This window comes from Hyposmocoma kahamanoa, unplaced genomic scaffold, assembly GCF_003589595.1.
Source record: "Hyposmocoma kahamanoa isolate Upper Pololo Valley unplaced genomic scaffold, ASM358959v1 114, whole genome shotgun sequence".
Taxonomy (NCBI): Eukaryota; Metazoa; Arthropoda; class Insecta; order Lepidoptera; family Cosmopterigidae; genus Hyposmocoma; species Hyposmocoma kahamanoa.
The window spans coordinates 2,800,823-2,862,687 of NW_020653383.1; the positions used below are offsets into that span (position 1 = coordinate 2,800,823).

Genomic DNA, 61,865 nt, shown 5'->3' on the forward strand with positions numbered 1-61,865 from the left:
TTAATGTTAAATGTAATATGTATTTGTACTAGATGACGAGTGGCAGTGCAAAAACCTAAAGTGGTTTTTGTGACACTGCAATTATATTATATGTAAATTCTATTATGTTTATAATAAATGAAAAAAATTATAATAAATACTGAAATTCATTTCCCAAATTCCCTACATGGGAATTATATGTATTAATATATAACGATTTCTATTTTATTTATATTATTATATTATATTCATAACCTGAACTATTATACCCTTTAAGTGTTAAACATATGCAGACAGCATCTTCTAAAGACAAGTAGATGTTTTCACACTCCATAGATATGACAACCTGCATTGTATGGTTCTCTGAACGTCTAAGATTGGAGTATTATTAAGTAGAGTAGGATATAGAGTTGACGCAAACCACAGTTTCCGTAATAAGTTGATGTATTAAGTAAAAAGTGTACAGTATAATTTTGAATGCTTATCTGTGGCCGATCGCTAGTGAAGCGAGTTGTCAACTGTCTTTTATGAGCATTTACACGTGCAATATGTAGGTTGTTAAGTTACCAAAGTATTGTACGGTGCAAAAACCGTACATGCTCCCGAGGGAATAAATGAGAAGTGATTTAGTCAGATAAGCATCCAGTACATAGCAAAAAAACAAACTCAATCATCAAACTCAATAATCAGCAACTACACATAGAATTCAGCAAAGTGAAATGTGTTCTGAAGATATATGCAGCGTTTGCTGCATTTCGATGTCATTCCGATGTTGTCTCTCAATGTGTATTGAGAGGGGTGTTCGTCTCAAACACCTCCTTTTCAGATATCTAAACAACAGCATCATGGTGTTATATTCTGTTAGATGATGAAATTCGTGATGTAGATGGTTCACGATTGTTTCACATGGTGTGTACGATATTTTGTGACAATTTCTTCAACGTAATCGTGTAGTTTTGTTGTGGCTTGCCAGTATGATGTTAGGTTGAAGTACACCAGTAACGTCCATTCGTTGTGTATTAGTTGTAATTTTCCAGCTTCGTCAAAATAAATTGGATGATCCTTTTTTATGGAAGTTACCCTGTATGTAGTTAATTGTTGTGGTCGTGCTGCACTTATGAACGTAAACAGCATCAATAGTACTGTAAGTAGAGAATATTGTGTTCTCCCTTTGCAGGATCGAGTGTTACGTGGTATGGATGTCGGTGCACTAGGAGTTGTTGTCGATTCTTGTACTGATTCGGTAGTTTTAAGTTTTCGTTCAGGGGCAGCGGAACAAGTTTAGTAATCGGTCGTGTCAAGTGACCCCTTTTAGTTTTTAATGTGACTACTCGCACTTTATCGTCGCTACCAGGATGGGCTTCCGTCACTCTACCGAGAGCCCATTTGCCAGGCGGTAAGTATTCGTCCTTATTGTTAAGGACTAAGTTTCCTTCTTCTGGATCCTTCTGTGGTTGCTGCCATTTGCTGCGCACCTGTAGTTGATGTAAGTATTCACGCGACCAGCGTTTCCAGATATGTAAGTTTATTTGCTTCACTAGTCGCCATCTATTTCTTAAATCTTGCTGGTTGAAATCTTCTTCTTCTCGCGGTAGTGAAAACAGTGGCCCGCCAATAAGAAAGTGTCACAGCGGGCGTGAGTTCAAACAAGCTTCAATTTGGATAAGTAGTGTAGTAAACTGCTCAAAAGTAAGTTTCTGATCACCTAGAACCCTTTTAAGAAGATATTCATAGATTTAACGGCCGCCTCCCATAGTCCGCCAGCTGTCGGCCAGAGAGGTGCGTTAAAATGCCACTGCACTTGTAAGTGGGTCAATTCATCGGAAAATAACGACGTTTGAAATGTCTTGTTTCGTTCGAAATTTTCATGTAAAATTTTCACTGCACCGACGAAGTTCGTGCCATTGTTCGAAAACATGTGTTTTGGAGTTCCTCTTCGTGCACACATCCTCTTGAAGGCCGCGAGAAAAGTCTGTGTGGTCAAATCAGAAACTAATTCCAAATGGACGGCCTTTGTGAACGTACAGATGAAGATAGCGATGTAAGCTTTACAAGTTTTAACTCCTCGACCTTTGTTAATCTTTATGTCTACATGACCTGTAAAGTCTACTCCAGTATTTGTAAACGGTCTAGTAGGAGTGACTCGTTCTTTCGGCAAGTCTGCCATTAATTGTTCATTGCGGTGCGGTTTAAAACGATGACATTTTATACATTGTCGCAGCTGTTTCTTCACCGTTCGATTCCCACCAATTATCCAGTATTTCTGGCGTAAGTGTGCCAACGTGAATCGTGCACCACCATGTAGAGTGTCGTGGTGAGCCTCTTGTATTATAAGCTCCGTTAACCTTCCCGACGCAGGAAGGATAACTGGATGTTTTGATGCCGGCGGCAAAGTTGAGTGAATCAGTCGTCCCTTTACTCGCAGTAGTCCTTTTTCGTCGAGAAAAGGTGTAAGTTTCAACAGGCTGCTTTTCCTGGATACAGTCATATTCTTCTTCAAACACTCCATTTCTGCATTGAAATGTTGTCGTTGGACGTTGTGATAACCATCTCGCCAGCTTCTAATATTTCTTGAAAAGTTAAATTGAGAACCTCCCTTTTCTCATGTTGTTCTTCGCAGTTGGTTAAGTTATAATTAATTGTTTTCATTATTTTGCTTTCCTTATGGAAGTCTCGCGTGAATTGCAGTACCCAAGCGAGTACTCGGGTTACGCGCTTGAAGTTGCTGTATTTATTTATTAGTATTGTTGTTGTTCCGCAGGTATCATCAGCTTTCGTTGCGCAACACATTGTTTCCGTTCCATTTTTTGTGAAGTATGATAATGTTTTTTGTTTCAACTCTGTTTGGTAAGTTATCAACCATTGTGGACCCTGCCACCACAGGTCCAGAGATAAGAGTTGAGATGCTGAGAGTCCTCGTGTTGCGCAATCCGCTGGATTCTATTGAGATTTCACGTAATGCCATTGACTTGAAGGAATTATGTTATTTATTTTTGTTACTCTGTGCGCAATGTAACGCTCCCATTTATTTACATTGCCTTGTAGCCATGCTAAGACTACTTGCGAGTCACTCCAGCAATGTATGTGTAAGTTTAAGTTGTTCAAAGTTTTCGTGAGCTTTTCGACCAGTTGTGCCAGTAGAAGGGTACCGCAAAGCTCCATTCGTGGTAAAGTGATCTTTTTACTAAGGGGTGCGACTTTAGATTTGGCAGCGATTAGAGTAGTTACATAATCGTCATCATCAATTTTCATCCTGCTGTATACGACACAAGCAAACGCCTTTTCACTCGCGTCGCAAAAGGTATATTCACGCCTTTACATACATATAGAAATTCTTCCATATGTTTCTCTTCACATTGTAGCCACCGCGGAATTTTGAGTATGTTGACATTTGGCAGATCTTTTCTCATTGTTTCCCATTCTTTAACAATTTCCTCGGGTAGGTTTTCATCCCAGGCCATTTTACTGACTCACACCTTTTGAAATAATAGTTTTGCCTTTATCGTCACGGATGAGAGTCAGCCAAGCGGGTCGTACAGTTTACTAATTTCTCCCAAAAAAAACCGTTTAGTAAGTTTTTTTTAGGTAAATTCCAGTTAAATGTAAAATTGTCAGTTGCAGGATTCCATCTCATTCCAAGAGTTTTTGTATTTGTTGTTTGTTCTGGGTTAAAGTTGATGTTAGTTTGTTTGCATTTTTGATCATCGTCCAAATCTTCTAAAATTTTCTGATTGTTACTCATCCATTTCCTTAAGTTGAAACCCCCCTTTTTCAGTAAATAAATCAAGTCGTTGACCATTTTCTTTGCTGCATCAATGTCATTCTGTCCGTAGACCAAATCATCCATGTAAAAGTAGTTTTCAAGTACGGTCGCAGCATCCGGGTGGTTATTTCGTTCATCTCGCGCCAGTTGGTGGAGGGTGCGCATTGCAAGGTACGGCGCGGCCTTTGTGCCATAGGTAACAGTGCACAACTGCCATTCTTGTAAAGGTTCACAGGGAGATGATCTCCAGATGATAGTTTGAAGGTTTTGTTGATCTTCATGAAGCCAGATATGTCTGTACATCTTTTCTATGTCGGCAGTGAATACATATTTGTACGTTCTCCAGTTTATCAGTAATGTAAGCATGTCCTTTTGTAAGTTTGGGCCGCTGTACATGAGATCATTCAAGCTGTTCTCTGTTTTTGTTTTATAGGAGGCGTTGAATACTGCTCGTAGCTTCGTGGTGGTGAATTGCGTCTTTAAAACTTCGTGGTGAGGTAAATATACGTGTTTTTTCTCACTTTCTGTTACAAGTTTCATATGACACATGGAGATGTACTCATTCATAAAACGTTTATATTCAACTTCAAATTCCTTATTTCTCTGCATCTTCTTCTCCAATTGCAGAAATTGAGCTAGCGCTTGCGATCTCGTAGCTCCCAATTTGGCTTCGTAATCGGGTTTCATGGGCATTTGCACGACGTATTTTCCATCAGCTTGTCGCTCAATAGTAGGTAGTGTTTCTCACAATAATCTAGTTCGCTTGTTGTTGTTGAGTTTTCTTCAATTTGAAGATTCCACGCCAATGCCGCTGGCCCCATGTGAAACCACCAACAGTCGAGCGAAGACCTGCCATCTTACCTTACGTGAGAGGTGTTAAGATCGTGATCGTGATCGTGTGACAAGAGCGGAAGAGTCCTCAGGCGGGCATCTATCAAGACCTATTTCAAGCCCCTGAGGAAGATTTCTCAGTTCCTGAGACCCGTGAAATGTAACATCCCCTTACAGGATGCAGGAGTTTACAAGCTTGACTGTGAGTGCGGTCTCTCTTATATTGAACAAACAAAGCGAAGTATTTGTACCCGCGTCAAAGAACATATAGCTGATGTCAAACACCGTCGCCTAAACAAGTCTGCAGTCTGCGAGCATGTCATGGATAGACCTACACATTCAATAAAGTTTGATAAACCCCAGGTCTTTGAAAAAGAAGTCCGTTATCTACCCAGGATGCTGCGAGAGAAATTTAAAAAACATCCTAATTTCAACAGAGAAGATGGTTTCTCCGTACCACCAGTTTGAGATCCAGTATTTCCTCTAATGAAAAATCCCAAACAGACATAAGACTGCAGTACTAATTAATATGTTTTAGTTTATTCTAATTTATATTAATAATTAATAATAAATTGTACTTAATAAAAATACATTCAATAAAATAATTTGTAAAACTGAATGTAGCGTGAATTAGAATGTTTTCATTGTAAAATTAAAAATAAGATATTTAATTAATAACTATTGTAACTATAGTGAAAAAATAAGGTGGTTTGCATCAATATTAGACATAACTGGTTGAAGACTGTACCACCTCAGTCAACCGTGACAATGGGATCTGTAAAGGGCCCGAAACGTCGGTTTGTTTGAAAAAACAAATATACGCGATTTAAATCCGGAAAAATAGTTTCATTTCCTACTATTATTGTATATCTTTTATTTATTATGGTTATATATTTATATGCATCCACTGCTGGTTCCATTCTCAAGACAGGTTTAATAATAAAATAAATACGGAATAAATTCCGAGCCGCATTTAGCCCATTTTAATGGCATCAGTTTTTTAACATCCTTCAATAAAGTCAGTCCCGAACGGTCCGACTTTCCACTTAAGGATTGGATAAAGAAATTTATTTTCCAAATTCCTGTGAATACTACAGTAACTATTTATATTAATCACAACCTGAATTATTATACCCTGAATTATTATAAGTGTTAAACATGCACAGGCAGCGTCTTCCAAAGCCAAGTAGAACTCTTCACAATCCGTGGATATGACGACTAACATTAGAACGGTCCTGAGAAGGCAAACTACAAACATCGCTTAAGCGAGCTCATATCCTGCAAACAATATAAATGTCAAGGTTTTCGATGAAATCACTCCAAACGACAAGGCCGTCAGTTATATATTATATGCGTCCCGTTGGTCACCCCGTTGCTACTGATAATACAGATGCGAATTAACACCCACTAAAATATATATTATGTGTCACTTGTGAAAATTGCAAATATGCACATTGAGTGAACGATGAGAAATTCAATTTTCAATTAGAAATTTTGATTGTTTGTGAGTGCTTACCTTTCCGTAAACTGTATTTGTGAAGCTCAATTCTATTAAACATTGTAAATCAATAAGGCCGCGAAAAAACATGTCTATTATATTGAACAATACCTGAAATCCATTGGAACAACTTAAGTGCTTACTTGAAAAGAAACATTGAACTGACTAGCAATACCTACCGTGAGATGCTTTTTATTTGATATGGAATAAAAACACATACTTTGAATAGAAACTACTAATTGTATAAACATAACAATGTGCATCGTCTTGCATTTGACTTTGCATTGAATATTGTCAGTAAATTTCAAGTTTCGTAAGTATAATAATGTTCTTCTGTACCTACGGGCAAAACTCAGTTAACTTTTAACTGCCAAAAAAGTGTGTAATTTAAGTTTAACGATAAAATTATTAGTATGATTCATTGTACTGTCTGACGGCAGTGACTCTAAGGTGAATACAATCAGCATAACTAGATTAATTATTTATGTGGTCATAGCACACACACAGAACTTCTTAGACCAATGGTGTACACCATGTGCACACCAGTCGCATATGGAACCAAATAATCGTAACCCAAAAACGTTCAAATTGGGAAAACACGATTTAAAAAATATAAACTAATGAATCAATCTTATTGCGAATAATGGGATTATTTTTGTTTAATACATAATAATTAGTTATCCACTTATAAACGAGAATATAAATTTATTGGTTCCATTCAGTATTCGTTTCTTAAAATTTCATCATTAGTTTTTTGAATTTTCAGATTGTTTTCTCAATTCTATGATTTTTGAGTTACGACAGTGTTTGGTTTCATGAGCGATATGTATTATAATATGTAAATAAATGTATATATGTATATATAGGGGTATAACAAAAATGTTGTCTCACTAATAACTGAAACGTCTTCTTCACAATACAGAATGCTTCCAAAATGTCTTTGAAGTAATTGAAAAATTGTACACAACATTCGCTTTATAATAATAATAATAACGCACACACTCAACATAGCCCCGCACTAGGGAAACCCTGTGTCGCGGGTGCCATGGACACACACATAGACAACCACAAATTACACTCAAATTCACGAGAGAAAGAAATGTAGGCCATACGAATGTTTCTCCCGGCTCGGGAATCGAACCTGGGACCTCTGCGTCGCAGTCCGGCATGGTAACCGTTCGGCCACAGAGGCAGTTTTGATGTATGATATCATTTTCTTTTTCTGATTTAGTGCGAATAGTTTCTTCCAATTGTTTTATGTTATCCGTCCATAGAACCAGGTTTCTTTTTAACAAACTGACGAATCGAGAAGTATAATATACGTATGAATTAATTAATGTCATAATTAATATTGACCAATTAAAAACTCTGACTTTAATATAGAAAATTATTATCAAACCTAGGTGATAAACAAGTAATCTAGTAACTTTCACCCAACTAGGAATAGAAAAAAAATTATATTTACAATATTTGTTGGTGAATTTAGCAAGTCGCTGTAGTTTTATTAGTAATGTAAGTTGAATGTTACTGTGACGTACGGTACAAACAAAATTAATTAATATAACAAATGGTTCGAACACATACATAACAGGCAAATTGTTGTTTGCAATAACTTTGAAAATATTATGTCGGGTTCTGTTATCAATACATATAAAGATTGTTATCAATACGAATAAATCCCTATAAAGCAAATTAATATACAAAAGGCTACTAAATTGGTGATATTGTTGTTTGATGTAGTAAATTTATCGTGAGTTCTGTATTTTTGAACGAACGTAATTTGTTGCAATATATTTAAAGGGAGCAACATTCTGTAGTATTCATCGTCTATCCTGTTGCTGAGCAAAACTTCGTTGCGATTCCGACGATGCAATTCAGTATGCATTTTTGAGTTTTGTCTTCGACTTGTATAAACATTAAACACTTCATACATCTCTGTTTTGAAGACACTCAATTATGAAATGGAAAATATCTAGACAGGCTCATTATTCCAATTGCATTGATGGATTTCGATAATCAAATATTGATGGTAGCTATTATTATTGTTATAGCCTCGCCGTAATTTGAGAAATTTATCAAATATATTAGAAATTAAACTATTTTGTCGATCGAAACTAATTAAACTATCTTTATATTAAAAAAAACCAATGTTACGGGATAGTCACGGATGACACTCATACTTATAAAAATGCGAGAAAATAGTTTCATTTCCAATAAATGAGCGTCCAACTCCTAACTAGGTACTATAATCGCGAATATATACATAAATCAAATTAATATGTATGGATGATTTCCATACATATTAATTTGATTTAAGTACAGGTACCTACTGCCCGGAAAATATCATAAGCACTGCGACCTAGGCTTATCCTCGTCCACCAAGGTGCACTCAACAAGTGAACCACAGGGAAGAAGGTATGTAAATTAACTTTGAATTTATTTTTACATACACAGGTTTAGTAGCAGTAGAGCTTCTTGTGAAAGAGTTCGTCCACGGAAGTACTGCCACCATACCTATTTATGCCGCCAAGCAGTAATGCTCAAATTATTGCGTTCCGGTTTAGAAGGGTAAGTGCTGGTGAAATTACACGCACATGGGACTTGTCAATTTATGTCTCTGGGTGACGGGCGCACTGTCAGTGCACCTTAGATCTTTACGATTTAAAGCTTTGAGTGGTACTGCAATTGTTAAGGACAGGCGTGTAGTTTACCACCAGGCGCACGACTTGCTCATCCCGTCTCTTGATCATATAATAAAACATTCAAACAAATAAAAAAAACAGCATTAACGATGTAATTTATTTTTATTAATTTAAATACATTTGAATACATCGATAACAATTTCTACAATACTAACACAGATGCTATACTGCGTTGTTTTCAATACTAATCAACGTTTATTAGGCAGTACGATTAGTGCATAATCACAAATACCAACTACTCTTTAAAGGGTGTATAACCGTCTACGTACACATAGATAATAAATATCTTAGCGGAAGGAATAATATCGACTTAATTTATTATTCTTTCTAGAAAATACATTACCTAGAAGAATTTTTTGTGTTCGTACCGCAATTAATAATGGTCACTTAGGGTCGTATTCTAGAACTCTACTCAATGCTCAAGTCAGGACTGCAATTGAAACACAAGCACTGGAAATACGACCCTAATGGCAGGGACTTGAGTATGATTTCGAGTGCTTTAAACCATACTTAAATCCTGACTTGACCTGACCTTGACCTGAGTTCTAGAATACGACTCTCGGATCCTTTGCACACGGCGTATCTTATACGCGCCGTAAACGCGCGTAATCTCCGCGTATAGGCGCGTCATCTGCTCGTATACGCGCGTCATCTGTAGTGAATCGATTCAAACGCGCTCAAACATTTGCGTTGTAAGTAAGAAGCTTAAAAGAATTTCATTTCGCGTATATGCGCGTCATCGGCGCCTATAAAACACGCCGTGTGGATATGGTCTTAGATTACTTAATCAAGAAAATATAAAAAACAAAGTAATAGTTTTTTGTTAATAAAGGGTAAGGACTGCTTTCGTCTGTTTACTGGCTTTTCGTAATTTTATATACTTGCCTTGTAACATATTTTATTAGTACTTACTGTAAATAATATTTGAAGCAGTGAAAATTATCCCTTTTTCACTGCAAGCTACGAAAAATAGATTTAGCCATGTCAAATGACGGTCTTTTAATTGCAGGAAGACTTGTGTTAAGTATAGAAATATCATATAAGTCCATTACATCAGTCGACGCTGATGAAGTTACATGATGAATGAACAAACTACTACCATACAAAAAGTATATAATAATGTAGTATAGTAAATATTTGTGTAAATCATTGTAATTAAAACATACATCGATCACACATTTTGTAAGTCGTCACAATTTAAGAGGCCCAATTTGGCAACGACAATAGGAAGACTATGTAACTTTGAATGCATCAAAGAACAGTCAACAAACAATTATTAAGTCATTGGGTTTTAAAAACAATACTTTAATTTTAGTGAAGCATTGTATGTATAACATGATAGAACAAATTCCATTGCAATTTTGAGTTATTTCGAAACGTTTTAGTCCTATTTTTTTAATAAGTGTAGTAACCAATGAATCGTCGAATTTCACCGAATCAATTGAATTTCACTTAAAAAATTATTGGCTTTTTTATTTTGATTTTGACAGAGATGTCAACATTGGCAATATGATTGAAAATCAAATATAAAACATGCAGTTGATACTAGCTCAACTGATGATTTTGGCATCTTCCAAGGCAAGTGAATAAAAATTTAAACTATGAAATCTTTTTTACTTTTCTTTATTATTTAACCACAGATTGACCTTGTGAACTCTGTTAACGTAACTACACTACAACAACAACTACTGGTTGTCACTGTGATCATTTAAAACACTTACTTATTTTTTATATTAAATAATAAGTAAGTAATAATAATTGCTTAAATAAACGTTAATTGTTCTATCTAGAACTGAAAACCAATGACTCGAAAAATTATCTAAATGTTCACAGACTCATAAAATTTTTACGTTTAGTCTACATCCCTATATACGTCGCGATGCCAAGTGTCAAAAGGTGCCTCTTATTTTGTGACGACTATAATTGTAAATATGATTAAATCTATAAAAATAATGTACAAACATTAATTATAAGTACGATATATTGTATAATCTTGTAATAATAAATGGGTTTTTGTAAATATATTGAACTATTAACAATTTTTGGGCTTCTTTGAGTATACTACGTTCTGTATAATAACTTTCTACGAACGATTTTCATCAATGTGCGTTTCATACTTTTTTGTAAAAAGGTGTAATGGCGCTTGTTTCAATCCGCGATGTAGCCACCATCTACCGTTTCTAATCATTAGACATTCAATTCTTTTGAACTTCGTCGAAGGTATATAACAGTGGCGAGCATATTGAGCCACACTACTCACAATTCAGTATTATCATCTTTAGATGATAGATTGGAATTTATTCCAAGCTTCGAAGGCATTCGCTTTTTATCGAAACTGAAGAACATTGTTAGGTACCGTGGACGATTGACGATTCAACTTGGTGAAATGTCTCTTCAAATAAACATTTAATGAATTAAATACATTATACTCTATTACCGACACGTACATATCGCGCTGTTAATTGAATAGTGTATTAACTCAAAAAGTGTTTGTATTTTTCATAAAAAGACGAAAAATGAATTACTCACATCCTTTGAAAGATTATTACAATTTATGTATATAGGAACTTAAACTATTTTTCCGGATTTAAATCGCATGTATTTGATTTAAATCCGGAAAAACAGTTTCATTTCCTGTGTAACAATCGCGAAACCTTAAGAACACTAATTTATTGTACTTTAAAGTTTATTACAGACATCTAAACAATTTCCTACTTATCATTTATTTGGTTGGTATAGCGTCTGGCATCGTGCCAGCTAGAAGCTAGAAGACGTCGGTTCGAATCCGGCCGGATCGTAGAAATTTTTTCTGAGTGTTCAATCTATGTATTAATAATCATAACAAACTAGTGGAGTAATTTCACAAAAGATAATTGAATATCAATTCAATAAAAATTAAAAATACAGTGAATAGCGACATCTCTCGCCAGGACTGGTAGCTGTAAAGGTACTAACTGGGTGATAAATGTTTCATAGATTTCTCATAGATGGCGCTACGACTAAAAAGTCGTTGAAAAACCAAATACAAAGACACGACGCAAGCACAGAAAAATTCGTGAAGTCCGTTGGTTCGTTCCGTGGCTTAGTTGGTATAGCGTCTGGCACGGTAAGCTAGAAGACGTCGGTTCGAATCCGGCCGGATCGAAGGAGTTTTTTCTGAATGTTGGTTGGTGATCTTTGTATTAATAATTATAACAAACTAGTGGAGCAATTTCACAAAAATATTTGAATATCAATTCAATAAAAATTTTTAACACAAAATTCGAACACCAAAACAAAATTCCTTCAATCAGGCTGGATTCGAACTATCGTCTTCCAGCAAATCATGTTAGATGCTATGGCAAATAATCCACGGAAATTAACAACGGGCCTTACGTTTTTTTATGCACTTGTTGAAGGTCTTTCTTTTTGGTTTTTGCTGTAGCTTCATTTGTGACAAATCTATTTCGACACCTTTTATATTTTTATTTTTATATATCAGATATCTTATAATTGTTTCTCATAATATTTTAACGACCGATGTATCGACTTGTAGAGATTCAAGCTCAGTTTCAAATAGATTGCAAGTGTGGTTTAGTTTTTTACTATGTAGAAATTTTGTATGTGGGGTTAGAGATGAGTTCCAAAGTATTGAGTCATACCAGTCACGGCTTTATAGATAGTGTGCTTATTTGATGATGTATATTGAAATGTGTGTTAAATAAATTAAAAAAAAACGTATTACAGCAATAGTACAATCTTGAATTACACATATTTTGAGTTACAACACTATTGTAATAACTGTGCGATATGTTGAAAGAAAAACTTTTCATAATCAATTCGACTTTGACTTTTATTTCCAAACTCTCAAGGTATACTTTTAATTGCGAACTGATAAGCAATAAAATGAAAATAATCTCAGTGCAGAGTAAAAGAAACCGACCTCAAAAATTCGTGGAATTTCATCTTTTTGGCAAGTTTTATTAAAATCGGTTAAAAGAGCGCGAAACCATATCATCCCCTAGTTTGCCATCCTTACAGGTGGAATATTTTCTTTATATTCAAAAAATACCACTACTGTATACTCTCTTTCTAACATAAAAAGAAGCATCAAAATTGGTTCACAAATGCTGCGAGTTATCGCGTAACATACATACAAAAATTAAACAGAAGAATTGAGAACCCCCCTTTTTTAAATCGGTTAAAAATAATAATGAAAACTCTTAGCGCAGAAGCTTGGACTTTAGTAAATAGAACAAGTAAATCCTGTTATTGCATACATACGTAACCTTGTTCTAAGTTAACGTATACCTCACTTGCAAAGATATAACAGCAGCTGTGCAACGTATTTGGCAGCCAGTTCGTTGAAATATTATCGATTTCATTTTTACATTTCCAAAACCATGACATGTAACGCATCATGGGGAGGCGGCACGTCAAAGATGGGTGCGCCGGAGTCGTCACAGTACTCGGTGTAAGGGACACGACGTATCGTGCGCAGTCCTAGACTACTGCAAATCCTTTGCGAATACGCGCCCGTTGCATCTACTTTGAATAGCTGGAAAAAAAAATATTTTTTTTAGATGAAATATACATGTTTAAAGAACGTATACACATAAATATTTAGGAATTTAGGAAGGGTATAATTTGACCTCTTGATAAAGCCGCGTGTCCGCCGATCATACTTATTATGTTTTTTTTTTATGTAATATCAAGTGACGGGACGAACAAGTCGTGCGCCTGATGATAAGCTACACGCCTGTCCATAACAGATGCAGTGCCACTCAGAGCTTTAAATCGCAAAGTACTGAGGGGCACTGCCACTACGCCCGTCGCACTGAGACATAATTTGACAAGACCCATGTGCCTGTAATTTCACCAGCATCCTTAACTTTCAAAACCAGAACACAGTAATGCTGACATTACTGCTTGGCGGCAGAAATAGGTAAGGTGGCAATACTTCCCTGGACGAATTCTTTTACAAGGAGCTCTACCACATGAGTAATTTATTCATGTGGCTCTACCTCTACTAAAACGTATGTATGTCTAAGAGCTTTTATCATGATGATTATTTTTGACGACCTCGATGGCCCAACGGTTTGGATTGTGGACGAGGATGCCCCAGGTTCGATTTTCTAAATTATTTCTGGTCTGGGTATTCTGGGTAGTGCCTTGGGGCGAAATCCGTTGCTCTGGCACTCATACGTAGTGCAGAGAATTCCCTAGTCTCAGATCAGATTATTTGCGTGGTGGTGTTTTCTTCCACACAGTTGTCTGTGAAAAAAACAATGGAAGTGCTTTGGCTCGATTACTAACAGAACACGGAAAAAACTGCCATCGAATCGTAGCCATATTTTTGTTTTTTGTTTAGTTAATATTATCGATTTTCACAATTTTATATTAGTACTTGCTTCCTACTGAGAATATGAAAAATCAAAACGGACGAAACGGTAAAATTGGAACTCAAGAAGATGAAGGAACGTGCTAAAAAAGCAGAGATAAAAAGCGAACCCATTATATATGAAAAGTTTGAAGAAAAAGATAGACAAAAGGTAAGATGCGAAGAAAAACGCGAAGGAAAGATTTTGAGTTGCATGAACTACCTTGTCATGTTTATACATGAAACTAATAAAAGATATGAATCGCGTAAGTTCAAAAACTTGCTTTTGCTATTGCGTTCTTTTTTTTTAAAGATATGCGTAAAAAATACTTTTATGATTGAAAAAAAGAACAGTCAAACTGAAAACTGATTTTGATTAATAGCCATAAGGTGAAATTTGTTTGCGTTGTTCTGGTCGACTTATAAATAAATGTTAATTTTTAAAGCTTGATTTATTAGTTAGTGATATTAGTAAATGTTAATGTAGATTGTTAAATGTTTTTATTGCCTTTTTCATAATATTTTATACAAAAAATATGCCTTTTGTTAAATTATCCGGATTTAGGTGGTAGCTGATTTCAGTGGATCAAATATATCATTAACTATTAAGAATCTGGTTGCCCAATTAACGGAAAGTTATGTTAGTTTGAGTTCTTTTTCCTTTCCGTTCAATGTTTTTCCTGAAATAAAAAAAAAAATCGGCCACCGAAGTCAAAGAAATTAGCCCTTCTAGGATAAATGCCCATAAACAGAAGATAGAAATAAAATAAGCCTTAACGATGATATGTAGAATACCTACCACCATATATGTGCCTACCACCACAAGTGCGACTATCATTCTTGCACTCCAAAGTAACAAAATAAGGCAAATTTTTCTACGATTTTCGAGGTTTTGTGCGAGATAATTGACACGATTATAATGTACAAACGGAAAATGGCGCACTCAGCTTAAGTATGGTTAACTTCGTGTACCGTTGGCACACGTGCCACGCAAACTAAACATGTCTACTGTATTTGTAGTTCGGTGGTTGTCTGGCACATTCTTATTATTATTATGTATACATGATACAAATTATGTATAACATGTGAAATTTTATAACTCTCCTATTTGAGCATAAAAGTACTTATAGACTCATTTCGTTACTTAGAATCTTTAAACCTCTCTCGTTGTGTTGTCATTTTGCAGATGTACCCTTATTATACCAAGGGTGTGAAGTACACATTTAAAAAAATAGTTATATTATTTACGAGTGTAGTTTACCTTGAATTGATGTTCCTTGGCAATATCAATACTTCTCTTCATTAGCTCTTTAGCAAGTCCTCGCCCTCTAGCCTGCTCAGATACAGAGATGATTCTGCACTCAAGAATGCTGTCTACAGCAAAAGTATCAAACAGATGTAGCTCAGAGCTAATGGTGTACAGCATGGTAAAGATCTTATTGCATTTGTCGTCGGAGGACTGCTCGATTTTTGCGATCGACTGTTCAATGTCGCCGGGTCATAAAATACCGTTCAGCGCTACTCCCAGGACCTGGAATGAATAATTAAAAGATCAATAATCATTATAATTACCTAACCTAAGCTGAAACACTTTTAGTTAGCAGTAGAGCTTCTTGTGAAAGAGTTCGTCTAAGGCAGTACGCAGTACTACCACCTTACCTACTTCTGCCGCCAAGCACTAATGTCAGCATAAGCAGCAGCAACTGTGTTCCGGTTTTGAAAGGTAAGGGTGCTGGTGAAATTACATGCACATGGAACTTGTTAACTTATGTCTCAGGGCGACGGGCGCAGTTGCAGAGCCCTTCAGATCTTTGCGATTTAAAGCTCTGAGTGGCATTGCAACTGTTATGGACGGCGTGTAGCTTGTCATCTGATGGACGATTTGTTCGCCTCGTCCCATGATATTATAAAAAAATACATTTCAATCAACCAATGCGGAAAGAAGTGACTCGAACGCATCAGATTTTGAATTCTTCGTAGCTCTCACGGGGAAAAATATGTGATTGGTACTTTTAAAGATCTGGTACTCGTGATTCCCCAGATGAATGGGGATATAAAAACTTAAATCATAATAAAATAATACTCTAATAACCGTGTCATTCTCCATCGCAGCAACTGACAACCCATCTGCTATAGTGGCTATACACAGTTTTTCAAGGCCAGCATGAGGCTGACCCCGTTCACACAAATTTACAGCCTTGTTGAGGGGCTCATCGGCGAAAAAGCTGTTTCGAAGATGCCGCAGCACCATTTCTTGCATGTCCGGCGTTATTATAACAAAGCGAGCCATTTTCTGGAATCATATAATATCAAATATGTCAATCAATACCTACTGAAATAATATACAGATTGTGAAATCATTAATTTTTAAATTATAATCTTTGCTAATTTTTTCAACACACGTGCGCATAGTTTGAAAGACTTACTAAATGAAAGTGGCAATGGGGCTATTCATTGTCCGTAGGTCTTAGAACGCTAAGCCCTTAGGCAGCAATGGGCACCTTTCAAATACATACAGCATATTACCACACCTGCCTGATGATGAATATCAGTCTCGTAAACTTTGATGTTTTGAACTTCAGTTCGTTGAAAATGTTAAAGAAATAAAACTATGTAAAAATATAATAATAATAATAACGCACACACTCAACTTAGTCCCGCACTAGAGAAACCCTGTGTCGTTAGATATTTTTACATCTACCAGACCCGGCTGGATGATGCTATTATTTCGTCACCCAATTAGATACATGTATAGCTACCAGCCCCGTCTATTGTATTGAAATAAAATTGTATTGAAATTTTTCTATAGCCGGGGCTGGTAGCCGTAAAGGTATCTAACTAGGTGACGAAATACTTTCATAGATTTTTCATAAATGGCGCTACGGTTAAAAGTCGTTTAAAAACAAAAAATACAAAGACACGACAACAAGGACATTGGTGAAATTCATAGATTTTCTATATCTATGGTGAAATTACAGGTACATGAGACTAGTCAACTTATGTCTCAGGGTGACGGGCGCAATGGCAGTGCCCTTCAGATCTTTGAGATTCAAAACTCTGAGTGGCGTTGCAACTGTTATATACGGAAAAATTACTTAGTTATGTTTATGTTATACTGGAATGTTTTGTTTTCAGTGCGTTTGAAACGTGCGTAACTTAATAATAATAACGCACACATTCATAGCCCCGCACTAGCGAAACCCTGTATCGCGGGTGCCATGGACACACGCATAGATAACCACAAATTACTCACGAGAGAAATAAATATAGGCCATACAAATATTTCTCCCGGCCTGGGAAGCTAACCCGGGATCGCTGCATGGCAGTCCAGTATGGTAACCATTATGTATACCCCAAAATTTGTTTAAATGTGTCTGTGTGGGAATGTATAATAAAATACCATTCGAGATTAAATGATTAGATTAGACTTATGTTTATTTAAAACCGTGAAATAAAAATAACTTCTACGCGATTTAAATCCGGAAAAATAGTTTCATTTCCTATTTGTAACAATCGCAAAAATCTAAGAACTCGATAACTTATAACACATAAACAAAATATTAATAAGCAAAAACTATATATGTAAAATTTTGTCTTGATTTTTATCATCTCGACTTGTTTAATTTGTAACTTGTGATGTTCTTATTGTTATGGTAGTCAATTGACATTGTGTAACTAGACATTTGCATGCTATTTAACATACGCGTAACACGATTGTAGGGGCATTGTTCCTTGTTACATCTTCTGTTATACCAAATTTTAAGCAAATAAACGAATTATTATAACAAACTCAAGTTATATGTAAGGCTGCCACAGGGATTCAAACATTTTAGGTCTATATCTCGCATTGAGAAGCAATCGCTCTCCCACTGGGTTAAACAGGGTTATTTTTAAAATACTAATAACCTTGCAGGACTAGATTACTAACATCATAAACAATAACTTTTGTTCCATTACTTTTAACAAGACATGATAAATAAATATATCAAAAATAAACTTTAAAGTTTATATATATTGTACTGTCTAGAATAAGAAAACTTTATTGTGTTCGCCGAGTTCATGTGTATGAATGAGCTTAAAAACTTAAACAGCATAATACAACAAATAGACAAAGAAAAGTAGTTTGTATACAAATGCAACAGTAGAGCAGCAGTAGAGCTTCTTGTGAAAGAGTTCGTCCAGGGAAGTACTGCCACCTTACTTATTTCTGCCGTCAAGCAGTAACGGGTGCTGGTGGAATTACAGGCACATGGGACTTGTCAACTTATGTCTCAGGGTGACGGGCGCAGTAACAGCGCCCCTCAGACCTTTGCGATTTGAAGCTCTGAGTGGCATTGCAACTGTTATGGACAGGCGTGTAGCTTACCATCAGGCGCACGACTTGTTCGTCCCGTCACTCAATATTGTAGAAAAAAAATGCATTTTACTTTTGATAATCTCACAAACATCACAATAAAGACAATAATGTTATTAGTAATAATAAAAGTAAACGAGCGTTGCGGTGCACGTGAACGGGACTTTTCAGCGATCAGCTACGGGCAGAATATTTTACCCGTAGTGCTAGTTTTCAGCAAACTAGACACAATCATTGTGGACAGAGTTATCACCGTTTAGAGCGAACTGTTTAAATATTTTTATTTTTGTATGAAAGTAAAATCTAACTAGTTATTAAAAGTCACGGAACAAAAGTTTTTGGTTATGAATGGTTATTTTACAAATAACCCCGTATATCTAAAATTTGAAGTAGTAATAGAGCTACTTATGAAAGATTTCGTCCGTTAAGGTTCCTTAAGTATCTATTTCTGCCGCCAAGCATTAATTTAAGGGTGAAATTACAAGCACTTGCCGAACTAAAAAATGAATGTTGTGACGAAACGTTCAGCTGCAGACTGAAGAACCTTTTATCTTTATATATAAATTTATATATATAAAGTCCTTTACAAAAGATTTTTCCAGTCTTTTGGAAAGGACTTTTCTAATAAAAGGTACACTCATACACAGAGTACACTATAAATACTTAATACATAAATAAAATATTTGTATTTATAATGAATTTGACATTCACCGTATTATTATAATATATTTATTAGTTATTGAGAATCCATATTGACATTTCCTATATACACTTGACATTGTTAGTTTAATTCAATTATTTATTAGTTTCATTAATTATGTTGTTCATTAGTTATTTGTATATGTACACCGTTGTGTATTTATGACTTACTACATAATCCTAGGGTTGGCGGACTAAAGCACATAAGTCAAAATCCAACATAATTCTACCGGCATATAAGTCAAATTCATTTGTTACTTCATAAATTTGTAACTTTATTCTAGAGGCGTCTTTTTCAAATTTATCATTCTCTTCCATTGACTTACAAATAAATGGACGACGGGTCTAATACAAAAACCACGAAAAAAATGTCCCAAGTCAACCTATTTAAACGTAGTGACATGTAAAGGAATATGAAAAAGCTAAAACGTTGAATTTAAATTGTAATGTCATCTCAGTACTGTCTAATTTTGCTTGCTTCGCTGTCAGTCGAACAAACGAAGACTAGAGCGTGAATGACGCTCTGTATACGATTTTAACGCCCTATAAGTTCGGACACTTTTTAGCGCGGACCCGACGTCCATATAATTGTAAGGCAATGTTCTCTTCACATCTTCCAACACTATAAACAACATAAAAAATATATAATTATATATTAACAAATGAAGCACTTTTGTAACTTTTGTGCTTTAGACCTTAGAATTATTTCTTCATTATTTTGTAAACTGACGCTTACTTTTCAAAGAGTAGTAGAAAACGACATGTAGTTATATTTGTAAGAAATTTGCAATGTTGAGAGAAATGAGCTAAACTAAACGAAACATGGGATTTGTCGACTTAGTATGTCTTAGCGTGACAGGCACAGTGGCAGTGTCCCTCAGATCTTTCCGATTTAAAGCTCTGAGTGGCACTGCAACCGTTATGAGCAGGAATGTCGCTTAACACCAGGCACAAGACTTGTTCGTCCGTTCATTTGATATTATATTAAAAAAAATATTACCGCTTACGAATTTTAAAATCAGTCTTGTAATCTTTTTCGAGATTGAGTAGAAAATCCTTGCATGCATTATGTAAAAGTCTTACTTTTTGTAAAGTTGAACTACAAATATTTCAGGTTAATTTGAAAAGAATTTCAATTTCCAAATACCCTTTGTGAGCTATCAGCCTCTTGTGGGTGTGGCGGAGCTAGGGTTGTGTGGGGTCTTATTAATAAAAATAAGAAATTGGTAAAGTCGAACACAGATGAGGTAAGCCTTGTTAATGTTAATTTGGGTAAACGATGAAGTGTACTCGATGTTAATTAAAATATTGCACAAATTTAAAATGTTCTCTACCGATGCGGTTAACTAGGCCCTTAATATTATTCAATCAAACTACATGGGTTACCGCAATAGGCTAGCGCGACAGAAGGCTAGCGCGAGGTGTCCATTTTTTTTACAATACCAAGTGACGGGGCAGGAAGAACAAAGCGTGCGCCTAGTGGTAAGTGACACGCCTATCTATAACAGTTGCTGTGCCTCTAAGAGCTTTAAGTCACAATATATCTTAGAGGCACTGCTACTGTGCCCGTCGCCCTGAGACATAAGTTGACAAGTCCCATGTACCAGTAATTTCATCAGCACCCATATACCCTTCTAAACTGGAATGCAGCAATGCTCACGTTACGGCGGCAGAAATTAGCAAGATGGCAGTACTTCTCTGGACGAACTGTTTCACAAGGAGCTCTACTCTCGCGCTTTATGTCACTCTCGCGCATGTCGCGCCCTGTTGTGCCAGCCCTACTGAGCTCTCCGCTAAAACTACAAGAAAGTTATTTGATATAGCCTAAATGAAGACTTCGATGATGCAGGGTTTAGCTATGTGGGTTCTAGGTCTCGGGTTCTATTTTCGATAAGAAAAATGTAGGAAACGAACATGTCTTTAAATATCTGGAGAAGCGTCCCTAGAGATAATTTCGTTTTTCATAATATGTATCAGTTTGAGACAAGATACTCGATTAATATTGACACAAAAATCGATCACAATGAAAAATTCCTTCGATATGACTGGACTCCAACCGTGTCTGTTGTCATGCCAATGAGTCAGCTCACTCAGTTAAGAGCGTAGCTCCGACTCGAAGGAAATATTATGTGTTCGATCTTTGTACCAATAATAATAACAAACTAGTGGAGTCATTTTACAAATAATATTTACTTAACAAATAGACTTTATGTTTAAAAAAGCTTGCAACGTGTTGAATTAATTTGTTTAGGAAACATAGATGGCGCTACTTGAAACACGTTGTAAAAAATTAAATTGTTGAGTACCTATAGAACTGTCCTGTGACCAACGCTTACGCTTAAAATGAAAAGCGTGCTTATGCGCTTATTTTAAGACGCAGATTTTTTAAAGTGCTGTTCATTTGAACGCCCACCTCTAGTTACCATACTGGATTGCCACGCAGAGGTCCCAGGTGCGATTCCGAGGCCGGAAGAAATATTTGTGTGGCCTACATTTGTTTTTCTCGTGAGTTTGGTTGTAATTTGCGGTTGTTTATGTGTGTGTCTATGGCACCCGCGACACAGAGTTTCCCTAGTGCTAGTAACCATAATTTGTTGTTTTACTGTCGCATTAGGTTAAACCTGTCATGATAGTTTAAGTGTTTTTAAAAATAAAAAATAAAAAATATATATGAAAAATCAAGGTAACAAAACATCATGATATTCAATAAATAAATAATGCAAGGTAATTCATGTCATATAAATATAAATTTTATTATTCTAGAGATGTTGGCAACCCTAGAATCGGGTGGAAGGTACAAAAGTCGTCTCGGGGGATGATCGGAGGGTCAAGGTCGATCGAACGGCGGGTGTCATTCGCCTGCTAGGGAAAATGTGCGACTAGTAATATTAATATTTCTGTAAAGAAAAAAAGTACTGCATGGTAAAGTTGGACTTCAGGACTAGGTGAAAAGGGCTTGGAAATTCTTGAAAACTGTACATTAATATTTCTGAATTAGACTACGTTTGTAACAGTACAACTGAAAAAATATTTCATCTCTCCAGTAAGGTGTTTACATCTCTTGACCATCAGGTGATCGTTACTTTATTAAGCATTATAAACAATTTTTAGTCTGACAAAACGCTATGTTCCGCAATTTGCAGAAAATAATACCAAACGAACCTGCATCATTTCTTTATTAATTTTTAATAAAAATTTTATATTAATTTTAAGTTTAACAGAGTAGGTATACTATATTAACTAAACGTTATCAAAATCTGTCAAGAGTAATGAGCTCTCATTTAGGCGGTGACCCTGACGCGGGTGGAATTTCCTCCCTGTACCGCCACTCCCTCTCGGTCCTCCCAAAGGCCGTCAAAGCCTTTTCAATAAGGACCTCGTACTGCGAAGAATTTTATTGACTTGTTGCTGTCATATAAAAAAAGCATTTATTGCACCACCTAATGCTTACTTATTGAAAATCCAAAATTTGCTTTAATAAGACTACATTCATGTATAGGTTTGAGTATTTTGACATTTTAAGATTGTATTAAGTATACAAGAGATATGAAAGAGGTTACATAATAGAGGTTTATTTATTTAAACACTTTATTGTACCACAAAGTAACTTACAAATTTTCAGAAACAATTTAAATATTTGTGTACAAAGGCGAGCTTATCCCATAAAGAGATTTCTTCCAACTAACCTTTGAAAATCTGAGAGGAAAGTTGGTTTTTGGGGTAGCACTAAAAATAGATAAGTAAAGAAATGAAATATACTATACTCAATAAATACACAGATAAATTTAATAAATCAAATGTACATACGAATATATATATATTAAGTAATGTTGATACATTAATACATACAAAGTCTATAATAAATTGAATGTACAAAATAAAACTATATATATATCAAATGTAAATAAATATTTCAAAAGCTCTAACATGTGGAGTCTGAACAATCCCAAAACTTCAAAAGAGAACCCTTGAAAACCCGAACCGAAGGCGACTGTCTGAACCTCGACCGGGAGAAGGTTCCACATACGGGAGCATTTACTGTGAACGAGTTCGAATATTTTTGGGAACTGTGTTGTGGAAGGACGAGGGACAAATTGGTGCCAGAACGCAGGCGGTCACCCATAGCCTGACGGTATTGAAAACGCTCACGTAGATAGCTAGGGGAAGTGGGATGGAACAGGATTTTATAGAGGAAGCATAAAATGTGAGCATTTCTACGTAAACGAATAGGCAACAACTGCAACTCATCTCTAAACTTGGAAATGTGGTCGTACTTTTTCAATCCAAACACAAATCTGATACATTGGTTTTGCAGCCGCTCCAATTTATTAAGAAGGTCCTCCGAAAGATCAAGATAGGAGACGTCACCATAGTCCAGAATAGGAAAAAGAAGAGTGCGTATTAGCATAAATTTGGTAGACAGAGGAAGAAAGTACTGCATCCGCTTAAGGGAATGAAGTGATGCAAAGATTTTACGACTTACATCGGCGACATGCTCCGACCAAGAAAGTGTCTGATCCATTATGATGCCCAAATTTTTAACTGAAGTGGAAAAAGGAATAATGGTGTCATTCAAAACTAAATTGGGTTTTTATGAGGGAGGTTTACATGATTGGAAACGAAACTATATTTTCGGATCAGAATATGACAGTCAGCTGTGACCATGGGATCTGTAAAGGTCCTAACTACCTCTGTGACCAAACTGTTATCATACTGGACTGTCACGGTCCCAGGTTCGATTCTCGGGCCAGAACAAATATTTGTATGGCCTACATTTATTTATCTGGTGAGTTTGGGTGTAATTTGTGGTTGTCTATGTGTGTGTCCATGGCACCCGTGATACATGAATTCCCCCTAGTTCGGGGCTATGAGTGTGTGCACGTTGTGTTAATAAAGAGCACGAAACTGTGGCTTGTTTGAAAAAACAAATATTTAGATCCGAAAAAATTGTTTCATTGCTGGTGAAATTACAGGTACATGGGACTTGTCAGCTTATGTCTCAGTGTGGCGCTATATTGAGTATATTATATAAAAAGGAAAAGTTTCTTGACACGTAAAGTACAACTAACTAAATCTATTAATTTATCCATTGTTCTTAGCAGTCGAGCTCCTCGAGCCGAGCGAGAGTTCGTCTTGAGTAGTACTGCCACCATAGACCAAGTGACTTCCATCTTGCCTACTTCTGCCGCCAAGTAGTAATGTGAGCGTTTCTGTTTCGATTTTTAAAGGATTTTGGTGGAAATGATTGGGCTTGTCTTACGTCTAGGCGTGGTGACAGTGCCCCTCATATCCTTGCTATTTAAAGCTCTGAGCAGGACTGCAACTGTTAAGGACAGGCGTCTCGCTTACGCGCATGATTTGCTTGTCCCGTCAATTGGCATTATAAAAAAAATCTAATGACTAGCAACCTAATAAACCTAACATATAAACCGACGTAGTTTTTTAAATCAAAAAGACATAATGAAAACTGAAATTATTTGGTAAAAATTTAATTTAGTGCTACTCATGGCCTGAATATTTCGACACATCAATGAATACTACTATACTATTCTGTTTTTATTTTGTTTTTTGTTTCTCTTTTTACAAAATTATACATTATTTTGTTTTTCTCCAGTTTTGTTTTTGTTCCTTTTTTTTAACAAAATTTGGGGAGCATTATATTAGTAAATAAATATGGCTGTTTACAAAAATAACAGAAAATGGGCAAAAAATAAAGTTGGCATAGTGTTTGCTCATTGGAGGTATCGATTTGTGATTGATATAAAAATAATAGATCAGGTTTATAAATGTTTATTATAGAATAAGACAATGTCGAACATCTGTTTCGATGTCAAACTAAATGCAATATAATATAACATACTATAATTTTAACGAATGCTGTAAGATGATTTCTCCTGAAAATTCTTGACACAGATATAATTGCTTAAATCTCTAGACCAAGGTCAAATCGGAAGTACCTTTAGACATTGATTTCATTATCATAATAAAAGCCATATTGTCGTAACAAAAGATATTGACTACTGATAATTCTTTTTATGTATATTATTTTTTATATGACCGAAATATACCTGGAAAGTTAAGGGAAACCCCTGTAATATATTTATTCATATCCACTTGATCCTACGAGTAGGGACAGCTGGATTTTTGTCTATTTGTCCCTGTCATGTTGATATGTAGAAGACGGTTCTTCATCCATTATTGGAAGAAAATCAGTGTCTACATTAACGACGATTATTTAATTCTAAGTTGGTATTACGTGTAAATGGGTTGATATATTAGCAAAGTTATAATCATACCTACATCATATCGTCACATGTGATCATGCGTCAAAAGTGATTTTATCATACTATGAAAGTCATAATAATAATACGCATGAAACAAGAATAGAATCTGTAAGCCTCTCACCCGCAAAGTTGTCAGTTTTGCAGATCTGGCCAAGGGTGCGAAATAATTTTCTAAAATCCCAAGGCTCGTTTTATTGAACAACACTTACACACAGGCATACATTCAATTAAACTTAACTTTTAACTGCCTCTGTGGCCGAACGGTTGTCATGCTGGACTGCCACACAAGAGGTCACGGGTTCGATTCCCGAGCCGAGAGAAATGTTTGTATGGCATAAATTTATTTCTCTCGTGAGTTTGGGGGTAATTTGTGATTGTCTATGTGTTACTCCATGGCACCCGCGACACAGGGTCTCCCTAGCGTGGGGCTATGAGTGTGTACGTCATTATTACGTTATTATAAATGTTACGTTTTTCATGATTTATTTACATTATTCATCATATTTTTTATTTATTTCTCATTTTCATTTTTATTCAAAATTACTTGGTCAATTCTGGCTTGTTCATTTTGTACTTGTCAGGATCTCGCGATGCAACTGATTATCTATTAAATCTACTTCCCCCACTTTGTCATAGATACTGTACGCTTAGATGAGAGCTTGTTAATGTTACTGCATCATTGTTTCGCTCGCGAACATTGAAATTGTTTTAACTACAGCAAGAGGCGCGCCATTTGTGTTTAAATTGAACCACTCAGTCTAGACTAAATAAATGCTCAGTGGTTAGAAGTACTTTAAGTATTATCTTTCTCGAGTCCTGGGTTGGAGAAGTTGTTGAGCGAGAATGAAGATCGTCGCTCACTTTAGAACAAGCAAATGACTTTGGATCTAACTAACTCCTCAGTGACCGTACGGTTACAATGCTGATTTGCCACGAAGAGGTCCGATTTGAGGTTCGATTTTCGGTATTAAATATTTGTATGGCATTAAACATTTATTTCTCTCGTAAATTTGGGTATAATTTGTGGTTGTCTATGTGTGTTTTCATGGCACCCGCAACACATGGTTTCCCTAGTGCGGGGCTAAGAGTTAGAGAGTTATTTATTTATCTGTGTTTTCGTTTGAGTATATCGTTTGAAAGTTTTAGAGAAAGGAATTCGAAGCGACTTCTTGTTTGATAGCAAACAAGAATTCAAGTGTTAATTATATTATCTATTCAACGGTTCTTCATCTGGAGTTGAGTTTCAGAATAGAGACGGAAAGCCAATAAAAAAATGTTGATATAGCACTGTTATGTAATTCAAAACAAATAGTAAGATAGTAATCTTAATTTTGTTTAACATATAGGGTTTACACCCTGTAACTATTACTCGTTAAGTAGGCCCAAGCGATTATTCCGTAAATAAGAGACATCGGATACCTTTACACCGATATCGAAAATACGAGACCTAATGAGTAAAAGGACATCATTAACTTTTTTTTAAATGAAACTAGATATATCCAAACTCTTAACGTTAAACGCTTCAACATTTAACATGACATGCGTGAGGAGGCTTAGTTGACCTCAATGATATTTGTATTATTTATGCTCACTGGTTGACCTACTTTAAGAGGTAACAATAAGTTTATACACATAATAAAAGAGAGAAAGAAAAAAAACTAAATTTTAATTGAATAATAACAAAGTGATATTTATTTTTAAGTAAATACAAAGTTTTGTATTCACTCTAGTTGTTCGTATCTCTGAGATACGCCCTTTTAGTTTTTTTTTATACCATTCAATAACTATAATAATTTCGTATTTAATAATATAATAGAAATAGCGCTATCTTACTTAAAACATTTAAAAAACCACTAAGAAGTATTTTTATATCTCTTCTATATTTTTGTAACCTTTCGTTATAATCAAAATAGCGGTATCTCACAAAATAGGTATAATGGTACAATTTATGGATAATTTAGGTATGTCAATAAATCTATTAGTCAAAAATGCGTACAAATAAGTTTTAACATCTTCAAAAAGATTTAGTTTTGAAGGTGCGAAACTACAATTAAAAAAAGTCGGTTTTCTCAAAACTTACTCCGATTGAGAAAGCGCATTTCGGCTTATCAGGGCAGAATTGTTTCTGCAAATGTCATATTAAATGTACGGAAGCGTTTAAACTTAATAAATTACTTAAATAATTCTAGTCATTGAATTTCGTATTTACGTTGCGATGTACAAATTTTAAGTAGCATCCATTATTGTAGGACAATAGGATCTTATTACTTTTAAGCTATAATATTTTTTAAAAAACACTTTAAGAGAGGTAGTAGTAGTGAGTGAAAATGACTAAGTTAAATCAGATATATGCCGCAAACGATGGGGAAAAATCAACTCACTGAATCCATAAATCAATCGTATCAGATTGACCAATAAACGAACTAACATTGGAAATTCAGACATTTTAAGAAATTGTACAAACTTAAACTCTAAACATTGCTATTATATTAATAGAGAATATTTGTAAGCTTCAGAGTAAGCACCGTTAAGTGAATAGTATAGTAACAAAAAGGAATAGAAGTAACGTAAGGGGACTCACGTATGCCGCCCAGGGAATCCGGCTGCGCACTGTGATAACGGACCGCCCGCCCTTGCCGCCCGCTCACCGCCCAGCCGCCCTCCAAAGAAGAAAGGAAGGAACGTGAGAGACAGCGAAGAGGCTAGAAAAAGCGCTTGATGCCTGGCGTTTGAGACGCGTCACTTTTCAGTAATAATTAGTTTCTTGTGAATGGAATTTTAATGATTTTTTTTTTACTTAATGCAATTGGAGAACTGTTACTTATTTTGGATGCGTTTAAGATATTTTATGTCTATTCGATGAAATATATCATATTATGTTACCAGGTAATTTGTAGGATGAATCACAGTACTCAGTGAATTTCTACTTGTCGTCAGAAAAAAAAAACTGCGGACCGGGTAAACGGTAGGCCATCGGTGAAGAGAATTAATTAAATAATAAACACAAAGAAATACTATATGTTTTTTTGTTCTGTTATTTTTTTTACTCCTTTTAAATCGCTACTTTAGAATGAAGGTGACCCGACAATATTTTGGGAATACGTAAAATAGATTTGAAGTTGTGAGAGTTTTACATTATTTAATTTAATACTCTTGAAGTGCTAAAGGCAATGAATGGCCTTGTTAGTCCTAGAAAATAATGATGAGACATTCACCCATTCAAAAACTATTTCTGGTTATGTATATTATTTTTGATTATACTTAACAATTTAAAAATATAATTTTCAAAAATATGTCGCTTGGACTTCGAATTCGAATAATCTCGCACTGCACTCGCATTGCAACTGGTCGTTCCAACGCGCCTTTCATTATTATGCCAATGTGTGCGTCCGGACAAATTATTTTAAAAGTCGTTTTACGGTATAAGCTCATTTTGTTGACCTTTGAATTTGAGCCACTTCTGCATCGTTACACTAATCTTTGATGGATGGGAATATTTGTTATCGGATCAGGTTCTCAAACAAAAGGGACTTTTCCTGAGCAAGGAAACATATAGGCATAGTATGACTTATGTGGATAACAAATTGTCTTTTGGTTACTTTCTTTTATGATATTCCCAAAAACAGTATGAAATTAATCACAGCTCACCTGGGGCCAATGTGGTTGGCAACCCCTCTTCTTAATGAACCTATGTCTGTATACATGGATTGATACAGAAGTACAAATCTAAGAATTACTTCCTTAAAAGTTTTGTCTAAATGTTTGACTGTAATTATCAAATCAATGAAGGAGAGTGAACAGCACTAGAATACAATTAAAATAAGACATCGAATGGAAAGTTTAATTTAGCTTCATCCAGCTCTTCTAAATTTGTTATTATAGGATTGCATTTGTTTACAAAGATGTATCGATTTTATTCATTTTATTAAAAATTAATTCTAAAATAAAACTTCTAGAATATTAACCACCTTCGTGAAATATCGAAGACATTAACATCAATCTCGACAAAAATAATTTAATACAAATGCGAGAATTGCACAACAATGATGAGATATGTGACGCATATATTTATCACGATGACGAGGAAGTTGTAGTCCAGAGGGATTATCTTGTAGATGTGGTACTTGAAAGGACGGGCTTCTATGTAGCGAATGAAACCTTTTATATTACGCGAATGCAATTCATCTGAAACAATTATAAAGTAAATTTAGAAAAATAAAAATAAACGAACAAATATAAACGCCGAATTTTATTTTAAAGGGGGCATACATTATCCTGCAATGCAGTCCGCCTAGTCATCCGCCGAATAATGCAGGATTATGAATCTATCCGCAGCGTGCTAGCGCAAAATTGCAATCTTGCAATACATCCTGCGAGACTCCAAACGTGGGCCATATGCAGGATAGTGTGTGAGCAGTCTCCTGCCTGCGCGGCGAACTGCCATGCAGGTAGTGAATGGGTCGTTTTAGTTGTACGGAGCGCGACGACGACGCTACTGAGTGCATGACAAGTTTGAGACCACTGTTTCGGTCACAGACATATATGTATCTAGATCCTTATTTCCCAAAGTGGTCCAGATGGACACCCGGGGGTCCAAGGGAGACTCGACGGGGGTCTACGTTGGCGTGACAAAAATAATTTGGATATGGAATATGGTAGAAATGTAGCTGCAGGAGATCCACCGGAACCAGCTAAATTTTGAAAGTGGTCTATGAGAAAAAAGTCTGGGTACCTCTGATCTAGATAGATAGACGCCGCAAGTGTACGTACTTCGCGTGCCCAATGTAAGTGAAAGTGTTCTGTGGCTACTACACTTCAGAACGCGCTCAACCGTTATCATAGATAAACAACAGTCGAAAACGCGAAAAATGCATAATTGTGCCATTATAAACTGCAAAAGCACCATAACTGTGGGTAAACGAGCACACAGGACGTTTCCTTTCACCGGCAAGTGATTTTGTAATCAGAAGATGCATAATTTATTTTAAAAACAATTACTTTGATTTTGTATGAATTTCGAAAAAACAAATATGCAACCGAGTGTATGCCTCATGATTTGTAATACATTGCGGCTTTTATTTGTTGCGATATATTTGTGGTCCTTTGTTATTACGCCATGAATGTCGAACGAACGCGCTTTTGTATAATGTATTCAGTTTCGTGGTAAGGCCGCTTGTACATTTTTTTGGCCAAATTTAACATTTAGTTATGTATACGTTAGACAACACTATTCTCGATTCTGATCGATTTTGAAAGCAAAGGGACGAAAATTATTATAACCTTAGCAATATTATAAAAACATTCGACAACTTTTTTGTTATAAATGTTTCGTTTTTTTTTCAGTTTTGTAGTATCTATATCTGTCTATTATCAGTACTATCTGTAATTTCGATAATTTTCGCAGCATGTTGGCTCGAATATCCGGTATAGTGAGCAAATAAGTACATACAACACCGGATATGTAGTACGAGTAATACAAAAGAATATAAAATGCGAAGAATGTAACAGTGCCCCGTCTTTACAAAAACCTGGAGTTGGTCATACGTATGAGTTCGTTGCTTTCATGGACGAAGGTGGTCTAGTTTATCCCACCTAAGATGATATCCAAATATGCAGAGTGGCAGAGTTAGAAATCCGAGAATTATTACACAAATTACAAAAATTTCACACGAGGCCGTCAAGTAAACGCCTTCTGCTTAATGAGATTTTACCATAATTTGTCAGCAGTAATATTTTGAGTTGTCTTGTCATTTTCATTCATCCTTTTGATCAATTACCACCAGAAAACCATCTAGTAAAATTAATTTAGGCAGTCGCAAGTTTATATATTGAAGTGTGTTTTCATTATTTGAGTTAATCTATAAAACATTCTATTAAAAAAGATGTTATATAATAAGCTCATTTTATTGGAATGACAATAATTTTTATATATGAAGTCGATTAAAAAATTAGTCTTAATTTTTTTAAGTAATCAACTTTTTTAAAAACAAGTAAAATAAAGGATTTAACTTTCTTATTCTAGTATTTTTCTTTTATATTACTATTACGACTACTTGAAATCAACAAATAACTACTTGAACAAAAATTATTCTTTTTAGAATCCATTCATTTTGAACGGAATACGCGCATTTAAGCGTATTCCGTTCATTCAATCGCTTTAATGCGGAAGGAGGTTTCCCATAACTAGAACTATTTAGTTATGGGAAACCTCCTTCCGCATTAACTGTGATTAAATATGACTTCATAGTGGGTACAAAAAATGCTTGGTTTTTATACAAATTGCAGTACTTGCGGCGTCTATCCAGATATATGTCTGTGGTTTTGACGCTAAGTGATGGTTTATTATAAACCAACACAAACACAAACACCAAATATAGTCTATACTAATATACCATGTACAAATATAAAATACAAACGAAAAACTTGTTGAACTTTGGCATTGTTCACGATATCGTTATTTATACCAGCGCAAGAAAAACTTGGCCCCGAATTTAATATTTCGTACCCTTGACAAAATAAAGCCACATGTGATCATTTTACATGAAAAAAATTATGTGTATGTGAAATTTTATAACTTTCCAAAAGCATAAAAAAATTATCAACAATTTCGTTCATAGAGTCTTTCAAGTATTGTCCTGAAAACTTGTAATTTTGCAGATGTGGCCTTATTTGCGCAAGTGGTGGGCCTCATCAATGCGCCGTCTGTGTGGCAGCCATAACCGTATCCTGTAGGGTTAGGACGACAGGACGTTACTTGCGCGAGAGCGACATACAGTGCGAGGCTATTTTCGAATAGAGAAATGTCCTGATTCATGTCGCTCTCGCCTAAGGCTACAAACCGAACGACAGCGATGCGGATGGCGGCTTGCGCGACTTAATCAAAAAGCCAGTTTGCGTATGCTGTTCTCGGTGGCAGCAGCGCGGGCGGCGCGGGAGGTGAATAGTCATAGTGCCGTCATAATGCTTACCCACACCTATTTTTCGATCAATCAAATTTTGAGATGTCATCGGAGGAAATAATTTCAACAGTTTTATAAAGACGCAAACATATCGACCATAACAATTTATTGGTAGGTCAATGATAACAATATAAGAATTGTTAATCATGATGAAGAGAAGAATAGAGACATTATGATTAATTAGAATGTGATTCCAATTCTGCTTGATATTTGCAAGAATATAGTCAAACATTTCCACGGTCGTTCTGGCGGTATCATAGGACTTATCCGGGTTTTGGTCTAAGTAATTCCGGCGAAATTTTTTTCTTTGTTAGTAGTATGCTCCGTAGCTCGCTGTCGTCCAATTTGTGGCCTTACAGAACGTGGTCGCGGAGCACGAGAATTCACCTATGCTGGTCCACCGGTTGCGATTGCACGCAGTCATGTAATAACAAAAAAATTACCTAAACTAACCTAATAACATTTGGACAAAAGTCTGAGATAATTTTTTGTTATTATACCTAGGGTGCGATTTATGTTTAGGATGGGAAACAGTTTTCATGACTCTGTCATCACAAGATACCAATAAACTTTCACAAAACATATTTACCGTTTTCGTCAATCAGCCAGTCGTGCAACATTAGCTTTAATTTATTTGCTTCAGAGGAAAGCCAATCAGCTGCGATGGCAGGAGCAAATATACAAAAAATCGCTTGTAAAAAGGAAACATTCTCCATTATTATGGAAATATAGTTTATTTGCATGTATTGTGGGTTTTGTACTTCAACTAATACCGAGTATATGACCACCATTAAGCCCGGGAATTTGGATAGAGACGCTGTGAGTAGCTAAAAGAAAAAGAAATATATACATGAATATAAAATTTATTCGCTCTTATTGCAAAAGCAATTTAAAGCCTTTTCTGATCGGCTATAGCCGATTCGGTGTTGATAAATTTGAGGATTCCTGTCATCGCAATACTTGTGTGCAGTGGGACATGATGGCGACGTAGGGATTCATACAAAAACAATCCCAGCGGTATTCCAGTATTAAGTCACAAGATTTGTCTAAAATTCAGGCATCGAAAAGTGCGTTCAGTTAAAAAGAGCAAGCACATTGTACGCCATACAATATTATTGTATTCTATGGCGCATCCACACATGCCCGGCGGCATGGCCGGCGGCCGTGCCGCCGGCATTTGCCGCATCTCAGCCGCGACACGCGCGGCTTTTGGTTGCCGGCGGCAGTTTGCTTGCGGCTTCGATACGGAGTGGTAGTGTAGTCGTATTCATATATAACATAATTTAACAACACTACTGCGAAAATTGCAACCGCATCTGCAGGCCGCCGGTAAAGCCGGCGGCCTGCATTCAGCGGCAAGGCGGTCTGAAACCCGGCGGCATGTGTGGATGCGCCAGCCTGTAGCAGGGTTATTGCGAATATCAGCATCCGCATCTAATTTATGCAGGCATAAAATGGATGCGGATGCATGTTGATATTCATTGCGGATATTCGTGATGTTATAATTTTTATCAAAAGGCCGTGAGTTACCGCATGCTGAAATAATTTACAAACCATACAGAAACGGTCGTTCTTACGTTTGATAATATTCCAATATGATTAAGCTAGGCAGATTGATTCATTTTAAGCAAGTTAATTTTTTACTAATAAATGACACAAAATCTTTCAAAATATAAATAATTATAAAGCGTTTTTTCATCTAGATTCAATAAGGATTTATTGACGATTTTTTTTTAAATTTGCTGATGTTAAGGTAAAAAAATCAGCTGCAGTAACAACCCTGGCTTGTGCTGCCCAGGGGGATTTGAACAGTCGTTAATTCGTTTCTGCTCACTTGCAGGCTTAGTATGAGCCCGAAGACAAAAGTTATCTCTTATTCGAACTGTCAAATTTGTCGAGATTTTCGTGAGAAAATTGGCAATTTTTGTCTTCGAGCTCATGCTAAGCCTGCTAGTACATTGCTACCGCAAATTACAAGTACACAATGGACATGAAGATGCTTACCATACCATCAAATGATTTCTTAATTTTATCCGTAAATGCTACTAACGACTTATAAATGCTTCTACATTTAACAATATTCATATCGCCATTCGTCAAACGTTCAGTCATGATTTTCAAACGAAAATGGACAGCACGCAATGTAAAATAATACATAATAAGAGGTACATCGAAGGCGGTCATTTGAACGAAATACAAAGCTTGTAATATAAATGGACGAATGCAATTTTCGGGACAAAACTCACAATAGACAATTGACATAATTATCTTAAGCAATAAGCACAAAAGTGTTGTTACAATCGTTCTAAGCTCTATTGAGTATGAATTAAAAATTATAATTAACTTGGAATCAACTGCCAATAGATCACTTTGCAATCTATAGAAAGTATCAGACGAATTTAAAAATGTTAATATCAAAACATGTACACAATGATTCACAGAAGCGAACAACATTAGAAAACCCAACAATAGACCGTATTTATTTGCGAAATAAATTAATGTTATTGAATTAATAATGATACACTGAATAAAAGAAAATAATTTAAAAGTGAATCTGAGTTTACGTGATCTATTGTAATGAAACCCGAAATCGAGGCACAACACCACGTGAACGAAAAGGAAGAAGAATTGAATTATATTTTTCTTTAATTCCATCACGGTATGTTTGGTATTGAAACGATTTTTGTTTATTCCTTGGAATGAGAACAATCTTTTAAATGTAACATGTACCACTGCATTGAATACATCTTTTACCATTGCGACAGGTAATCACTTGAAAGCACCATTAGAGTAATTATGTTTAATGGAATTGGAATGGAAAACTAATTCCATCTATATCTACATAAATTAAAACTGGAGCGGGTTGAATTTGAAGACATTTTGGAGAAAAAAAATTATATCTAGAGGTTAATAAATAGAATAATCTCAGTACAGAGTACTAAAAAAACCGACCTCAAAAGTTCATGGAAATACGTCTATTTGCCGAATTTTATTGAAATCAGGTACCGGAAAGTGCGCTAAACCGGATTCATCCCCTAGTTTACCACCCTTAGAGGTGGAAAATTTTCTTCAAATTGAAATGGGACCAATACTGTGGTACCTGCCGATACTCTTTTCAACGAAAAAGAATCATCAAAAACGGTTCACAAACGTGTAACCGGTGTTGTCGCGTAACATCGTATACAAAAATAAAATACAATCGAATTGAGAACCTCTACCTTTTTTTTAAGTCGGTTAAAAATGGGATAATCGGTAATTTTGTTTGTCTTTCAGTCTGTGTCATGTACCATCACACAAACGCATCTCGACAGACTTAAGTAAAACTTGACTGCGTCATAATGGATTTTGCTATACTTATAAGTAGCAGTGTTTTTGTAAAATATAGGTATAAGAAATTGGTTTGATATGTTACCTGGTAACAAATAAAAGAATTTGAGCACATAACAGCGAAATCAGGAACATAAAATGTTTTCCATTTACAAGAAGCTGACGTGAGAGCCAATATTTACCTACGGAAAACTTATTTTACTTCCGTCCGAATTCAAATGTTTTATTGTTTTAAATATGTTTTCGTATAATAAAGTTGTAAAGCACCTTGTGAAAGAAGTACTGCCACCTTACTGACCTATTTCTGCCGCCACCAGTAATGTGAACATCATTGCGTTTCGGTTGTAAAGGGCAAGCGTGGTAGTGAATTTACAAGCCCATTGGACTTGTCAACTTATGTGTCAGGGTGACGGGCGCGGCGGCAGTGCCCCTCAGATTTTTGCGATTAAAAGCTCTACCTGAATGGCACTGTAATTGTTACGGACAGCGCGTCGCTTAGGCGCACGATTTATTCGCCCCGTCATTAAAAAAAATAAAGCACCATGTTGCACCACCACCACACTTCGAAAGTGTTCAATCTTATCACACGGAAGCCATTAAAATAATATTACGAAATTAAAAAAAAAAAAATGAATTAAATGGAAAAAGTCTGGCACGGTTTGTAGAAGATGGTCGGTTCGAATCCGGTCGGGTCGAAAGATTTTTTGAAGTGTTCGACATTTGTATTAATAATTATAAATAGAAAAAGGTTCACCAAAATTGTAAAAACTTGGATTGCTAAACCCCTGCACCAATGTGGTCTGATGCACATGTTGGAACAATATTGTTGCATAAGGTAGAAATGAAATTCTATTTTGATCTTCTATTCTATTCCTACTAGAGGGCGCCAGGGTAATGATTGCATCCGGGCGTTACAAGAGTTAGTACAGGCGCTGGATGTAGGTATGTAATAAAAACTACATAATCAAATATGGAGAACTAATACCGCGAAAGTTGGTGAAATTCTTATAGGTATTAAAAGTATTGTTAAACTTCGGAAATGAAACTATTTTGTCGGTTCTAATGCGCAGAGCACACCGCGAACGAAGCTAACTTAGCTCAGCTCACGTAGCGAACTAAGCTAACCGAGCTAAACCCAACGATCCCGCCAGCTATGTAAAATATGTCTCCCTTCTGCCCCCCTTCAAACCCCCAACGTCATTATAATATATGTATAGTCAATTAGTTATTATGAATATTCTTAGTTTAGCTTTGCATGCAACTACGTGAGCTAAGCTAAGCTACGTTAGCTAAGAAAAGCCGACGTAGCGTAATAATTAGCAAAATAAATAAAAATTATGAATTTAATAACGAAACACTGAATAAAAGAAAATAATTTAAAAATTAAGTTTACGTGATCAGTGGTTACAAAAATCTGAAATCGAGACTCATGACGACGTGAAAGAAAATGAAACAGAAATGAATTATTTTTCTTTCATTCGACCTTTGTATTTTGGATATCAATGCTTTCTTTTGTTGTTTCTTGCAATAAGAACACTTTCTTTAAATGGATTACAGCGCTGGAAGTTTGGTTAACTTCCAACGCTGTAATCCATTTAAAGAAAGTCGGTGTCAAACATTGTGAGAGGCAATTACTTAGAGAAAATTCTACACCTGATGTCTCTGAAAACACCATTATCGTAATTGTGCTTACGTTACATATTGGAATTAAAAACGAATCTATCTTTATCATTATTTTTATTTGTTTATTAATTCGTAGACTAAAACTGTAACGATCGAGGTCAAGAATGTATTTTTGTTTGTTTGTTCAGGCTTTTCAAATTTCGTCAATTTATTTTCCGGGGTAGGTATATTGATTGAATTGAAAAGATTGCATATTCAGACTACATATTACGTTCATTCCAAATTCATCCAAACTAATATTATAAGTGCGAAATTAACACTTTCTGTTTCGTTTTCACGCCTAAATCGCTGAATCAAATCGCATTTCAAGAATGGGCCACTGCCCAAACAAAAATAGTGTTTTTTTTCGCGTATACGCGCCGCAGATGCACTGTCGTCGCACAGTTTGATAAAAGATAGTTTTAATTTTAGTTTTGTTTCTAATTTCAGGTAGTTTTTGAAATGAAGCAACTAATATAAGCTTCTTGCTTGCAACGCGATGTTTGCGCGCGTTTGAATCGATTCACTACAGCGAGTCCGCGCAGATATCGCGCGTTTACGGCACCGCACGAGCACGAGCCTATGCCTATATACGCGTGTAAAATACGCCGTGTGCAGAGGCTCTAAGCCGTCTTTCCACGTCCCGTGATCCGTTTTGCAGCACGCGTCGAGCGCTCCCGTGTTCGCCCCGAATACGCGCTGTTGGCCCGCGCGCCGGCCCGAGCCTGGCCGGATCCGTCCGTTTCGCGAGCTCACCCGCACAAATCGGCGCGTTGATATCACGGGCCGTGGATTATTTCTCAAGTAAGTGGTACAAGAAAACTCTGTTGGTTGGTTATCATTATTACGCAATGCCTCCCTATATACAATATTGAACATACAGCTTGTTATTGTTGCTTAAAAATAAAAGCTAGGTACGTGTCGCGGACTTTTTTGTAGATCTACTGATGATTAATGCCATTGTAATACACTATTACAATGGAATGGAATGGAAACGAAATTTTGTGTCGGAATTGTACACAGCATAATGAACTTTGTCAATTGTCAAACTTTGTCAAAAGTTCATCCAAGGAAATACCGTCACTTTACCTATTTCTGCCGCCAAGCAGTAATGCTCACATTACTGCGTTCTGGTGTTGAATGGTGGTGCTGGTGAAATTACAGGCACATGGGACTGGTTTATTTATGTCTCAGGGTGACGTGCGCAGTGGTAGCGCCCCTCAGATCTTTGTGATTTAAAGCACTGAGTGCCGGTGCAACTGTTATAGACAGATGTATCGATTAACACCAAGCGCACGACTTGTTCGTCCCGGCACTTGGTATTATAAAAAAAAGTAGCGGACTCAGCTACAATAGTTGAAGCGATATTTGCACTTCATTAAATAAAAAAAAAACAGCTTGTGCGATATCGGTACTTGCTCCGTTTATAGAGTCAATGAATAATGAATTTTTATCTAGCGGAAAAATACAACTGTACTGGTCGCAACGAATTTCGATTTATAACCTGATTTAATTAAGGTCAAAGGTTGTTAAGTCTATGAGCTAAATGTTCAATTATACAATGTTGTACTCGCAAATGTGAATACAATGCGTGAGGTCTAAGGTTTTTATGTGATTTAACCTTTTTCGAATCATATGCGGTTAAAAGTACAGATAGTAAAGTAGATAGATCTAAATGCTATGGATCTCGGATTGAGTAGTCTGTATACAGTAAAACACACATGACTTTGAATGATGACTTTTTACCAGACTACTCAAATTTCAAAAACTCCGGCACGGTCACGCTGGAATAAGAGACGCCCAGCGTAGTGGACGTAAAATCATCTCTTTACAGGGGGCCTGTGACCAACAGTGGGACATAATATGCATTAATGATAAACATACAAATTTGTGTAATTCTTATCATTTATTAGAAACTTAAATATTATGTCGAACTCATAATCGTTGAAATGTAACTATATACAAATGTTAAATCTATCGACTATTTATTATGGTAAACAAAAGTACATACAGAATACAAACACGGCAATACAACAAAGTTCTTTATTTTTATTTTACTTGACGAGTGAACACATATTGAATGCAAATGAGAAATATAACTGGAGTCTATTGTAGGCAAATTTCAAAGTTAAACATTTTTACCTTCCAAGCAAAATGAAGAAACACAAAGTTTGTATGGATAATCGAACAAAGTTGTTCGTCTAGAATCTCACATCCACAGCTTCTCTGATAAGTTTTTTATAAATATTGTAAGGTGGTGGCGCCAGTGACCGACAAGTGTTTGACATCTTTTTTTAAATTCATATCTAATAAGATTTTAGAATGAAATTTTCTATCATAGAAACACGTTTGTTATTGATGTGCGTTGATTACTGGTTAGTTAATTCGTGGATTTTTGGTATTCTTTAGTGAAGATTGAGCTAAGTTCTAATTGAGTTTTTTTTAGTAATAATTATAATAGCTTTTTATAAAACATCCTACGTTATAATCTTTCTTGAGATTACATCTGTCAAGGAAACTAATATACTATTGATATATGTTTAAAAACAAACAGTTATTTCTAACTTAAAGACACACGTCCCGTAAAATGTCGATCATTGTTACTATACCCATTGAACCCTCGGTGCGCGCAATGTGCGCGCAATGTACGCGCAACCTTGAACGCCCACCGCCATCGCCACCGTTCCGAATTTGCGGCCTAAGAAGTATTTTTGCACTATGTACGGAACTGTCAAAATTAAGCGAGTTTCACCGAAAGATAAAACCGATGATAAAGTGGTTATCGGATACTTTTTTAAATTAATAGATCAAAGACCTCCAACTTTTTTAACTTTCACGTTGTTTTCATCTAAACACAAATATCACCAGTCTACCTAGACCAAAATATTTACCATTTCATTTACCCAAGGACAGACAGTAACAAATATGCTACTTCGATCCAAAAAAAAAAATTATAAGTTCAATGTAAAAATAGTTATAATAATTATATCGAAGGGTCCGTACAACACGATTCATTTTAGTAATATTATTATTTTTATTTTATTTTATTTAATATAGTATTTTTCAACTTGGTAAAGGCATTAATTACTTGGACTTGTCAACTTATGTCTCAGGGTGACGGGCGCAGTGGCAGTGCCTCTCAAATCTTTGTGATTTAAAGCTCTGAGTGGCACTGCAACTGTTATGGACAGGTGTGTCGCTTATCACCAGGCGCACAACTTCTCCGTCCAGTCACCTGGTGTCATAAGTATTAAACTGAAAAAGCTTGCTTGTATTGCAGCATTTACCTTTTCCAAATAACCACCCGCCGTAACTGTAATCTGGTCTACCGTCCACAACTAATAAAAATCATCGGCCGACGTAATCATTGGCAGAGAACTGGGAAGAGACAGCAAATCTTGGTATCTTTCCAGGATGCAATTCGTTGTTTCCCTATTTTTTCTTAAGGGCACATATTTAAATGATCATTTGGACGTAGTTAAGCAAAAAGGATCCAATCCACAAAATTATCAAAAAATGAGTTATATGTACCAAACGGTTCCTAAAATCTGACCTCTTAGATCAGCAAAAAAAATCCAACATATAAACATAAATAAATATCTCTGGAGTTACATGACAATATAAGTTTTGAAAATAAAGCAAATGAGAAACAGTTTTAAACTTCAAACTGCCATATCTCGAAAGTGAGTGGATGTGGATTGGATCGTCTTTGTTTAACTACGTCCATTTTAAATTTGCAAAAGCAACAGGCTAAGAACTCTAAACGGACATTTTTTTATTATTGATCCTTTTTCTCTGAGTCATAAAATAAATTAAATCAATCGATATTTTATTGTTCTGAGCTACGCAAAAAAATGTTTGATTTGTATAAATTAATTTTGATAGTTTTATGTTGGGCCCATAGATATAGGTAATCAATCTATGGTTGGGTCTCAAAACTAAGACAAATGAGCATTAAAAATAAAATTTATTTAGATACTTATTTTTAAAACTAAGTAAATGTTGATTATATTTGTATACTAATATTATATACTATTTGTAATTTAATTTGGCTTCAAAACATTTTCGGAAATGCAAATTGGCTTCTGGCACTCGCCGGCCACTGCCATGGTATGCTCGCTTCGCTCGCTCGGTTCGTGTTGTTTTTTCATGTATTAACCTAACGTAACCTACTGAATGGAGGACGCGACCAAACAACCAACATTTATTACGAGATCAATATTAGAAGATATACCGGTTATAAATATCATCAATCATTAAGAAAAGACATTAAGAAGACAAAAAAGAGGATCAAATATTATTTTTGAATACCAAATATTAATTTAGTATGCTTAAACATAATAATAGTGTTACCTTGAATGCAGTTCATTTATAATTTATCCGTAGATCAACTAATATAGATGAAGCAATTAATATACATATCAAACATAAAAAAATATCATTTATTTAAAAAAGTGCACATTTACAATAGACCAATTATTTCTTTGGGGATCAAATAATATTATCCCTTTCTTAAGTGTCAATCTAGGAGTTATTTCATCTTTGCCTTGATTTCTTTCTTTGGGCCTATTAATAGATAACAGAGTATTGTCTCGCTACATTAATTCAATCCTTGGACACTTAGGTATCCAAAGACTGAATGCTGACCCTTAGGTCAGCGGTAATCGACAGACGGCGGAGGAGAGCATCGAAGAGGATCTTGAACCTGCCAGTGTACACTGATGAGAAGCATTCCATACGATGCCACTGTACCGCAGCGTCCGCTTACGCCCGTTTGCCGCTACTCCAGTGCATTCAGGCAGACTCCGCGGCATAACCATCGCATAATGGCGTCTCCCGCCGCGGTATCCTCTAGCGTGTCGTAGATTGAAATGCGATGCGATATTCCGAGGTTGGTCTCAAAGCATTGAAATTTATACCTTATTAGAATTTATAGGTTAAAATATACATTGACGTATTTAATGTACTCTTCAATCTCATTCGCCGACGTGTGCGGGCCCTTATTGTACAAGAACATGTACAGCGTATGTCCGATTTATTTGCTAATTACGATCGTTTCTGACAGGCGCGAAGTACCGTTAACGACACTTGGGCTTTGCATTTAAGATTTAAACCCTTTTTTTAAACTTCTCAAGTGATGCACATTTACGATAAGAGAGTCCTAACTGCTGTCAGTCTATATGCCAACTAACGTACTGCTACTTTGTAGTTGTTATGAAGACGTTATGCTGCTCGTGTTACTACGTACTTAAGTGCAAAGCTTAGCGTGCGGTTGACAGTACCGTTGCGCAAAGTAAATACACTATAAAGTCTATGAAGGTGGACTTTCCATTTCTCGGAAACATTAACTATCCCACGTTAAAACAGTTCGTAAATATCTTCTTTACTGTGTCTCGTCGGAAGGTTCAAACTCTGGTCATTCCATGCCAGGCGGCAGCGGCTCTAAGGGCGTGGCCGATGATGGCACGTTGAACTGGGGTTCCTGTTGTTTAAAAGGCGTAGATTAACACAAATTGTTCATATTGTTATGTTTATAAACTTGCAAAACTAGTGGCTCTATGTTCACAGTTATCTATAATCGGCGCCGTCTCTGAGGTCTTTTGATTCCCGGCCGGGTCAATGTAGAAACTAACCTTTAACTATAATGTCTTGGGTCAGGCCCTGTACTCTCATTCTCCGTCCGACAATCGTCCAAAACAATTGGTGCCAAATTAGTGATACTCGAGCAAATTGAAATAAGCACGATGCGAATAAAGCTTCATACCTGTTGACATCGTTTAGTGATGGTATTGTAATGCCAACTACAAATTGATTAATTAATTGAATGGATCGATTCGTTTAATTGAGTCATACTAGAGTTTTCCTTGCATAACCTATAAAAGCATATTTAAAATTTCCGAAATCTTTATTTTAAATTCTTCTTCAAATCCTTACCTTTAGATACTCGTGCTATTGCGATTGAAATTTTCGATTTACTAATCGATTACAAAAACTTTACTTGATTTAACTATTCATACCTCTATAAATAAAACATAACCTCAATTTTTGACTACCATTTTTCTAATACGATTTTACAACGTTATTGAAATGAATATTATTGGAAAAAGAGATGAGATATGAAGTAAAAATCTTCGAAATACACGTGAAAGTATTACTTATTCGATTTATTGAGTGATTGCTCTAGAATTGTAACCAAACCGGTTTGTTTACTTTTCGTCTAGTATGTATATCTGTAATTCGCGAGCGTTTTTCGGTTCAGGAAGTCGCGACTAGGCCAAGGGCAGTTCTAGTCACGCGCGGGCCGTACCGAGAGGTGCGCGGCCACGTGCGGCGGCAGCAGCGCGCGCTCGGCGGCGGACATGGCGGCCACGTGGTGGCGCAGCGCCGCGGCCAGCGCCGGAGACGCCTGCAGCGCGGCCGGCAGCGCGCGCGCCGGCAGCGACGCCAGCAGGAAGCACGACTGCGGCAGCAGGCGCTCGCAGCACTTCACCCAACCCTCCCAGGCCACCTTGTGGCTCCACACCTGTCATCATATCAAAAATAAAACAATTAGGGTCAGGTAGGGTAAGCGTGAATGCGAGAAGCTTATAGGTGACTCGGAATTAGTAGGGGCACAGCTGCAGAGCCTTGTACACCGCCGTAAAGTTGCGTGCTTATCGGTATTCTACAGGACATATCACGGAAAGTGTGCGATGGAATTGCGTGATTTAATAATAATAATAACTCGCATACCCAACACCGCCCCGCACTAGGGAAACCCTGTGTCGCAGGTGCCATGGACACACACATAGACAACCACAAGTTACACCCAAACTCGCGAGAGAAATAAATGTAGGCCATACAAATATTTCTCCCGGCCCGGGAATCGAACCTGGGACCTCTCCGTGGCAGTCCGACATGGTAACCGTTCGGCCACGGAGGCAGTTACCGCCTTTTTATTTATTCCGCCTTCCCCTTTCCGTCATCGGGGGACTAGACAAAGGCTGGAGTTCCACTCCTATGTTGTGGGTATTCCCAAGATTCGCACGAAGCGTTTCGCTTCCACATTTACATGGCTAGCGGCTAGAGGTGGAATTCCCTGCTTGCGGACTTGTTCCCCGGACCTTTTCAAGGCGAGAGTGAATAGATATTATTTAGGCGTGCATGCTGCATTGTCGACCTCATCGTCACTTTGAAGAGGGACTTGAAACCTTAAAAGCGCCTTCAAGTTAGACGCTTGTAAAAGCGCTACAGTGGCTTGTCTGTGGTGTGACAGTCGCGCCACCACTAATATCCATACAATATCTAGTCTTCAAAAGAAAAGCACGCATGATGCAACGGTGGCGCTGTAGCTGTGCTTCTAAATATTGTATGAAAATTAGTAGTAGTAGGCGCCACTCCAGCGCATCTACAGGCGTCTTATTTGAAGACGCCCTAATTCATAATCTAAAGAATTTAGCACTATATGATCTCTCAGTCGATAAAACAGACAAACAAATTAACTTAAACGATTCAAGAGATGTCGCTTCGATACTCCAAACCCAAAAGGCGGAAAAAACTAATTTAACAGTTGTGAAATCTTGAGAACACTATGTACTCCTTAACTAAATGTCGCGATACATAAATAAATTTGCCTGTGTAATAACATTCCGGGTCCCGAAAAAGTTTAAAAAAAATTGAATCAGGATTTTAGGCCCACTTCACGTTAACATATGTATATGACTATCTTCACCTCTTTCTCGAGCAACAATTCTAATATGTTGAGTACAAGAGGGCCGACGGCGGGGTAGAGTGTCAGCGCCTGTAAAACGCTGCGCATCATCAGTACCGGAATCTCCGATTCCTCACTTAGCCGTTGCAAAACTGCTGACACCACCTGTAAACAGGATTTATTTAAAATTATCAAATTCTGATGACATACAAAGTGGCTTTTTCGACCTACTAGTATATCTACGGCGAATATACAATCAAGTTGCTAGCAATCGCGCAAAGCGCTCCTAGCGGCCACAAGGATAACTAAAATTTGCCATACAAATTATTTACGCGGTCGCTAGCTATTGCCAACATTGTAAATTCATGGTAAAAATACAGACAATTAAAAACAAATGAGCGAATTTTGTTAGCACACATAAATATAGGTAATTTTTTGAGAGGCAGAGAATTGTTAGAAGAAAAAATTTAAATTTATACTTCTTGAAAGCACGTAAATTTAGTAAATTTTACACTGATATTGTTAAATGTACTCGTACTAGGTATACTATAGTTTTGTAATTGTGAGTGTTTGGTGAGAAATTGTATTGTTTTCTTGTATGCGTTGTTTGCATGAAATGAATAAATAAATAAAAATGTCATTAACATCATCTCGACCAACTGTTGACTGTTAGTATTACAAGATATCAAAGTATGGACACATTTCATTCAAGGATTAAGTGTTTGGCTTCCACATTTACATGGTGAACGGCTATGGAGTGGAATTCCCTTTCTGGAGACTTGTTCTGGAAACGGCATAACTTGGCCTTTTCAAGGAGAGTGAATAAGCATTATTTAGGTGTGGATGCTCCATTGTCGACCTCATCCTCACTTTCCGTGAAATGGAGGTCAAATGAGAACTTATTAAAAAAAACACTATAATAAGGCTGAGAGATCCATTATTATTTCAAAAACGCTGTTATTTTGTTGTGTGTACAAGAACTTTAAATAAATAGAATATGTTATAAATTATTGTTCTCAAATAGTCCATCGTTATGACATTTGTGATGCGTTATTCTAAATTTGTATAAATAATACACTTGTTGGAACACTTTGTACTTTTGTCATGACATCTCATTACTTTATTAATTTACAGTTTAATTTAAATAACAATTTTATTTCTAAGCAGTAGAGGTCTTTGTGAAAGAGTTCGTCCAGTGAAGGACTGCCACCATAACCGATTATTGTGTTCCGGTTTTGAAGGATAAGGCTGCTAGTGAAACTACAGACACATGCGATTTGTAAACTTTACGTTTCAGAGTGACGGGCTCAGTGGCAGTTCTTAAGGTATTTGCGATTAAACCTCTGAGTGGTACTGCAACTGTGTTGGGTATCGTTATCGTATAAAAATAATAATTTATATCTTTTTACGTAATTTTTAATTTATAAATATATGACATTTAGAAGAAATAAAATACATTAATTTGACTACAAGCACACACACACGAAAAAAAAATAAAAAAACAACCAAAAACATTCACACTTAAGACACAAAGAAATCGGTCCCTCCTACGTAAAGTATCGTACGTCGAAATTGCGAAGTTTACTGTCTCGAAGGTTACTCGTTACTCATATAGAGTATTAAATCCTAGATATCGGTTAGATGATATATGATGATCTATTAGATGATCACTCTATGTGAGAGCTTTGCCGAATAAAACTGAGAAATGCTAAAGTCACGTGTTATGCTCATTTCAGTGAACTCAAAACTTTAAAACGCTCCCCTGTTAACCTGGCAATTTCGACATACGATACTTTACGTAGGAGGGGTCGAAATAATTAAACACATACACTACATTGTTAATTAATTAATTGAATAATAATAGTCGTATAAACGATGTTCTACTTTATGTTCTCCTTATCCAGTTCGTTACAGCCAATCTGATAATGTCAAGTTATGCAATAAGATTCTAAACAAAGTAGTAAGGGTACGTACGTCCTGCGTGTAGACTTGCTTCTCGGCGAAACAGATGGCTGTGGCCTTGATCATGTACTTGAGATCGGCTTTCGCGGGGTCGATGAGATGCAGAGCGACCAACAACTCCGACGGCGTCACTGTGCATACAATAAAAAATCATTGCTTCCATAGTATCTCTGAATGTCGAAAACTCGGACCCATTTCGGATGTCGCTTTTGCATTAAGTTACATTCGAATCCGAGAAAATACGAATATCGCTTGTACACCTAGAGACAAAATGATCCCTGCGACATTTCGGACCGTCATTTCTCGGGTTCGGAACTGATACGAATCGTGGTCATCGTTTTAGAGTATAGTTAGAGTGTCGTGCCTTACGGTAAAAAAGCACCCTTATAATGTGACTTCGCTGTTTGTCTGTACGGTCGAATATGAATATTTCATTCATTCATTCGCATTTGAAAAAATCGTGTAAAAATATGTATAAGAGAACGCAATAAAAAGTAACAAACTCTACCAAATTACTTACATGCAGGAGATACTGTAAAAGAGATGCAATTTTACTCCATATGTTTGGACTACGTCGGTTGAAAGTTCCGATGACGGTTGTAGTCCTTAGAATGACATGAATTTATTCTAGATCTACCGTGCCTATTGTGCACTTTTGCATGTAAATTACATAATTAATATACTTCGAATTGATATCAGATAGGCCGGGTATCTATTTGGGAAATATCTTAAACGAGCCAAGCATTTCCAGCATAGGTACATGAAGGTACACGGCAGGTACGTTAAATCTGTGTTAATTATGTGCTCCCGTCTAGCGGTCAATAGCTGAACGACGACGGATTCGAGATGTTTACTTAGTTCTCAAAAAAAGAAGCAACGAAATTGTAGCAGTATAAGGTTTACTTTCGTTTTTTGTACCAAAAAATGTATTACGATAAACAGAACATTTTGCAATAAAATTAAATAAAACTTAATCATGACATGAAGCACCACTACGGATAATATTACAGGTGCGATTATTTCTTTTTATACTCCAAAGTAGCAAAATAAGGCATTTGTCTATGATTCTCGAGATTTAATTGACACGACCATAACGTACAGTACAAAGCTTAAATAGCGGGTTGAGCTTTAAGTATGTGGACTTCGCGTACTGTTGGCACACGTGGTACGCCAACTAAGCACTTGTACTGTATTTATTGTTCTGTGATTCTAAACTTACCAGGCGGATTCTCATCATCCGGAGTCTGTAAACCTAGAAGTTTGTTAAACACTTCCTTTACCACCACTGGATTCAGCTTTATTAGCTTTGGTAATGCGGCTAGGATCTGAAATATGGACATAGACAATTTTACATCTAACACTTTTAATGAGTACATATTATTCGCGCGTATTTTTTTGCAACCAGTCTCTAGCTATCGCGTGCATACACACAGGGTGATTTACCACCTATTCAAGATCGTTGTTAAAGAACAATGTAAAAACATACACTTGTATTGTGCATGGGATGTTTGAAAATATCAATATTATTATCTCTCATTTCACATTTCATTTGATTTGATGCAATGTGTTTTAAAATATTTATTTGAAGGTTATATATGTCAGCTTTTTAAAGCTATAAGTACTTTAATTTATTTATATTCATTAAATAAAGAATTATTTCTTTTTACAAAAATCGGGAGAACGGGAGTAGACCCCCAGGGCAGTCGAGATGTAGTAAAGAACGTGCAGTACTTAAAAAGTTTGTAAGAAACAATATTATGTAGACATTGGTGTGTTACTGGTGCCTCAATAAATGGTGTTTAGAAAACACTTGGGCGTTTACATGTTTATACCTGAGGTGTCCCAATATATATTTTAAATTTGTACGTGTTATAGGTATGACCATAGCTATCTAAACCTTACTGAATGTACCATTCGGCTAGAGGGTTGTCTAGCATTAGTTTTACTTTAAAGGTGATCCTTTTCTTTAATATTATCACTGGCTAAAAATTGTCTCAGTTTATTACAGATATATTCTATATAATAATAATAATAATAACACACACACTCAATATGTGTAAACATATAGAATATATCTGTAATTAAATATCTATTTATATTTATATGTTTACTCCAATGAAATTTATGGTCTGTTTGTAAACCAGCAAGCCGAGGTAACCGAATGGTTTGTCCTACCGTCTCTCAAACAAAGGGTCCTAGATTCGAATCCGGGATTGCACCTCTGAGTTTCTCGGAATTTATGTGCGAAATTTAATTTGAAATTTACCATGAGCATTTCGGTGAAAGAAAATATTGTAAGGAAACCTGCACACATCTGCAAAGCAATTTAATGATGTGTGTGAAGATCCCAAGTAGCACTGGGTTTGCGTAGGAACTTCAGCCCACGCCCTCTCATTATGAGAGGTGTGTGCTCAGCAGTGGGACTATGGATAGACTAACAAACTTTTGTAAACCAAGATAAGTCTGGCTATTGACAACAACAAGGGCACTCACAGGTACAGGGTCAAGAGCACGTCAAGTTTTATACTTAAGACTTAAATCCAACTCTATGCCACTTGCGATAAGAACAGTTCAAAGTACTAAGTGTCAACCTTGATGTGCTCTTGACTGTACCACGTTAGGGGAGTGAAGACGACTGAGGCAATCGGCGCAAAAGGGGTGTAGCCCACATTTTATTTATTTTTTCTAGAATAATACTTTAAATGATACTAAAGTACATAATTATTATATTATATGGATGTTATTTTCACGTATAGAAAAATGTAATAATTATACAGTGTAAATTTGAGACGGGGCAGTAAGGCCAGCCACCTTAATCGTTTTAGTTACAGGAAAACAGTTCTAGAAGACTATCCATGAATTTTGAAGATATTTTGATTGGCATTTTTCACAGATTTTGGAAAAATGGTACAGTCAGCAAGATAAAAAGCAATTTTTACAAAACTTTTCTTTTATGCCATTCGATCCGATCTCTGTTAAGGATCAATAGTCTCTATGGGACCAACTGAGGTAAGAGTACCCGAAATGTCAGAAATCGCAAAAAACTTTTTAAAATACATTTTGTAGGGACATATTTAGTAATCAGTTATTCTAGGTAGTTAAGAAAATAACAAATTGACAACGTATTATGTATTAGTTAAATGAAATTTATAAAAAAATACAACAGTGTTCAAGAATTGAAAGACGCACTTGCAGCAATTTTCAATGGAATCCACCCGAGTAAAATTTCAGCCGCTAATTTACTCTTTGCGGAAGAGAGCGAATCGATGCACCTGTCAAGGCGGCAATAAATTCGAGCACTTACTATCATATATTTTTTGTTATTTTGCTTTTTGTTATTGTTTTTATTTTGAAATACATAATACGTTGGCAATTTGTTAGTTTCCTTATTGTTAGTTTCCTTAACCTAGAACTGATTACTAAATATGTCCCTACTAAATGTATTTTTAAAAGATTTTTGCGATTTCTGACATTTCGAGTACCCTTACCTCAGTTAGTCCCATAGAGACTATTGATCCTTAACAAAGACAGGACCGAATGGCATAAAAAAAGTTTTGTGAAAATTGCCTTTTATCTTGCTGACTGTACCATTTTTCCAAAATCTGTGAATGCCAGTCAAAATATCTTAAAAATTCATGGATAGTCTTCTAGAACAGTTTTTCTGTAACTACAACGATGAAGGTGGTTGGCCTTGCTGCCCCGTCTCAAATTTACACCCTGTATATTGGTCATATATTATTACATATGATTATAAAATGAATTTCGCTCCCATGCGCGAATTTGAGATCCCATGCGCGAATTTTAGATCCCATGAACATGCCCCATGACGTTTTTTAAAAGTGTTCTTAATGTAAAGTGATTTTATTACTTAGAGGAGAGCCGTGCCCAACAATGGGATGAATAACCAATTGATGAATATAAAGTATATAGAGACATTACCTCTTTCTTGGAGAGTCCGTTAAGCACGGGTATAAGGAATCTCACGTCCGAGACCCTCGTTGCATATAACTCCCGTACTCGCGACACCAATTCAGGCGAAGGTGCAGCTGTAAAATACACTTCGTATGAATCTATCATAATTTTGACTCGTTATAAAATATTTTGTGAAACTACATTATAACTACATTATTCGGTTAAATCAGTAATGAAAAACGTGGGGACATTCCCGTGGAGAGCTGTCATCCGAACCGAAGGGACGTGCGATCGCGGCTGTCGGAGTAACACATACGCTGTGTTTAAATTGCCGTGTATTTAACGTGACCATATTTTTTCCCCTCTGAGCGGGACTCCTATACATTTATTATTGTTTTAAAAATAAAAGAAATGTTGATGATAGTTACGAAATGTTTAAGGATAAAAAATAAAAAGAACTAAAATTAATTATTAATACAATTAATATATTAGTAATAATATAATTATGACAAACAAGTGGAATAATTTCACAAAAAATAATTGAATATCAATTCAATAAAAATTTAAAAGAACTAAAATTGTTTAATGAATCAAAACATTTCAAAAGAACTAATCTTGTGTACTCTGATGCTCGATGTTTGGTTGGCTAGTTTTTATATATTTCTTAAAATCTATTGTTAGATGTGTTTTGTTTTGTGAAAGCTTTTAAGTATTTTGGGGACAGCGGGACACAAGCATAAAAACGGGACGAACGTTTTAGCGGTCACGTTACTTACCCCTGTGACCAGAGGGTTACAAGTGGTTGAGGTCCGGTCGTGTTAAGTTGGAAACTTTAAAAATAACATATTTCCGCCATATTTGTTTCTAGTCATATAGGGTGTTTTATTTTGAGTAATGTATTCAACAGTGGGGCCGTATATAGCGGCTTTTTATCGACGCTAGATGTATCTTTTAAATAAGGTAAATTTCGATTTCAAGATAGTTTTGACTAGAACATATAATAGATTTTCTTAAGGTATTTGATATAATGTTTTTATAGCGTCAATTTATTTCACATGTGATTATCACTTTATGACGCTTTTTTTAATGTTAATGATAATATTTATAACACTTAATTTTCGATACTTGTAAACTATTACACTTACAATACATTAACAATCCTATAAGATTATGTAAGATGTACCTTATTTTTAACCAGAATCAGGAACTATTAAGAATTACCTCGCTCAGTAAGCATATGCACGAGTCGAGTGAGCAAAGTCTCCGATCCTCTCGGACATTCTTCGAGAAGCGCGAGGAAGGCAGGTCGGATGGGGGGCTGCTTCGCAATGGCCGCTCGAAGCGGGCCTTCCACTGCGCGAAGTACGCAACGTTTCGCTTCAGCGCCCGAGCAACCGTAAACACGCGCTACCTCGATTATTAAATCTGTGAATCAGTAAACTATTTCAGTAAATGTGTCTACGACTAATTAGAAATGTTTGTAGTTTGAATTCGCGAAAATGTCGTTTACTACTTACGATTTGCTGCAATTTGAAATAAATCGTGTTACTTTATAATATACTTATTTATTTTTTATTATTTTTATTTATTTTACATAAAAGATACTTTTATCTATTACAATTCTATACCATAAATCGGGCTAAAAGTACAGCAAATTGTCCGTTAATTTGTGGTCACCCTATCAGAAATTACAACTTACGATAATAATTAATATAACAGTTGTCATAATTACTACGACAACTCTTTCTTACCTTCGTTCTCGGGGAACAAAGCCATAACAAGGTTCAGGCAAGTTTTATACATGTCATCGGTCCACGCCATTCGAGCATGTCTTCCCCCTAATAGCTCGGAGGGCGGACAGCTCAGCGATATGAATCCGAGATAAAGCGAAGCATGTTTCTCGATTGCCTTGCGCGCGGCGTCTGTGCTTCGCGAAAACACTTTGAGTGCTGATTTTAGAGCTGTTTCACGGATTTCTGCGTTTTCGCTTACTAAAAAAGTTTTAAAAAAATCATATTAGATTTAGATCAGAGAGACAGAGACAGAGATCATCGAATGAACATTGTCGTTTAGATATAGACGTACAAAGTATCGCATGGCCAAAACTTCCATGTAATGTGATAATACGATGACATGTGCAAATATAATGTGTCATATATAAGAGTGTTTTTCTTTGCATTTAATTGATTCAACAAAACCAAATTGTGTTTTATTTTTAATTTTTTATTCTACAAAGTGACAGCACGAGCAAATCGTACGCCAGGTGGCTGCGACAAGTCACGTCCATAACAGTTTCGGTGCAACTCAGAGCTTTAAATTACAAAGATCTGAGAAGCATTGCGACTGCGCCTGACACCCTGAGACATAAGTTGACAAGTCCCAGGTGCCTGTAATTTCACCAGCACCGTTTACCCTTCGAAACTGGAACGAAGTAATGTTCACATTACTGCTCTGCCGTCCGTTAACTAAAACGCGGCCAAGTGAGAAAACAATTTTTGAGATATCATAAAAAACCATAACCCAGTTTTAGAATCGTTAGAGCCAGTTCCGATAAGTCGAATACAACTGTTTTCAAAAAAGAATTTTGTGCTCTATCTTTTGCTATGTAAAACGGATATTTGACTATTTCTCACTTAGCTGCGTTTTAGTGGCAATACTTCCCTGGACGAACTCTTTCACAAGGAGCTCTACTGTTACAAAACCGCACCATAGGTAGCATTCGTAGAATTTGGAATTTGTTCATTACTATCAAAGAATAAATACTAGGCAATTGAATAAAAGTACAAAAATATAGTATACTCACAAACATGGCAAACAAGAGAAGGTACATATTTATGAGCTCGCGGTGGTCTCATGATGCAAAGCTCCTCCAGGAGTTCCAAGGCTAAAAATGCCACTTTCTCTTCCGTTACGAGATGTTTCAAGTAATCAATCGCCTCATCCGTAATGACAGGGGCTTCAGAGTAAATCTTTCGCAGTAGAACATCTTTGCAACTCTCAGTAGCTGGTTCGCCGCGCTCAAAAAGCTGTGTAATCAATGCACACAACAATTGATTGTAGTTTTGGTCATGCTTCTCATGCATTTTAGGCTGCAAGGTTACAGGGTGACGGTTGAAACCTTGCATGAAGGCATATTCTTCATACAACCAGGATAAAGCTAGGTCTATCCTATTAGCAGGGTCTTCTAATATATAATTGAGAACTAAATCGCGGATTTCTGGAGTATAACTAGATGCGAATATTGTGATGAATTTTGAACGTAACTGTGCTGCGCCTCCAATTGCTGCGTCTTTTTCCGCGTGCAGAATCCTGGCTACAGCCTGAATCATTAGTTTTTCTTTTATTTCTTTTGGTATAGGTTGAGTGATTTCTTGCAATTTGAGTAGCTTCACTTTCTGCTTTAATTTTGGGACGGTAGGCGTCGGTGGAGGGATGTGTTTCTCTTTTTCCTTTTCTTTCTCCATATTTTTGGTCCTTCTTTCCTCTTCTTTCAAATGTCTTGTTTCTTCCATTAGTTTGGAAACTGCATCCTCAACTTTCTTATCCGCTTTTGTGGACTCTTGAAGTTTTGCAACAGCATTCTTAAGAGTAATCTTTTCGTCATCATCTCTTAACAAAGGTATTTTAGCAGCCAAATCAGTCAGCGATGACGTTGGAACATGCGTCAGGGAAAGTAAGGGCTCCCCATTAATATGAGCCATCATCATTTTGGCTAAATTCTTTTTCTGCGCTTTGCTGCCTGAATTTGGTATAGGTTTATAAACATTGATGAAATTTTCAGGCATGTCATCGGGCAGGTTGTTGGCTAATGTAGCCATCACAAGCTTGACTACATTATGAACATTATCAAGGGCATCAAAAAGCACATCTTCATTTAGAGGTTTTGGCACAGGCAGCGGCGCAGGTAACTGTGCAGCTGGCTGTAGCAGTGTAGTAGTGGGCAAAATTGCTTGGTTACTATCCTCATCAAAGTTAAAGTCACTTCGACTGTTACTATCACTCCCCATACTGTTACTTTGAGGAGAATCAACTCTATATCTTTTAGCTGGCACGTCCCCATTTTTGATTTCCCCTAGTCTTTTATTCCTTCGTTCTTTAGGGATAACCTTGTTAATTTCCTGCTGTGTCATACCTATGTCTAAAAGCAGCTGAGTTAGTTGAGGCAGCATATCGTTCGAAGAAGGATGCTTGACAATGTTTATCAGTAACATTTTCAAGTGTTTTCTGACAGAGTTCACTTGAGATTGTGACAAGGTTGGCGGTAACGTGGTGTGTAAGTCAGCAAGCGCCAGTACCACACGTGGCATGAAATGCGGTCGGTATTTGGCCAGAAAGCAGAGTGTAGTCATGCACGCCATTAAGTTGACACTCGATATGTGCTGCGAGTTGTGGAACTTCACTAGTAGGGTAAAAATGTGTCTGGAATTGTAGATAATATTTGTTAGGCTGAGTGATTTTCACCGGCGAGGCGAGACGAGGATTTAAATTTGTATGACAAAATTTGAATTTTCTCCTAGCGCATCTTCGGTCTGCATCGACAAAAAAGTCCGAGATGAGAATTGAATTATTTGTTGGTATAACATTGGACCATATTGCTACCAGCGTTTAATTTTGTAATTTTGCAACGTAAACACGATTCACGGGATAACCACGCGAGTCCTCAATGGCTATCAATATCAATCGCGAGATTGTGGGACATGTACAGACGGCAGCACATCAAGCTAAACATTGGCTACAATAAGTTAAAAAAAAGATTGCTTTTCTGCAAATAATTTGCAGAGTGCCTTGTAATCTATTTTTTTAAATTTAGCAACTAAGTAATTTACTTACTCTATTGGTATTTCAATATTTTTCATTTAGTGTAGGGAAATGGGAAATTTCAACAAAATTCACACAAAGAGCACAAATGCCTGTCAAAGTCTCTTAGTCTGTATAATAAATAATCACTCGTGAGAGCTCACGACGTTTCAGGACAAATTTATTGTAAAATGTCGAAAGTTACGCATGAAGTAAAAGTGATTTAATAGGTAAATTTCTGATAACTTTTTAATCTTCCAACATAATTATATTAATGATTTTTTACTACACGTTGGAAATGAAACTATTTTTCCGGATTTAAATCGCGTATATTTGTTTTTTCAAACAAACCGACGTTTCGGGCCCTTTACAGATCCCATGATCCGGAAATACGGAAAAATAGTTTCATCAGCAATCTTTCAAAAATTTCAGCAACAATCGCGAAAACCTAAGAACTCGTTACTACAAGTAATTCATTGTAGATAAAATATAACTGATTATTAGTACTTTTGCATAATAATGTATTTAATTGAAATTAGCTGAATAATTTGACATTAAAAATGCAAAATCAGCAAAATTCGTGTTAGTGTTGTGCTGTTGTTGATCATCATTATTGGAGTATTTATTATACTTACTCAGATTCTTCTTCGAGAGCTCCCCGTTTCAAGAATGGAATGTGCAAAGGTAAACTATCCAATGTGAATTCATTGCTATCAGTGTTGCCACCAGAACTTTGTAGCAGCACCACCTCTTCAAGGAATTTGATTGAATGTGTTCTGATGCCTTCATTCTCGCTATCTATCATGTTTAGTACTATTAACTGAAATTCAATAAATACCATTTACACACCTTTACCTATGAAACCATTGTATTATTAGAAGTTCTAAAATTTTTGAAATGATGAATGATTCTTATCTTACATACTAAAAAAAAACTATTAGTCTCACAAACCTTAAGTTCTGTAAGATGTTGCCACACATACTGTACATCAGTAAGGTCTGTGGTCTGCTCTGCATATCTTTTGCAGATCCACAGCAAAGTATTCCTATACACAATGCTCGAGGCCTGTATGGCTCTCTTCTGTACAGCAATAACTTCGTCGATGACGAGAAGACGGAGCCCGCCTATTACTTTTGGCAGATATTGTGGATGGAGCTTACTGTTGGTACAAAAGTATTGTGTTACATTGTAATAATCAACTATTCTATACTGTCTCAAGACCAATATACTTTTTTTTATACTACCAAGTGACAGAACAAACAAGTTCTGCACCTGGTGGTAAGCGACACGCCTCTCCATAACAGCTACAACGCCACTCAGTTTTAAATTGCAAAGATTTTAGAGGCACTGGCACTGCACCCGTCACCCTGAGACACAAGTTGACAAGTCCCAAGTGCCTGTAATTTCACTAGCACCAGTACCTTTCTAAACCGGATTTCACTGCTTGGCGGCAGAAATAGATAAGGTAGCAGTACTTCCCTGGATGAACTCTTTCACAAGGAGCTCTACTGCTACCACATACTGTATGTCCTTTCCATTTTATTCATTGCTACAATTGTACACATATCTTTCACCCCACATTTCAATGCTTTCATACTCGCTGGTTGGGTAAGTGTAAATTCACCAGGTCTCTGCTAAGGATATCTTGATCATGGTTTTCATGTTAAAAAAAATATTGTAATACTTAAATTAGGTTAGACAATTAAATATCTTCACAATTACAGATTCGCATAGCATTCCGAAATGACATTATCAGAACAAGAAAATTGCGAACAGTTACCTGATTTCTTCTATAAAAGCTAGAACTTGCTTCTTAACCTCTGTAGATTTATCGCTCACATAACTGAGGATGTTATCTATATACACAGGGACCATCTGAGACGCTTGATGAAGCAGGACTTCTATAATCTTACGGAGAAGATCCGCTTTCTTGTGGCCTTCCGCCATACCTGCATCGTTTATCCATTGTACCAGCTGCAAATGAAATCGACGAATAAAACACCTTTTTATTTTAATCTCTTATATTCAATAAAATTTCTGCACCAAAGTTTATAACAAAAATCATAAATAATCCATAAAAGCAAGCCGTTATGAAACAAAATAAAAATAAAAAATAAATGTTCTTGAAAACACATCGGCCCGTAACGATGTCACGAACCTGGTTTTGCAATGCTATATTAGTGTTCTGTGCGTATTTATTGGACATATTGGTTGTATTTTCCCTGGAAACTATATAATATCAATTTTTATGCGTAATTGCAGTAAAAATTAGGAAAATGCAATTATCTGACAAAAATACAACGCGTCCATGTTAAAAAAATGTGTCTAGTTTATGATATCACTAACTTCGAACGTCGGTTCTACCGCAAAAGGGAGACAAGGATAATGAAAGGCAAATCACTTTGGGGCAAATGAAAGATCCGATATTATGTTAAACGATCAGTGAACTTTCAATATGAGTTGGTTAGCATTTACAACAGTAAACGTCAGATATTTTTATTTTACAGAGCTCTAAAGCAATGATTGCAAAGATAAACAACCTCCGCATAAATACTATGGAAAAATTTAGGACAATAACGTTAATAATTTTGATACTATGGAATTCATCAAAGTTTTTCATTTTTTCTTTCTATGCTGATATTAATTAAGTCGTTTGTTTAAAAATAAAATAAAGCGCTTAATGAGTGAAAAAAGTTTTTGTCTTGATTTTAATGGCAACACGGTTTATTTTTACGTTGAGTACGTACGTCAGTGAAAAACAAAAGTACTCTGTGGTGCAACGTTTTTCCTGGTGAAAAAGTTTCAGCAGGGTTGCCAATTTGTAGGGAATTTCCTATATTGCGGGGAATTTCAACTAGATTGGGGATTTGTAGGAATTGGATAAATGTGGGGATTCTAACATTTTATGATTTTGTTTAATCTATCGATTGCTTGCATCTATAAATGCATCGCTAGTTTGATCGTTATTGTTAGAAACACTGTGATGAACTATATCGATGTGTTTTTCAACATCGCACATTCCTCGCGTTATTAACAAGCAGCTTAAATAGAATTATTATCAGATCATCTTGGTTCTGAATTGTAAAATGGGAAATATTTAAGGGCATATCAGAAAACTCAATACATACAAAATTATGTTCATTATTCAAATAACTTGCACATCTAAAAAATTATTTCACTACAAGAACAACTGTCTAACAAATCTAGTATCAAAAATAATTTAAAAACATGTATCAAAACTAGACCTCTGCTAATTTCTCAGTGTACAACGAAAGTGTTCATTTATTTACAAAAATATGGTTTACAGAACAAAAATACTGATAGCACGTCAATTTAATTTAATTCTAAACGAAATAACAATTTTTTATGAAAATTACCGTCATTTTTCTCAAAAGTTGCTCCATAAATTATCTTAGTCTAAACAATGAATGACGTATTGTACAATAAATTTAAAAAAAAAAAAATTATATTTGGACCTGATTTTGTTGTAAGCAATTCATAGTATTGGAACTAAATTGAACCTTTATTTGCAAATACAAAAAAACTACGATTTTCAAGCATTAGACTTTGTTGCAATGTTTGTGTGCAATTTTAATTTTTTTTGTTGATCTTATTGTTTTGGACAAATTGTACAATTAGACCATTATGTCATATAAAAAGGGTTTCATTCCGATAGAGATGTGCCTTACAGTGAAAGAGGTATGTTTTGTCTCATAAATTTGTGGTCGTACGTTTGTTGTATGCCAGAAATATTAGATACCTATGTATTTGGATGTCAGATATGTATTGCGAAAAAAAAGGTATGATTTAATTTTAGTAAATAATGTTAAATTAATTTTCTTTTGATGTACATATTTTGATGTACAATCGGTACTTTTATAGGGGAAGCGGCATATTAGGTTATGAAAAAACTTGCTTTTTTGGTAAGCGGTTAAATACTACCCTCGTAAAATTACCAGTCGGTGCGTGTTGAGTTCGCGATCCTTTCTTCCAATTAGGCCCGTCTCCGGTATGAAGAAAAACGAAATCAGCTATTGATAAACAAAGCCGAGCAGCTGGTACTTCCACACCAAAACTTACCACTCGGCACTAGTCAACTTTAAATATTAAATAGAGGTTGAAACTTAATTTACTCATTGATATTTTCTAACATTAACCATAGTGTCACCAAATGCGCAACAAAATAATTAAGTTACTTAATTATGTAAGGCAAAGAAAAATTTTTTGTTTTGTTTTTCAATGTGTGATTATTGTTGAATCTCATTAAAATATATAAACTATTTTAGGTCATCTAATTTTATAATCAGGCAATACAATCATACTTAAACCATAAACCTAAAAACATTGGGAGTGCATAATCCTCGATTACTACCAGAACCATTGACAGAACCATCATTGTCGCCAAATCGCCAAAACTGACATAATATCGTCGTCGCCTTATAGTGTAAGCCTCGTATACGCGTTTTCACATAGTTCGTTATTACTGATTTTTGTCGAAGAAAAACTGAAATACTGGACTGTTAAATTATTACGTACGTAGGGGAAATACGTACAAAATGACATATATGGACAAAATGGCATAGTTGGCATAATTTGAAATTGGTGGACTGTAGCCTTTTTCCATCCTCTTAGACTCTAGCATGCAACTGACAACTGCATCATATCATATGACACAAATGACTTTTACTAACATGACAAAGCGTGAACTCACCCCTCTGACCCCTCTCATCCGTCCCAGCGTAGCGATGCAATGGGCCGAGTTGTATTTTTTTCTAACTCGAGTTACTCGAGTTGACGTGACTGCTAACTCAGTTTACTCGACTCGGTCTCTGACAGAGCAACCGCGAGTCGCGAGTAGAACTCAACCCGACGATTCACCGAGTTAGGCACGATATGCCTGCCGACCGCGACTCGAGATGCTTGAAAGTCGCCGATCCGACCGAGTGAGGATGGATAGCCGACGCGCTGTATGAACCGAGCTAGCTCGAGTTCATGAAAAAGTAACTCGAGTTGACTCGTAGGAGTAACTCCAGTTAACTGAATTGAATAATTCGACTCGCGCATCGCCTATCCCAGTGTCGTCGCTGAAGACAGGGGTTTTGTATAAATGATATCTAAGTTTTTCACTAATGTACCTATTGTTGTTGCATTTTTTTTTATCCCACAATAGTTAGTTGTTGTCATTGACCGAACCAATAAATGGACGTCAGGTTCTCGCTAAAAAGTGTCCGCACCCATAGGGCGTTAAAATCGCATACAGAGCGTCAATCGCGCAACAGTCTTCATTTGTTCGATTGACAGCGCGGTTGTTATCATAGTTCTCATTTAAAAGTGTTATTTCGTACAGTTTTATCGTATTTAATTTATATATAAATGAATCGTAAATATAAATTACAAAAGCACACAAAATAATCAAATAGCTAACTGTCCTTTTCTACACATTGCATGCGCAAAAGATGGAAAGAGACCCATTACGTCAATTTCAAGAAGCTTATATAAACTTTTTGGTCATCTTCAATTGTTCGAACCACAAGCGATTGAAATATTTAGAACAAAGAAACTATAGAGTCGCTTTGATTTTAATCTTATTTAAAAAATATTTGTTATTAATGATGTTTAATTCGAGCTAACGAAATAAAATGTCAAATGTATTATTATTTTATGAAGACTACAAAACTAAACTAAATCGGTTTTCGGAATTACGGTTTATGTTTTAGGTGGAATATCAATACATTTCTAATAGTATACGCTTACTTTCACATTTGTAGTAATATTTGTATGTTGTATCTGCACAACTCTTTATTATTTCTTTAAGCGAATTTGCACAGCATTCAACATAATAATATATATAAAAATTAATTACTTTCTACTACTTTCTTACTAAATACTCCATTACTCTTGTGTTCAAGTAAGCTGTTGTTTTCAGTCGAAGCTAAATGTGGTGCATTTTGTTAAATTTGCAGTAGAAGCTGAATATGGTGTTTTTGGGTCCTTGACAATGACGTTACGATTTAAATTAAATGTTTTAGTTTTTTATATTTCGTTACATGTCACTACGTTTGTATAGGTTAACTTCGGACATTTTTT

The 61,865-nt window shown here is 36.0% G+C and overlaps 2 protein-coding genes and 1 pseudogene across 3 annotated transcripts; all 3 read right to left on the reverse strand.

The window, feature by feature from the left end:
• Positions 1-1,112: 1,112 nt before the first annotated feature.
• Positions 1,113-2,488, reverse strand: LOC113239247. The gene is made up of 2 exons (XM_026476169.1): positions 1,871-2,488; positions 1,113-1,454 (listed from the first exon to the last, which is right to left on the reverse strand). The coding sequence occupies exons 1-2, from the start codon at positions 2,486-2,488 to the stop codon at positions 1,113-1,115; spliced, it is 960 nt and encodes a 319-aa protein (XP_026331954.1).
• A 10,383-nt stretch (positions 2,489-12,871) lies between these two features.
• Positions 12,872-28,069, reverse strand: LOC113239691 (annotated as a pseudogene).
• Positions 28,070-41,838: 13,769 nt separating this feature from the next.
• LOC113239542 (symplekin) lies at positions 41,839-58,055 on the reverse strand. Of its 2 annotated transcripts, XM_026476604.1 has the most exons (14): positions 57,937-58,055; positions 57,559-57,752; positions 56,730-56,937; positions 56,414-56,598; positions 53,785-55,400; positions 52,733-52,972; positions 52,499-52,504; positions 52,203-52,406; positions 51,009-51,115; positions 48,289-48,394; positions 47,082-47,200; positions 45,129-45,272; positions 43,725-43,940; positions 41,839-42,899 (listed from the first exon to the last, which is right to left on the reverse strand). In XM_026476604.1, exons 1-14 carry the CDS (start codon positions 57,982-57,984, stop codon positions 42,834-42,836), a joined length of 3,459 nt encoding a protein of 1,152 aa, XP_026332389.1. In that variant the 5' UTR covers positions 57,985-58,055; the 3' UTR covers positions 41,839-42,833. The 2 variants fall into 2 exon arrangements, with proteins under 2 accessions (XP_026332389.1, XP_026332396.1); XM_026476611.1 differs by lacking the exon at positions 52,499-52,504 and having other exon boundaries at positions 57,937-58,054.
• Positions 58,056-61,865: the final 3,810 nt, after the last annotated feature.

Coding starts and splice junctions, on each gene's coding strand:
- LOC113239542 (XM_026476604.1), bottom strand. CDS start 57,984: ATGTCCAATAAATACGCACAGAACACTAATATAGCATTGCAAAACCAG. Junction 56,938..57,558: donor GCTTTTATAGAAGAAATCAG/GTAACTGTTCGC, acceptor TTGTACCAACAG/TAAGCTCCATCCACAATATC. Junction 42,900..43,724: donor ACGTGGCCGCGCACCTCTCG/GTACGGCCCGCG, acceptor TTTAAACAACAG/GAACCCCAGTTCAACGTGCC.
- LOC113239247 (XM_026476169.1), bottom strand. CDS start 2,488: ATGGAGTGTTTGAAGAAGAATATGACTGTATCCAGGAAAAGCAGCCTG. Junction 1,455..1,870: donor CGAACAATGGCACGAACTTC/GTCGGTGCAGTG, acceptor CATCAACTACAG/GTGCGCAGCAAATGGCAGCA.